The sequence below is a fragment of the Lytechinus variegatus genome, chromosome 18 (genome assembly GCF_018143015.1).
Source record: "Lytechinus variegatus isolate NC3 chromosome 18, Lvar_3.0, whole genome shotgun sequence".
Lineage (NCBI taxonomy): Eukaryota > Metazoa > Echinodermata > Echinoidea > Temnopleuroida > Toxopneustidae > Lytechinus > Lytechinus variegatus.
The window spans coordinates 3,040,570-3,112,658 of record NC_054757.1 but is presented as its reverse complement, the minus strand read 5'-3'; the positions used below and the strand labels follow the sequence as shown (position 1 = coordinate 3,112,658).

The 72,089-nt window shown below is 35.8% G+C and overlaps 1 protein-coding gene across 1 annotated transcript; it reads right to left on the bottom strand.

The window, feature by feature from the left end:
• Positions 1-16,998: 16,998 nt before the first annotated feature.
• LOC121405583 (pituitary homeobox x-like) lies at positions 16,999-70,090 on the bottom strand. Its single transcript, XM_041596510.1, has 3 exons — positions 69,363-70,090; positions 41,935-42,149; positions 16,999-18,163 (listed from the first exon to the last, which is right to left on the bottom strand). Exons 1-3 carry the CDS (start codon positions 69,412-69,414, stop codon positions 17,588-17,590), a joined length of 843 nt encoding a protein of 280 aa, XP_041452444.1. The 5' UTR covers positions 69,415-70,090; the 3' UTR covers positions 16,999-17,587.
• Between the last annotated feature and the right edge of the window lie 1,999 nt (positions 70,091-72,089).

The following is a 72,089-nucleotide window of genomic DNA, read 5'->3' as shown; positions in this document are numbered from 1 at the left end:
AATTTAAATCTATAGAATTTGCAGGATCCCATTTGTCATCAAGACCATTTTCTGGAATAAATTGTAAATTCATAATTATAAAAGCCTATGCATTTATAATAGAAACCTAGTCAGGATGAATATAGTAATAATGTGAAGAGTTTGGTTGCAAAAGGGGTTAGGTCCACTTTGGACCATTCCGAGAAAAATTATATTTTTAGTTCTCACTTATTGCAATGTTCTTATGAAAAAACTAAATTGTCATTCTGTACAACCCTAAAATTGGGTATAAAAGAAATATAGCTGTCTTCATTTTTTTTTCTTTGTATTCTTTATAAAATTATCATTGTGGACCTTTTGCAACCAAACTGACATGGACTTAACCCGTTTTGAAAAAGTGATTTTTCTTTGCCACTTTTATTCACTTTTTAATGGGAAATTCAACTTTTCTTTGGTATCATCTTACAGACAAATCTACATCTACTACAAAAGTCTTGTGACATTGTGACAAAAAAATCAATTTGATAAAAAAAACGAACTAACCCCTTTTGAAACTGAGCTCTTCATATACACGTACAAAAAGTAAAGAATTGCACAATCGTTGAGAAAAGTTAATAAAAAAATGGCAATTTAGACTTGATTTCAAGACATTCATGTTGTTAAAACAGTTTTATGACAGCCCAAGTGGGTTGTTCTGTGTTGTTCAATTATATTCATAACATTTCATATTGAAAACAAACGAAACTTTTACACGATTCCATGTTTTGTTTGAATTACATCGTAACCATTCCAAGCTGAATATACCCAAACCTTTATGTCCATGATGGTAAAGCATTCAGTAAATTCATATGTAACATTGCACTCAGAGATCACCGGACATGACATTTCTAATTTTGCAAGCGAGTGAAGCGACCCAGCTAAACAAATTTGATATACAAAATTATTCGAGCGCAAAAGGCGATCTCATCATTTCAAGCATCGTTTTAAGGTGTCAGTTTTCAAAACTTCGTTTATTACGATATACGTAAATGATATCAAAGGCAGAATGCAAACTGTAGTAAGGCTACGTTTAGGTTAAAACACACATCGTAAATTATAAATACATGTGTATATGATTTAGGCAGCTAAGTCAGCTATGTCCAGATAACACTGTTTTTTCAATACAAAAATCATACATTTTAATAGAAATCTGAAAGGCGTGTATCTTTTTCCTTTATTGTTTTCATTGCTCTCATCAATTTAGTTCAATCAATTTGTATTGTAGTTGCTTTCAGCTCAGAGCCCAGTTCAGATCATTTCGTGCATTCATATTTAATAGTTAATATGTGTTGTACCTTTTTATATAAAAAAGGTATTAATTTCAGTACTTGAAAAGTACTTCAATGAAAGTGCTTGAAATAATGGAGACAGAAACAAGCTTAAAACATTACGAGAGTCAAATTGAATATGTTTGATATCTTAGCAGTACGAACCATGTATTCACCCATTGCTAGGGAAGAGCCAGTGTACAGGTGGAGAAGAGGAAGAAGTGAATGATATTTTAATGTCGTATTATAAACATGTGTCGGAAATTATCAATACGGTGATCAATAAAGTTTAAATGCATTATTTTCATAAAAACGTTCATTTTTAAATTTAATTGTGAATCAATTCGTTCACTGTCTCTCTTGATTCTCCAAAGTCCACTGTAAGCATTAGAGTCGGATCAACTATACCCTTTTCCCCCTCTCCTCTCTTTTGTGGTTTTGGATTGATTCCTAATTATCTTCTCTCATACTCAAATTCCATCTTTTCATAATGTTATTCCTGTCCATCTTTCCTCAAAATAATTGCTTAATTCAATTCACTCATTTCGATTGAAATTGAAAATATGTATGTGTTAAGAAAGGACTATGGTGTCAATTAAACATGTTAAACCTTCGGTTTCGTATTATATGTATCTGTTTGTGCATTCTTGATTATTCCTATTTTAAGATATTATATATTTAGTAAGTTATAATGAGTATGACTTTCTTTTTTAAAATTAATTCACAATTAGTTCCTTATCAAATTTGCATTTCCCCCTAAGCGTTTAGAGGAATGTGACATTTTATTTAGCATAATTTGAGACAACTATATACAATTATGATATGACAGGAAATGATATGAAATTCATATATCAGGTGTGGGTTTTATTCAAAGAGTTATCTTAGAATGAATATATACATATTGTAAGATGCGAATTATGAAAGACCATATATATTTTATTTAAAGATGTTTCATATCACGAAGGCTCCCCTTCAACCCGTTAGATATTTTTTATGAAATAATTCAATCAGTTCAACATGAAAACATTAATGAATTTTAGAGCTCGAAATACTTCTTTTGGAAGAAATTTCGCATGCTTTTAAAGAAGTTATTTGTTTGAAGTATTTTACTTAAATCAATACACTTTTTATTCAAACTGATTTTTGTAAAAGAATTATAATTTATATCGTAAAATTCAAAATTATTAAAATTCACATTAAAAATGATATTAAAATCGTTTTTGAATAATACATAGGTTAGACATGAACATGAACAAGCTGCGGTGAACGAATTATGATACCATTATGAGAAATGATAATCAGAATCGATAAGTTTGATTAAAAAAAGTTTCTTGGAATGAAAATTGTGCCCTTAAACTGGTTACTTTCTTAGAAGGGAGATCAGTGAGAGGATGCGACAAAGCGGAAGCTTGGATTGCTATTGCCGGGCTAGCCTCGGCAGGCGTGTCTGTCAGTCACCCCGTCAGCAGCCACAGTGTCGAGATGTAACAAAGTCACACGAGTTGATGTAGTGGAGGAGGGTTTTGTCGGGAAATAAATATTTATCGTGGTGGAAAAAAGCCCCATTTCCTCTTTGGTGATGATGACAAGGGAATTATTTAGTCTTGGTTCAGAACTGAAGTAAAATAAGGAAAAAATGTAGTATAGATTTTTTTTTTGTAATGCGTTCTCTAGCCAACATCACCCTATCGAGCTACCAACTATCAGCATGATCACGCTCGTAAACCCCGTGGGAACAGGACAAATCTTACGTATTGTTACCCATACGATGCCTACCGAAATTCTTCTCTAGATAAAATTCATTTCCCACAAATTCAATCTTTGCTATTCAACGAGCGTTTCTGCCAAATGAGATAATATTATCATTTTCACGATATGATCATGAATTATAGAAGAGATATTAAATCATATTTTTATACTATTGTTAAAAGTCATTTACATTAACAAATTATATGCTAGGATCCAGCAACTTCAGTAAAAAAATAGTTATAACAGAGAACACAAGGAAGGATGTCAGGTGATTTAATGAAAAGTGATTTTATTTACCAGATTAAGATCATATTTTCATAAACTGGCCATTCTCTCAATATTTTTTTTTATTTTTAAGTCTGACTGCATTTTACAAAGTTTGTAAATTCTTCTTCTTTTTCGAGACACTCCTTGTCGTCGTGTCGGGCTACCAAATGGTTAGAAAAAGTAATTCAACAGAAATGAAATATAATTGTGTGAAAAAAAAGATAGGGATTGGTTATATGAAATCTCAAACCATCGTCGTACAAGCATACACTAACCATGCTGAATAAAATTGCGTGAGATTAACTTTGACTCGGAAATAAGTCTATTTGAGTTACGCTTGTTTGCTGATAAAAACGACCCGGAATAACGCCTAATGTGACAGGTCTGGCAACAAATGACTGATTTTCGGGTCAATTTGACCAGGGATATATATATATTTTTTTTTTTTGGGGGGGGTTGATACAGCTGTGTGTGATTAAATTTTATATTGACAAAACGAGTTATTTAGTTAGTGGAAACGATATTTTTAAACGTTTGGTCAAATGTGTTCTTTAAAGACGAATGTTTGATAAATTCATGTGAGTCAATAATAAAACAGTCAAGATCTGTCAAATGGAAGGTATGAATGAGACAACATAAGTAGTTTTTGGTTTCTGTTTCTATGAATACTTATCGTCGTGTTTTACTTAAACAAATTACTTATCTACGATCAGTGGTACTCTGCTGAGCACTAGAGTCTGCTCTTCAAACATATTTTCTGTATGCATAGGTTCTACTATGTATTATTATCTGCAACATAATCTGACACTATTTTTGTCAATGGGAGTATTTATTTAGCATGGTGAAAAAAAAACAAATAAAATATCATCCAGTACTCCGTCATCAAAATTAACATTAACTTTAATAACCACTGAGTGTCAAGTGTTTCTCCAATTAAGTTGCAACCATTCACTAACAAGCTTATAGGGATCCCCAATCATTTAAGAGATTGAATATAATTTTCTTTTTAAACACACTGACACTATAAATGCATTCGGTGTTGAGAGTATTATTAATACAATCTTATGACTGCACAAAAAGAATGATACATAGTTTTAACGAATTTGAAATTTTGAAGAAATGGTGCTTTTGCGTAACAATTTATGGATTTGTTTTATGCATTTGGTTAAAAAGTGTAAAAAAAACAAACAATGTCACCTTATTCTGAATTTCTAATTATGACACGCAAGGTAAAGGAAATATATATTAGAAAATTAAATGAATATTTAAGTAGTTATAGTTGAAATGTGAAATTCATATTACATTTGTTTAGAACCTCTTGAAAAGCCTTAAGTATATCATTATGACATTTTAAAGATATTTGTTTAAAAGTAGCATTGCATGAACATTGTATTCCCCAACGCGTCATACGAAAGTAAAGGACCCCGTCACATAAAATATTATTATAATACATTGTCAAGTTTCATGGTAACCATGGTAAAAATGATCAATAGCCAATCAAAATCAAGTCAAAGATGCTCGATGTATGTATACGAAATGTGTGTCATTTGGTAAAAGTCACTCAAGTCATACAAGCGAGACTTAGGCCAGGTATAGGTATAGTATGCAGCGCTTAGAAACATTTGTATTAAGCGCTATTTAAGAAATTGCATATTATTATTATTCTTATAGGGGCTGACTTAATATAGATTTTGAACAAAATGCTTAGCCAAAAATGGCTCTTGAATAGATAAAATAGGTAAGTGTCTAACTGAAACAGAATGCTGAGAAAAATCCTGCTTTAAATCCTGACTTCATATTGAATTGAATAAAGAGGCATGGGAACGATTTCTTTTGTGTGGGTGCTGAAGAAAATTTGACAAGCAAAAAAAAAGGAGGGGGATTTCATTCCAAATCTATGGTCGTTTTGGTCAAAAGAAGTTTGACAAGCAAAAAAAAAAGCGGTTCTCACCCAAAATTGAAGGAACCCCGCTTCCTATGGCCATAATTGTTTCTTGCACGACTGTCTGTTTGCAAGAAGTTATTTGATTCTCGACTCAGTGATGCCAATGGGATGATCGCGCCTCTTATCCTGACGTCATGTACGTCCATTTAACACACTGCGATTACGTAATCATACTAATATCATAATACAATCCTGAGCATTTTATTGTGACGTCATATCACCTCTTCTTTCATCTACTATGTTATCAGTAGATGAAAGACATCCCAAACTCAGGTAGGCTGGGCCACCAGTCAGGTGACACCTTCCAAGATCTCCACAGACTTCTTGGCATCCTAACTAACTTTTAAAACCAACATTGCATTTCGTAATCACTTCAAGCTCTTTATGAATGCTGCAAATCTCAAATGAGTTATATCAAGGACATGTTCAATATGAGAAGGAGGGGGAGGGGTGATGTCTTCCTCCGATGAACAAAAGTTTGGCCCTGGTTGAAAGAATTTTGAGACGGGATTTTTATCAAAGGCACATGCATTTGAACATTTAAGATGGAATGCTGTCCTGCGATAAATAAAAAGATATACCTGAGCCAGAGTATATATAAGGTATTACTTTTTATTAGGCCTTGTGGAACTTAGATAAAAGGGCGGGCGACTGGGGTGTGTGCAGCTCCTTGTAACCCCAAACTGTGCTCAGGTCACCACTCCGAGCTTTCCCAGAGCCGTCATCCAGTTCGCCTATCCTCATCATCCCTTTCCATATGAATCGAATTAAAGAAATATTCGCACCCTGCATGGGTCTCTTCCAAAAAGACCTCCCCTTTTTTCCTAAAGTTTTCAAACAAAACGCAAGAGGAGCTCCGGCCCCCATCCACGATGCTAAAAATGTACCTCTTCATACCAATGTACGATCTTAATGCACTCCAAGGAATGATTATGAAAACACATTTGAGAAACTTGCGTGTTACATACTTCACTGATCAAGATAGGAAACGGTTTAGAACGAAATGACGCCATCATGCCCAGTATAACATAGCGTGACTTATGCCCACTTTGTCTTTTAAAGAAGAAATATTGTTATCATCAAACAGAGATGGGGAAGATTGGGTTTCGGAGTTAGGAAATAGTAACTTTGTTTATGTCTGTAAACATATAGGACTGTTCTTGAATTCTTATTTTCTTTCAGAAATTTAAATCGGCGTTGATTTTCGCAGATCCTTCTGATATGACCGAACAGATTAAAAATGAGGTGGAAATTTCTATATAGATTCATCAGTGAAAAAGCATGAATTTTTAATCGATAGTTTTGTAAACTCTTTTGACATTGTTTTATATCCTACATTTATGCAGATTGATATTTTGTATTAACCAGGGCCGGCGATCCTGGGGGCCGGGGGCACAGTGCCCCCCACTTTTTGAAGAACTGAAAATACTGCAAGAAAATTTCCCTTCAGGAACGTGTACTGTGCCCCTTTCATCGGAATAGGACCCGTTTTAGGTGTAACGAAGTGCCCTTTCTCGTATAAGTGCCATTTAAAAAAAATGCCCCTCAAGGACGAGTTCTGAGAAGGACCCATTTTATGTGTTACCAAGTAACATATCTCGTATCAGTGCCAAATATTAACAAACAAAAATCTCACGAACGTGTTCTGTGCCCCTTTCACCTGAGAAGGGCCCGTTTTATGTCTGAGAAAGTGCTCCCTTGCCTTGTTCTAAGTGCCCTATCCTGAATCAGTGCCCCCTTTTTACCCAAGAAGTGTCCCTCACGAACATGTCCTGTTTACCTATCACCTGAGAAGGATCCGTTTTATGCCGTTAGCAAGTGCCTTTTTGCCATCTATTGGGAACCCTTTCTCTTTTCAGTGACCCTTTTTACCTAAGAAAAGTGCCCCCACGAACGTGTTCTGTGCCCCTTTCACTCGAGAAGGGCCTGCTTTATGTGTTAATGAGTGTCCCTTTGCCTTCTCATAGGTGCCTGTTCTTCATATCAGATAAGTTGTCCTGGAAAACCACTCTTTTCGTGCCCGGTTTCTATATTTAGCCCCGTTCTGCTTTCTTCTGCAAGTGTATAATGAATGAAAATACTTGTGAAAATAATCTAATCATACGTGCCTTAAGTCATGTGAGTGGGGTAGATAAGTCATTTTGTCTTTGTTATAAGGTCATGGCCGTAAGCAGTGGGGGAGTGAGGGACAGTTGCCCCCCCCCCCCCATTTTGAAAACTCACCAAAATCCACCTAAAGTCTTCACAAAATCCATTCATTTCACTTAACAAAATGCAAAAGCGCCTCAATGAAAAGCTCTGTCGCTTCGCTCCATCGCTTTCGAGTTTTATTCCAAAAAGTTCACACGTAATGCCCCCCCAGCGAAAAAAATTCTACAAACGGCCATGTTAGTGATAGTTAGATGCCCTTTTCGTAAGAAAAAGTGTCCTTTTCCCCTGTGCCCCCCCCCCCCACTCTCAGCTTTGCTCCGCTGCTCCTGGTATTAACACTTGTGGCATCTACTAGTAAGTCAGCAAAAATATGCAAGAACGAACAGACCGATTGATTGTACATTGTAGTCTATGGAATCAATCGTAGAAAAACATTCTTCGATCATTGCTAAACTTTGTGTTACGGGCCCCAGAACACTTGTCCTGGACATTTGAGAATACCCCTAATCTCAGAGTCAATATGGGAGATCTACATCTAACGTAGATCTGTGTACAATGGTGTAGGAAAATTTGTGTTACAAGCATATCCCTCCAACAAGGGCATTGGCGGCGGAAGCCAAAAAAATTAGGGGGTGTGCACCTGAAATTTTGGGATGGACACAGGTAAAAAATTGGACAAGCGCCCCCAGAAAATTTTAGGGGGGACAACACACGTTTCAGGGGGGTCCACGTGAATTTAGGGGGGGACGCAGGAAAAAAAATTGACAAGCAAAAAAAAAAAAAAAAAAAAAAAAAAAAGGGTATCAAAACTCGACATGACAGCTTTTTACTGGTAAACGCCAAGCTGGCATAACCATTTACATAGGAAATATTTCACGTCTTGTTATAATCAGTCACTAGACTAAAATTGTAGACGACAGATATTGCTCTCGGGCCTTTTTTTATCAAAGTGGAAAGAATGGCAGAGTAGGGATTCGAACTCACAACCTTGCGATTATGAGTCCAATGCTCTAAACACTAGACCACAATTGTTCGTCTACAACCAACTCGTAACATATTGTACATGACTCGTGGTCGGTATGATAACTCGTAACATAGATGGCTCGTGGGCGGTATGATAACTCGTAACATAGATGGCTCGTGGGCGGTATGATAACTCGTAACATAGATGGCTCGTGGGCGGTATGATAACTCGTAACATAGATGGCTCGTGGGCGGTATGATAACTCGTAACATAGATGGCTCGTAGGCGGTATGATAACTCGTGACATAGATGGCTCGTGGGCGGTATGATAACTCGTAACATAGATGGCTCGTAGGCGGTATGATAACTCGTAACATAGATGGCTCGTGGGCGGTATGATAACTCGTGACATAGATGGCTCGTGGGCGGTATGATAACTCGTAACATAGATGGCTCGTAGGCGGTATGATAACTCGTAACATAGATGGCTCGTAGGCGGTATGATAACTCGTGACATAGATGGCTCGTGGGCGGTATGATAACTCGTAACATAGATGGCTCGTGGGCGGTATGATAACTCGTAACATAGATGGCTCGTAGGCGGTATGATAACTCGTAACATAGATGGCTCGTAGGCGGTATGATAACTCGTGACATAGATGGCTCGTGGGCGGTATGATAACTCGTAACATAGATGGCTCGTGGGCGGTATGATAACTCGTGACATAGATGGCTCGTGGGCGGTATGATAACTCGTAAGATAGATGGCTCGTGGGCGGTATGATTACTCGTAAGATAGATGGCTCGTGGGCGGTATGATAACTCATAGCATTCATGGCTCGTAGGCTGTATGATAACTCGTAACAACATGACTCGTGTGTTGTATGATAAATCGTAACAACATGGCTCGTGGGCTGTATGATAACTTGTAACCATATGACTCGTGTGTAGTATGAAAACTCGTAACTCCATGACGTGTGTGTTGTATGGATTACTCCTAATTGTTCAATTTGAGTTGCCACGATGAATGTCCATCGATTTTCATCACTTAATCTTTCCATATTCAAACACAAGGTAAGACAAATTTTCCTATCCTCCGTAATGCCTCACAGTTAATTTACGATTAATTTTTTCATATTATGTATACTTTTGACCCACACCACAACTCAATAAGATTTGTCATTAATTAATTATATTTTGTCATATTATGTTATCTTATGCCTGTTCCATAATTTTGTTCTCAAAAAACGTTTTTAATCTTTTTTAGTTGTTACCTATAAATGTTATCTATGTCCTTTTCTATTGTAATTTAAATTGTGTTTATTTTTCGATTGTTAAACTTATGTTTTTATCTTGATACTATTTATTTGGGGGGATTCAAACTTGTACTGGTTTTTCAACCCTTTTTTGTATCCCTTGACATGTTTTACTTGTCTGAAGGCAAATACAAATACTTAACTTGAAAATACACCCATGTTATATATTTTCATATCTATTTCATTATTTCTCCTCCACTGTCTTTGGCTCACGAGTAAATTAGCAAATCATCGTGATCTGAATATGCATGCTACTATTCACGAACTGCCAGGCTGAAATCAACGTTTCAAAGGTGAGAACAACTTCGTTTCGTTTCCCTCTACCTGTGTCCCAGATTGTTGATGGGAAAAGGTAAAATGCCAAACATGAGAAATTGCACAAAACTGAAGCGTTTCCCCCAAAGCGCCTGGCTCTCTCTCCTCGCCGAGCTTTACCTGGTGTTCCCCACCATCAACCGTCAAAGCGACTCTTTCGATAGACACACGCCCTCACGGGTGACGATTGATGATCAAATGCGAGCCAGGATTCACAAGGTCAAAGGTCATTATTTGCCTTCGATTCTCTCCACAGAATATCGACTGGCCTCTCTCCAAGGCCGTTGGAATCGAAATTGTCTTCTTAATGTTGCACAGATAGGCCGTAGGTAATCATTATATTTATATAGAAATGATCTGATTGTTTTTTTTTTGTTTAAGGAATTTGACGATGTCCGTCGGCGTAACTAAATAAAAACGAAACTTCCCATATAGGACTTCATGATATTACCCCCCCCCCCCCCCCCCTCTCCCCTGTCTCTCTCTTCACCTTTCTCTGCACGTAGATAGACCATCATGACCATAAACATAAAAGAGCTATGTATGTAAGCAGTTCCTAAAGATTTTAAATTGACGAGAGGGGTACAGGTTTATTTTCAATTCACTTAATGCCCATTCGTACAATTACCTATTCTTCTAGTACCAATTTGTCTGCCATCAGTTCGTCCACTATCCACATGGTCTCATTGATATTTCATCTAACAACTAGTTGGTCAAATAGCCATTCAGTCCATATACCATTTGGTCTAATTAGACTCAGTGTTAAATCGGCGAAATTTATGAATTTACGCTACTTTGCGAAAAATGTAGAAATTTGTGAAATGGAAGAAAATAAATGTTCATTTGAATTGAATTGACTTATTAGAATGAAATTCAAATATTGTGACATAATTTAGCTCAATATCCTGAAATCTATTTCATATTTTAACCATTCCCTTTCCCTTTTCCTTTTTTCTCATTGTTTTTAAATGTTTGGTAGGGCAATATACCCACAAAAAGACCGAGAAATTAATAAAGAAGACTGAATGAAAAAGGGGAAGATAAGTACACTCAATCGACCGAAGAAAAGAAGGGAGAGTGATAGGGGTGAAAGAGAGAAATCATACGAACGAAAGAAAAAATATTGGAAAATAGAGAAAATATGAAAGGAAATGAAAAGAGGAACATTATTTTGATATACCTTAACATCCATTTCAACACTCTCACTTCATGTAAATGGGATTTTTTTTATTTCATACACTGAAAAAACTCCGGTGTTGATTTAACGCCAGCCCGGAATCTATATATGTCCACGCCAAAAAAGTGTTAAACAACACCAGTTTAGTTTTGGTCTAACACCAGATATGTGTTTATATACAACACCAATTAGTATTAAAACAGCATCGGGTTGATTCCAAACTGGTGTTATATCAATACTTCTCTGGTGTGGACATATGTAGACCCAGGACTGGTGTTAAATCAACACCGGAGGTTTTTTGCAGTGTATAAATAGTGATCATAGTCTTATTATTGGCATCTGGCAGAGCTAAATTGGTTACAAATAGATTTATTCATTTATTCATTTTCTCCCATTAATGAAATAGAGGTACCAAGTAGTACGTTTAGATCAGTGGCGTTATGAGTTTGTATGGGGCAAACATTTCAAAAAGTGGTTAAAAAAGTGAGCGCGCAAGAAAGATTTGATCTTTCTAATACGAAAAAGTAATTTGTGATAGATTTTGAAAATGTATAATATTTCACATTTTGAGTTTTATTTTCTTTCCTTTTCTTTTTTTTTGCTCTTGGTGATGGGGGCCAAGGAAAAGACCCCCATACGCTATTGTGTTAAATATGAAATATGTAGGGAGGGGGAAGTTTGTAGGCCTATAACAAGCAGGGGTTCAAAGGGGAAAGTAAAACGAGAAAACAAGTTGAAATGAGACTACCCTATCCTGGGGATGTACATCCAATTCGCCCTTGAACTTGCGGCTCGGCCTGAATCTATTATATCTGGTGTTATCCTTTGCACAATGGAATAACAAAGACCTTTTTGCTCAAAATGGATGTATTGTTTTGATAGTGAAGGAGGGAAAGTGCAGTGACGAAATGAACCCGAGATGATATCCGTTTATTAATTCATTCACTAGTGGAGAATCATCAACCTGATTGTCGTCGTCATCATCATGATGGTCATCGTCGTCGTCATCATCATCATCATCGTCGTCATCATTATCGTCATCATCATCATCATCATCGTCGTCAGTGCATCACTATCACCGTCAATTACTCCAGCAACACCGACATCATCAAATCATCATCACCGTTCCAGCATCGTCACTTTTGGAGGTGCCGTGGCTGAGTGGTCTAGACGCCGAACTATCCATGGAAAGTCCGCGTTCGATCCCTGGCCGCGGTACCGTGAGCGAGGCATTTAATTGGCGATGTTCTTTTTTTTATCCTGCATTCAAATAAATGGAAATGCTCTACGCATTCTTGGTAACGCGGTGTGCACTTGTTTGTTTATTTTTTGCTGTTACCACAGCCATCAAAACCATTATCATTAGGCCTGGGCATATCCTCGATGTCAGGATCGGGGGGGGGGGATACCAAACACGTCTGAGACAAGCAAGATACGGAGTTAACATATCGAAATTGGACACTAAAACATGACAAGTATAAAAAGGCATTGAATACCACAGGATACTTTTTTGTGAACAGATTTGAGGAAAGAAAACGAGTCGGTGCCATCAGGATCTGCGCCTCATTATCATCATCGCTATCATCATCATCATCATATCATTATCCATGTCATCATCACCACCATCATCATCATCGTCATCATCATCATCATTATTATCCATGTCATCATCACCACCTCCACCACCACCGCCACCATAATCATAATTATTGTCATCATCATCATCATCACCACCACCACCATCATCATCATCACCACCACCATCATCATCATCAACACGTTCCTATACATGTATTTAATGAACATCATCCTTATCATACCATCACTGGTATACCGTATGTTGGTATATGATATATATATATATATGGTATATGACCCCACCTTTAGTTCATCCCCCATCAAAATACCATGTCGCTGCCCTTGGTCATGACTGTTGGTCAAAAACTATTCTCTATTTAAGTTGTTCAGTCCATTGGAATAATTGTTTGGTTTATATGTATCTTCATCATGAATATAGTATTAGATATTTCGGGTAATGACCTATTTATTTCAGGCTACCTTAATATCTGTAATTCTAAAAATTTGATTTATTTTGTATTTTTATGTTAATTTGTTTGTTTGTTTGTTTATGATCAGTTAAATGTTATATATCGTCGAGGACAAGCTGTTGGTTGTCTCCGGGTATTTGTTTGTCCCTCCACTTTTTAAAATTTTGTTAAGGATGAGTGTTTTGTTTATTCACAGTAGTTATTGCATGCATTTCTATATTGTTTCTTTCATGTTATTTCTCGTCAGAATGAACAAGACAAATAAACCCCATCCGGTCAGAAATCTCCTGAAAAAAAAAACGAGAATACGGAGTTTAAGGGACAAGTCCACCCCAAGAAAAAGATGATTTGAATAAAAAGAGAAAAATCAATATAACACTGAACATTTCATCAAAATCGGATGTGAAATAAGAAAGTTATGATATTTTGAAGTTTCGTTTAAGTTCACAAAACTGTTTTAAGCTCATCCAGGTCGGTATGCAAATAAGGGGACTGATGACATCACACACTGACTATTTAGTTCGTATTTTTTCAAATGAATATGGACAATTCCATTGTCATGATTGTTCTGAGAACAAAGTTTTATTCATCCTGATCAATGTTTTAAGATTTCATAGTCCTTCATCGACTATCTAATTTGAACTCCCGTGAGTTGTTTATTTATTTATCACTGTTTTGGGAAATGTATTAGCAAAAAATTTAAGATGTCATAACCTTCTCATTTCACATTCGATTTTGATGAAATTTTCAGCGTATAACGCTTGTGTGATTTTTTTCTGTAGATTTAAACCAACATTTTTCTTGGATCGACTTGACCGTTAACTTTGACACTCAAGCATGAAGTTTGACCACCGGCCGGTACTCTCTTCTGAAATTCCTATCTTGTCCGAAAATCCTCTATACCAACATGCCGAATTCCCGTAAATCTTTTTAAATTTAAAGTTATTTTCATCTCAGACAGGGAAATTACCCAACTTTGAAATATCAATTTTAAGCCGAAAATACTTAGTTGAATGAGTTTTGGGATCGACAGTAAAGACAATAATTTTTCGTTTGACCAACGGACACTCGACCAAGTTGTAATTCATTTAAATTGGAAATGTTGGGAGGATGGAAGAATGTGTTTCATTTAAACTGATATAGTATCATTTTGATGAAATGAAACACTCTTTCCCTCCATTCAGCTGTAACATTTCTAAAAAAAAATTAACCGACCCCCCCCCCCATCTATTTCTCACGGCACTTTTCACAATTTCACTTTTTAAACGAGAAAACAAAACCCCTTGTATTTTTATGACAATAAGCCGCATCACTCCAATGAATAGAACAAATACAATATTATTATCATATCTTAAAGTCCACCGTTTATTATATAGTAAAAAGGGTCACGAGTTGGTCAATATACGTTTGTAAAAAAAAAGATTGTGAACAGTATACGCTCAGCATATTTTTTTTCTCACAAACTATTTCGTTTCCAAGATTTCACACTCTCATATTCTCCGCTTAATTCATGAATACACCACAATCTTGTTTCCATGGAAACGTATCATCTGATAGTCACATGACTAAACATAATTATTTACATCTCACTTTCTTTGCATAAAGTTACCCTTTTTTAAACAACTTTCTACATTTTCTACATGAAATCTTCAGCGAAGACAAACAAAGGGTGTCGTGTAAGATATTAACAAAAGGGATCAGACGTCTTGTCAGACGTCTTGAAATTAAAAGATACAAATTTTCTGGAGATCAAACATTTTTGGACACAGTCATGTAATAATCACGGAACATTTTGTAAGGAAACAATGAATGTGAAAAATACAAGGAATAAATAAAGTCCACATTTTATGATCAAAGATCAAACATTTTCGGAGTTGGACACAGTCATGTAATAATCACAAAACATTTGTAAGGAAACAATAAATGTGAAAAATACAAGGAATAAATAAATAAAAAACACAAATGCCTCAGATATGAAAATGTTGATGAGTATATACTCAATTGATTTTTGTAATGTAACCTGGATTTGACAAGAAAATTCACCTAAAACATTTCCATGAATTCGTTTAGCAAAAGAACTAATGAACCCCGTCCATAATGAATTGAAATACCGGAATCAAATACGGAATTATGTGGTATTTTAAGACAAAAGGACAATTTTCCAGTTGCCTTTCATGAAATACACGTAGCCGATCTAAATCCCACGTGATATTTCAAACAATAAAAGTTTTGGGAGCACTCTGATCAAAAGTGAAAATTCTGAATGAAATTTAAATATCGAACCTGAAAAGAAGTATTTAAAAAAAAATTACTTGTGGAAACTTTTAACCGAATGACTTGCCTAAATGAGAAAATCGCTACTTCTTCTTAGGATACAACATGATTGGGGGAGACACAAAACAGGAAATTGCAAAATATTTCCCATCAATATAATCTGGTAATTATCTGTTAAATTACCATCGTCCCAACTTAAAGAGAATTAAGTTCATCACGCAATACGTCTTTTGGAGCTAATGTAATTCGTATATTTCATGTTTTTACAATATTAGGCACTCGGATGTATAGTGGAAATTGAGTGTAACGTATACTGACAGTGAAGAAATATCCGTTGAATAATTTCCAGAATTATGAAGCGAGTCAGTGTGTGAGCCTGAAGCTGCTCGGATTGGCCTGCGTTGATCACAACGCTTGAATTCCATTCACTTCCTGACATAATGATAAACACGTAACGGTTGTACTGGTGATTGAAATAAACCAATAAAAAATGAAAGAAAAAAAACAGAAATCTTACAACTTTGAAACGACAGCATATCTAAATTTGATCACAACTTCGTGAAACAGTGGAAGGAAAAAAATGAAACAACATGAATGCGAATCATTCGCAAAACCATCACAAAACAGACATTTAAAACAAATAATCTCTTCATCTATACACCCCGTATAATTCACTGTTTTGAATATTTACATAAATAACGATGACCTCATCGTACTTACAATTATCTCCTGTACTTACTCTTCTTCATTTATACTTTTAGCACCATAATTATTTGGAGTTGCAAAGTCGGAAAATGTATTTCCCAAAACTCTATATAGGCCTCATACATTACAATCTGCATGTCATTGTCAGATATTGTACAGAAAGGATATTAGGCCTAACATACATGAAGATGAAATTATTTTGTTTTTCTTTATAAAATACCTTTATGAAATAAGGCACGTGGAATGATTATCCGTTATGAATTAAAGGTCAAGTCCACCTCAGAAAAATGTTGATTTGAATCAATAGAGAAAAATCAGACAAGCACAATGCTGAAAATTTCATCAAAATCGGATGTAAAATAAGAAAGTTATGACATTTCAAAGTTTCGCTTATTTTTAACAAAATAGTTATATGAACGAGCCAGTTACATCCAAATGAGAGAGTCGATGATGTCACTCACACTTTTTTTTGTTTTTTTATTGTTTGAATTATACAATATTTCAATTTTTACGAATTTGACGATTAGGACCTCCTTGCCTTAAGCACAAAATGTTAAAATAATGGAATTCCATGTGTTCAGTGAGGAATGAAACTTCATTTCACATGACAATGACGAGAAAATAAAAATATTTCATATTTCATGTAATAAATTACAAAAGAAATAGTGAGTGAGTGATGTCATCAGTTCCCATTTGCATACCGACCGAGATGTGCATATAACTGTTTTGTGAAATGAAGCGAAATTTAAAATGCCATAACTTTCTTATTTTAGATCCGATTTTGATGAAATTTTCAGTGTTATGCTTGTTGAATTTTTCTCTTTTTATTCAAATCAAGTTTTTGTTGGGGGGGACTTGTCCTTTAAAGAACTGCTTACTTTTTTAACTTCATGTACTTGATAATCCATGACCTCTGACCTCATGTTATAATGCAATGATTCTTAAAATCCATTGGTTATACAAAATGAAAATTATTATTATTTCTAAGAGCAGGGCCTTATGGGAAAAATTATGCACGCCCATGTAAGTATAGGACACATTATGGTAAATCTGATTTGGGCTTAAATATTCCAAAAGGTAATTAATCGGACAATTAAATAGATGATGAGGAGTCGAGAGGAGTTAAACATGTTGAATGGACACCATCAGTCTGTCATAATCACGCGATCGGTGAATCATTGATATTATTTTCTTCTTTCGTTCCGTATTTAATATCAAATCTTGAGTTGAGTTGACAGGAAAATAGGCATGATTGGTTGCTGTGATAAACCACATCGTTCACATCATAAATATTTGATGAACCAATCGTCTTTCGTCATCTTTTACATGGCAAAACGTAGAGGAATCTGGAATTAGTATACGATGACAAGAACGTCACATCTTCATAAAATCAAGACGGGCCACTGAAACTAGTGTACTGACCAGCGGCGTACTGGCAAGCTGAGAAGGTTGGGCTCTGCCTGACGGGATAGGTCAGACCCGCCATGCTTGTCATACTCTCCGAATGCTGTTTTGCCTTCAGACGTAGCGATGCTATGCTATTCGTACAGGGCTCCCGATAGACGTACGGCGTCCCCGGCGCCGTGGCGTAAGGGCAGCCCGGTGCGGCACCGGCTGCGGCCGCCGCAGCAGCATTGTTCAGAGTGTTCAGTTGAGAGCCGACGCCGTTGACGGGCGCGGCGGGCGAGAACGACGTCGTCATGCTGGACTGGGGATTGAAACACATAGGTTGACTGGTCACTGACAACGGATTCACTGAGTTCAACGGCCACGCAAATCCTTTTGAGCTCATAGGTGCTGTGGGTTTAGTTGACGCCCAGTTACTGTATGAATACCCCGAATACAAGCCATCGTCAAACGGTTGCATTAGTCCATTAAAATGATGTTGTCCTAATCCATTCTTTAGTTCATTTAGTTGATTGCGTTCACGCTTCCTCCATTTAGCACGGCGGTTCTTGAACCAAATCTGCAAAAAGACACAAATGAATAAAAAAAACAATAAGCCATAGATTTATGTATATTTCATTTCATTTTTGTTTATTTCCAACATTTACCATTAGTTTCGTACAGTTTGATATTCGGATATAAGCAAATTTCTATACGTACAAAGATTATAGTCAAGATTGTTATAATTATAAACATGTTTGGGAAGGAGGAGGCTGCTAAAATCGGATATTGTCATATTATTGTGACTAACAAGAGAGAGAAAGAAGGAGAAGGAGAGAGAGAGGAGGGGGGTGGGGGCTTGTGGAGAAGAAGTGAAGGGGGGGGGGGGTAATTCATGAATAAATTTGGATGGCACCGACCAAAACGATTATGTAGTTTGACACACACAGTAACAAAGCTATTTTATTATTTTTTTCATTTTATTAAACACAATAATATGAACCATACAGTAGTTGTTTAAAAGTTTAAACAACCATTTTTATTCATTTAGATTTAAGTTTTAAAAATAGAACTGTGTTATTTAGGATTTTATGCATTTGTTTAAACGGTTTAAATAACTTCTGTAATGTTATATTGCAAACAGCAATGCAAAACATTCTTAACATAGTTTTTTACAGTGCAGGCATAATTTCCGTACAGATATACATTATTACACAGGCATTTTTATTTTCAAACATAGCACCACAATATTTGTCCTAAACTGAGTATAGAAATGGAGAACATAATCATGACAACATTGGATGCCTCGAACATTATCGATGGGAGATGGGATTTAAATGAAATCGGGGCATTCATAAAAACCCGTTTACATACCAAGTACTAAAATTTTATTTTTGAAAATTGAATACAAATATGCACAACAGAGAGCGATGGAAGTAAACGGATAATAAGTAGAGAGAAGAGACAATGATATGAAGAAAAAAATTAAGAAAAATTATCAATAAAGTGAATGAAAAATTAGTAATATTTTTACTTATGAATTTTTAAATTTCTAAAGACCGTTTACATAGCTTTTAACCCTATTACAGTAGACTCAGGGTCAGAGGAGACAAAATTCAAGGGGAGTAAACACAAACAAACATAATTATGTGTAAAATCAGGAAAAGACGAACAAAATAACCCTACTTTATGTATGGAACGCAGATGGTTAAATTTCATATGCATAGCACGTGTATAGGGATATCGAGAAATCCATGTATTTCAGCACGTAACTCTGTTGATCTTTTCAATCTGTGTACACGAAATTTCCAGTGAGCAAATTAGGAAAAGGGTAATTTGTTACAAACTGAAATTGTTTGAGAAAAAAAGGAAGTCATGTGGTCAATGATACCAGATTGATTTGATTCTTTGGTGGTATTCTTGCGGATTGTCAAATTCAGAATGATTCAAATGACAATAAATGAAGACAGACTGTAATGTTTCTACGGTTACTACCTAAATGAATGGACAATTGCGGAAACACCAACCGAATCAGAAATTATTCATGGATAGATTACTTGTATACTAATTATTCTCACTTATCAATTCAATTTGCCATTTCATTATTTCCGCGGATAAAACTCCTGTGCATAATTTGCACCTCAAAGACAGAAATATATTACGGTTTTCAATTTCAGCAATATAGGAAATGCACAAACTGACAAAAGACTTTGTAATTTATGTACGCGAGTAGACTGTGTTCTTATGGTTCTTATACAGAGCAAATACGAATAAGGGATTGGAAAGTCAAACGTGTTATTTAAATACAATAATCACACTTGTCTCCTCAAAAGGAAATCATCACATACATGACATACAAAATGATTTGAAGACATTTGTGTCGTTTTCCCCCGGAATGTTTCAACGCCATGTTATTCTTAGAGTTGTGACGGAAATGGGAGCTTTGAGAGGAAGAAACCGAAGAAAACAAGCTTTGATTTCAACATCATCACTCTCTCATTGGATGCCATACACCTGCCTCAAACCATCAGAATTGATAGGCACCAACTTAAATCGGAAACTCTTTCATTTATAAGCATTTGTTACTCCATCATATTGAGGGTGCCTTTTTTTCTCGAAATGAATTTTTTGCAAATAATTCGAAGATTCGCCTCTACCGTTTCACGGGAAAGTACTAAATCCGAAACCAGAGTAAGGATAAAAAGAGAATATGGATTGTGAAAATTCGAATAAGGGAAAATTCTGCGATGCTTTTTCATTTCAAAAAAATTGCAATAAAGTCTTATTTTCTTCTTGTTTTTTCTGTCAGATTCCTTTTCTTTTACGACTTGAAAACTGTAGGGGGTGATCATCCCTGCACCACAGCGCCTTATAAACATAGTTTATGAGATGAAGAGTTATCGGGTTAATTTAAAATCAAATTTAAGAATATTATACTGCCCATTCAAAAAAAATAATGTAAATGTTATAATTGTAATTGATACATGCATATATTGTGATGGAGCAATCAATTATTACATTCAGTTATTTTTTTGTTCGCATAAGTTAATTACCTAATAATGATGAATAATATTATTGTCAGGTCTGTGAATAGCATCATTGTCAATTGTCTCTCACTCTGAGAGGCTATAATCCCTGTAAAGTCAGTGATGTCTGCACCCAAGGCTTCAGCTAGATCACCAAGTGAAATCATCCATACAATCCTACACCACTCGCCCTCAAGACATTATACAACCAACCATTCCTTGAAAATCATACTCTGGATTAGTCGCGGATTTCACGTCATCTCTCCGCATTTACCCCTTCCAGGTGCGAAGCAGCGACCAGATTCTACCCGCCGACGGGTCCGGCGTTCTCAGCCGACCAAAGCTATAGGTTTTCATCCCCTGATTACTACTTAATGATTGCGATCTTTTAAAAAGCAAACAGATTTATTTGGATTTACACCCGAGGATCCTTCCATCGAGACACGTGACTTATCTATCTTGACGAGAACAGTGTCAGGAAAGACCCCTGCCTTCCCAGAATCCTTCATTGAAAGGTCTTTGTAAAGCGGTGGAAGAATTAACTAAGCGGAAATATTGTAATTAATTTTGGAACTGTATATTTTTTTCATTCTCATTTTCGTATCAGTGTAATGGGGGCATAACATTATAGGATTTTTACAATATTGTATAATTTTAGAACATTGGATAAGCTATTACGAATTATCCATTGTTCACAGAAAAATGCAGTCCAGGATAACAAAATTATTTCAGGTGAATCAACATCGTAAGAATTTTCTCTTTCTGCCAAAACTAACATAAACTGGATAGGCCCAGGCAAACAATTTCCAGATCATGACACTGAAAATAAAGCGTCACAAACTTATAGAAATTGTTAAATTTTTCGAAAAGTAAGCAAAACCACACTGAAAAGTTTGAGTGTGAGCATCTTCTGGAAACCCATGAATTTCTCATTTGCTCGAATAATCTTCTGAACTGATTTATGTCTCCCCTAACGCACGCGTTAAGCCCCGTTCTCGTGGCGGTAATGTATAAGATTGCACGTAATCGTGCCGCTGCAAGATATGTATTCTTTAGGGTCTACTAAGTTTCTTTCCAGTTGCTTGAATCCCCTCTAACATATCTAATCACTTCCGACAAAATAGGCCTTGATGAACTTGGATGCCACACGAAGGAGGGCTCAGATCGGAAGTTTCGAGTCACAGATACTTGTAAGGCGACGTCTTCGGAGTAAATTATTGGTGTCTGCTATCGCACAGCGTCTTGTCCATGATAAGACGTTTGATGGACGCAACTGGGGTAAACACAGGGGTAAAGGAGGGGTAAGGTTAGGACCAGAGAGGTAACAAGAAGGGGGCAATGGGTGGGTGGGTGGGTAAAGGGGTCATGGAGATCTACTCCACTCCCACCCTCCCACTCCCTTGTCAGAAAGAATAAAACAAAAATGGGATGCCAGAAAGGGAAACGAAAAATAAAAACTCGTCTTGGAATCATTTCCACAGGATTATAGCTTTCAAATAACTCGGTAAATCGTCCAAAGAGACCCACATTTGTTTTACAGTTCATAGGAGTTCATCACTAAAAAACACGATTTTCTATACCGAAGGAAAGCAGATAAGTCCGATATTCTGATCCATTTTCTTAAAGTTATGTTTAAGGAGACATCCGTACTTGATAAAGGAATATCTGCATTTCAACTGCGTCTCTGAGATAGGGAAGATCATCAATTAAGAAAGTAGTTGTTGCACCGTTTATAAGGATTATAAAGATCTGCTCACCAATGTCACCAACCCATGAATATGGTATTTTAATGAATATGGTATTTTAAAGACGAACCAAGCATTGTACATGTATAAAGCTATTCTCGCTTCCAACTTTTTTTTTCAAAATTGATAAAATTTGGTTGGGTTGACGATTGATAAGGACTTCTAAATATTCCTGCTAATTAAAGCAAATTGGTAATTTCAGCAGTTCCTTACTAACATCGAAGGAACTGTATACGAGACGTCAATCAGATCATCGGAGCAGGGATGTCACGGAAAACCTCTGGTGTTGGAGCATTATAAACAAACACAGGAACATCTCCAAGCTTCATTTCATGTTGCTTTGATCATGCTGGTCATGTCATAATAATAATACCTACCGCCAACTCGCGGATTGATGGACACGTTTCGATAAGTTTATGACAAACCTTATGGACATGGCATTCATTATCGAATCTGATATGTAGTCGAATCTGTCGTTCGTAAGTTAGTTATACATGATAAATGATCGTACACAGCAAAATATGTGGTGTTAACCGGTGTACATAGAGGACCACACCAATTATTGTACACCGGTGTTAAATTGGTGGTGTTAGTTTTACACCTATAGGTGCTATTACAAAACCTTTTGTTGTTACATTTACACTCTTTGGTGTTATGTTTAATCTCTAGGGTGTAATTTTAACACCTCAGGGTGTGGTCCTATATTAACACCAATTGGTGTCAGTTTTAACACCGCAGTTTTTACAGTGTATATTGTAACGATTGCATGCTTATCATTAAGGGCCTATCACTCTATCGATTCAATTATGTTAATTTACGTTTATTGGTAATCTTTGTATAAGTCTCCCTACTGTATTTATGATAAACCAATCACGGAAATTCATGAATAATTCTTAAATTTCAGGGTAGTTTGAAGAGGCAGGAATCATGGGAATTGGGTAAAGATTTGCGAACTGTTCTCCTACATCCATCTTTCTTTGCATTTTTCTTCTTCTGGGAGTAACAGGATGTTCATCCCATCTTGGTCATTGCGATTCCTATTTTGTTAGTAGGAAAGGGCCAACCAACTGCTGACACATCGCCAAAAGAAGATGACCCGAGAATCGAGAGGAGACATCTTCCGCAACTCCCTCTTAGAACCCGTCAGCTGCAAGTGCAAGGTTTCAGGTACAAGAACGACCCGCCACAGATTCGAGTTTGGAGGGAGGTAAGGAGTAAGCTGACACTGGAACTTCGAATTTGAGAAGGTGTCTTTTACGGAAAAATAGGGGAAATAAGTATTCTGTTAAGATTACACTCGGCTTAACAGAATTGCCCACGCGTTCTCGGATTGTGTTGAAGGAAAACAGTAGCAAAATGGCAGGAATTTATCGGTGAAATATCCACACTTAATTATCTCCCTAGCGACTCGCCTTCGAACATGTTGTGTGTAAATAACTCTGAAGAGGCCTACAAGACTTGAATGACAGTCATGACAGTAGTAACCCATTGTTACGTCAGACACGAAATCATCACAAGCAAAACATTCAAACATTGACAGCTTATTCAGTTTGACTTGGTATTTGTCCAAAGAGTGTCAAATTTAATGACAAAGCGTTACGACACATCGCAAAACAAACTTGTACATGTTTGCCCTCATCAAGTTCATGACAAAAGTTACAATACTGAATATCATGCTAAGCAAGATTTTTTTTTAAATAAAACCAAAATTACAAGAAATCGAACGGCATAATACCAGATAATTGGTAACATTATCAATTCCATGTAAATTCAGTAAATTTTGTCCCTGTATACACTGACTCCCCCTTCATATCCCTAGACATTGAAGAAGTATATTCTAAGCATTCACATTATCACATTTGTCGTCAATTGTTATTTCATTCTTTTACGTCTGAATTATGCAAAATATAGAATTTAGAAAAGGGTGATGTTGATTTTATATGCGCAATATAAATACCCTATAAGGGGTAAACGCTTTCGTTAACTTTGATTAGTGAAAAAACAATTTTGAAGATAGAAAACGTCAAAATAAAATCAATCTTCTTCCTACGTCATCGCGTGGCGTAAGCATAACGAGGGGAAAAAAGGAAAGCTCACTTGTCTTGTTGTCGAAAATCTGGTACAAGGTTATATGGTTATTATCCATTTTGCAGGTGTTACAGCCAGGTGTGAAATACTTTCGAAACTCACAAGAGTCAGTCTCGATTGATATAAAACAAATAATGTCTTCCCATTGCTAGGCATGGACCCGTCAAAGCAAAATCTTTAAAAGTCACACCATCTATCGACACCCTGGTATCAGGATTTGACGTCAGGTGAGTACATTCGATCCGCCAGGAACAAAGTTAAAAAATTATCCCCGATACATCCCCATTTTACATCTCCTTTCGATCCCATATTGCTTTACATGATGTTCAACATTGAAATGGAGAATCGTCGCAGGTGAAAAGATAACAACGGAATAAACATTTTAAATCTTTGGGAGTGAGATGAAATTTTAAAGACACCGTATACGCAGATGTCGAGGTAACTCACTTTTATACAGTTATAGGAAATTTCTTATTTTAGGGTTCCCAGACGAAATTGATCTGTATTTTTCGATAATTCAAACAACGAAATGTATAAGTAGAAATTGGTCTTGTAGGAACTTTCGATCATGTTTTTTTTGTTCAATGGCTATCGACTGCAGCTAGCTCTGTCATCTACTATACAGCCTATTTCCCAATGGGCTTGCATCATGTTGTGTCCATCGTCGACTGTGGGGGCAACGTGGTCTAGTGGTTAAGTGGTTAAGTGGTCTTTCAATCTGAAGGGCGTTGGTTCGATTCCAAGCCTTGCCATGCTTTCCTTCAGCAGGATATTCACCCACATTGTGCTGCACTCAACCCAGGTGAGGTGAATTGGTACCACAAAAAGGTGTGAGCATGGTAATATGGCCGGGGTAATATAGGAGAGCCTTGAGCACCTAGCAAGGTGGATACGTGCGCTAAAAAATCCTAAATTATTTTATTATACCGAGATAATTTTTTTCACGACAACAGAGTCAAATAAGGACTCCAACCAGAGTCGACCCTTCCCGAGGAAAAAAAAAATTGGAAACATTTATTTATCGGCTCGTTTGCCAATAGAATTTCTTTTTTTGGGGGGGGTCTTATTGTCCCAACTAATCGTACTTTTTTGCCCTGTTTTTTAAGGGATTTTATGAGAGCTGTACATATTGTATTTTTATATTTATTTCAAGGTGTGAAAAGCATGTTTTGACTTTTTGTTTGCACCTTGAAGTTCATCAGGTAGGTATGGAAATGTGTGTGTCTATTATGAGTTGGCTGACGATGGCGCGTTTTTCATCACTTCCCAGCATGCAGTTCGGGGCAACATGTTATTTGAAGAAGCCCTTGACACGAAGTCTTGTATGGCGTGCACAAATAATACGCTCCAAATGCGACGACGTCTCGTGTTTCCGCCCCTCGTCGGCCACGCTATATTACCAACTGGTGTTGGTGTAAGCGATGTGCGAACAGGTATGAAATTATGGAATGAATGAGCACCAACCCGCACCGGGTCTGCCTCCTACCACAAATTCACGTTCGTGGTGCAATGGGGGTATCATCTTTAATAACGACCAACACAGGAGGCGGGTTTGAGTTTTACCTTTTCTTAGCAAACATTGTTTTAGTCAGTGAAGTGTACAAATATATGGAAAAGATCAACCACAATATAATTATCAAAATCAAAGTTGGATTCGAAAAGACTAGAATTTATTCTGTTTTTATAGTCAAGCTGCACAATCAGATGTGCTGCTAATTGGCATCGTCTGCAAAGCTGGCTTAACTTGAATAAGTTCAATGTGGTAAAACCTTTCAGATGTATTCTTACGAGATTCGTTCCGAGAAGAGCAACGAAAGGTCGGCGAGCCCTCTTACATATATATACACAAAGAAAAGAAAGATGGAAAAGCAAGCCGTGGAATCGATAGGTGAAATAAACTGACGGGGCCCGGTCGGAGAGCAAAAGGCGAGAAAGATGAGTTTACTTGTATATACCGGACTGAATGACAGGCAAGCCAGATTGGTATCGTTGGCATGTCGAGTTTTACACCTGGTCGGCAAGGAACAAAGAAGTCTCAACGGGGTAAGGTGAGGCGAGGGATGATGGGTTTCGGGGGATGGAGGAATGCCACAACATCGGCGCGATAATGCAGCGTTGACACCCCGACCGCGGATGGTGACGATGGACGAGGGAAGAGAAAGAGAGAGAGAGTATAACTTCAATATCTTATCAACAACACTCGGTTCTTCTTCTTGATCTTGCCTTTCCTCGACGGTTCTTTGGTCATGCACATATCCGAGATGGGTACAGTGCAGTCTTGGAAAATTCTTCACTAAAGAATGAGCATTTTAGAATGCTAATAATTTAATCAAGGACAAGCCATTGATGAATCTGGACGTCCAAAGAACTGAATCCTAGGAAAGCCCCCGGTAGGTTGTACCATTTTCAAGAATTTCCAGTGATACCTACCTACTTTTCAATTCAAATCAGGATCGTTCTTAACGTTTACCAAAGTTATTTCTAAATATTAAACGTCATACTAAATGAATGCCTCTTCCGAAATGATGATATGAATTCCGCAAACATGGCAGCACTGATCATGTTGATAATTATGATCTACTTTATTCTGTACGCCTATTAGGCAAAATTATCTTACAAGACTACTGCAAACAGTAAGAATATTCAAAAGCAGAAATATGCACAAGTCAAGATGTATGAAGACAGTAGAGAAGCTTTCCAACATCAACGACGAATTCAAGATCATGAAAATAAAGTTAATCCCAAGTCTACTCCCAAAGAAACCCTCTTGGTGTAGTTTGGACGAAGCCACGAGGCTTCTATATCCGATTCATCAATGAAATTCAACCGGCCCTTTCATTAATTACCTCAGCCATTGGGGCATAGGGGTGTAAATTGGTAACACCTTTAAGCTGCTACCAAGACAGGTCCATTTCACATAGGATTGAAGGACGAGTGAACCTTTTTGTCGTCAACACAGTCCCAACCCTTTCATCTTATTCCAACCTTTCGAAATGTTAACATGAAAATCTAAAATAGAACCAAAATATCGTATATCAATAAGATGTCACCATGGTTGCTATTGTAAATAATTAATTCACTTGGTAACAGCAGAATCTCAAGTTGCCATTATTATGGCACCAAATTGTCGACAGAGAATCAAAAGCTCTTCAAAGATCGATCATTTCGAGATAAAATGATGTCTGCTTGGATTTTATTTGTATTACTACTATTATTAAATAAGAAGAATATTGGGCTATCAGTTGGTGTTGCTGAATGATAAATAATCGTGATGGAGCAGAAGGCTATGGGAACTCCGTGGTTTTCTTTAAAGTACTTGATCATACTCGATTGCAATTGGGCGCCACGTCGTTTTTTTCTAATATGGAGACGAAAAAAACACGCACAGCAAGACACCATTGTGATAAAGAAAATTACGTATTCTTGAACCATCTACGAATCCTTGTACACACCAACATGACCAATATGAACGTTTGGATGTGAACAGAGAAGACCTTTCTCTGGTCCTACTAATTGTGCTCTAGTGTGAGGGTAAAGCGATATTGGGTTCTGGCAACACGAGCGCTCAGGTGTGGTACAGGACAAATAAACACATCTGAAACACCGCTGTAGTAACTAAACTTACTGAAGACGACACCGACATCGAATATGTGTGTGATGATTACGGTGAGGATAAACCAATGTCAACTCACAGAGACGATGTAATAACAGAGGATAGCTAAGTTAATTAACACATTGTGTTCCCGTTCCAAGCCGGTTGTCCATTGCATGCCATATCACGCCAACCATTTTAGGTCAAGACAAAGGGAACCGCCATTGGGAGAGATCTGGATTGTTCATTTTGAATACTGTAAAATAAAACTTGAGTGTGAGTTTAGATTAAAGAAAATGTTGGAAATTGCAAAACCATTCCTCAATACTTTGCCTAAAACTTTGGAGTAAGCTTTGATTGTCGAAAATGATTTAAACGCACATTTTCCCATGAATCTTCTGAAGATGTAGACATAGACAATTAAGGGATGTGGTACAGGAGGACTCACTTTGCTGCCTCTCTCATGGTCCTCTGGGAAAAACTTTGGTGTTTCATGAATAAATGAATGTATTATCATTATTGTTTTGTTTGGCGTCACCTGTGCCTGGGAGGCGAAAAGCGAACTGAATCACTGTGACCCACAGGTCTCTCCTCCCGATATAAGTGATTGGGGGAGTGCAGGTGGACCACTACACCGGGGTTTCCCTACTCTTATACGAATAGTGCAGTGGGTTCTTAACTTGCAAAGGTGGTGACTATCCTTTACACGGGATTAACGGGAGCTCCAATTAACGTCCTATCCGAGGGACAGAGTGTTTTATGCTGTAACATAGCCTGCATCTGTGGAAGAGGGGAGAGGCGTTTACACACAACGCACAGGCTTCAGTCATCCGCCTGTGCTGGACTCAAACTCACGATCTTTGGCTCGACGGGCAGACGCTTTGCCGACTGAGCCAACTTGGCTCTCTTATATAAACTTTAACTTTCATCGAGATGCTATTTGATGAAATGTTTGTTTGTTGAATGTGATATTCATGTTACTGCTGCCTTACATTTGGTAGAACTATTAATATTTTGACGTCTGAGTTTTGAGGTCTTATTTACCGAAAGTTTTACAATTAAAATGTTGGGCAACATACTGTCCACTGTGTTGGGTAATGTATTATTGGTAGAAAAAATGTAAATATTTTCTGGGCAATTATTATCCAATTGAGAAAATCTAAATTACCAAATTATTAGTTTTTATTACCGAATTTGGGCATATTTTAACCAATAGTTGTGTGGACAATACATGTATATTGCCCAGGGTTAAGAGTGTATGATTTAGATCAATAGGCAAATTTGCTTGAAAACGTAATTTAGGATAACCTTTGCATTCAATTACAGTTGCTTTTAAAGTTGTAAAATATCATAGGTCATTGGCTTTCCTGCTTGGCAGCTGACCCAAGAAACGAAGGCATGGTTGGTATTTTAACCTTTTTTAGACCATATTAAACGCCAAGAAATTAAGTTTTTCCTGCCATGGGAAATATTGAGGAGACACGGGTAGGGACAAAGAGCGAGACAAAGTGAGTGCTAAAAGACTTCATAATCGACAAACTCATCAACGCACCTTATAGCAATAGAAGCATCCGTTAGGGAACATGAGAAACAGCCCCTTGGGACAATCACCAAGAATCGTTATCATTTTAAACATTTGAACTCTTTCCTATCGATGCCTTGCCAAGCTTGGCAGGTCGGGGATTTGAATAAGCGTGACTAGGTTCCGATGCTGATATTTGATATACGCTATGACGACTGTCGCCCCTTCCCCCAATGCAGTAGGGATACTGCATGAAGAGCTAAGTTTTGTCAGAAATTATCGATATTCGGCCCATTGACTCCGAATTCGTGGCTCCCCTTCCGTCGTGTCTGTCCCTCTGAATAGGATGGTTGACGAGTGATAAGGCAGATCGATATGACAACCGTTTTTCTTAGAGATAACAATATGGGAGGATAAGACGAAAACTAGTTTCGGCAAGACCTCGAATGGAGGCAACTCAGACAGGAAGATGGCTTGTAAACTCATGACTTTGCTGATTACCATTCGCATTTATATATGGCTTTAATTGAAGGGGGATGTGAGAGCAGCGAAATGTGATCTCTGGGCGTTTGGCGCAGCATAAATCTACAATTTAGGGGCGCTCTATCTCTCTGAGAAAAAGGTTGGAGACCCGGCGATCAAGGGGGGTTGTACTGGGAATGCCTCGCAGATGAACAGGCGAGCAAGTGCAGACGAAAAGGGCATAACACGTGTTTTTGGACTCGTTGAGTGACTGAGAAGACCGTCCTGCCCTTCTCTCTTCCCATCCTTTCCAAACCTTCTCAAAAAATGGCATCAAGCCTCGGGCTATTTTCCATCTTCCCAATTCCCACATCTCCTGCTGGATAACGGCGGAAAACACGACAACCAAGAAAATAATATCCAAAAAATCATATTTGACAGACAACAGAGTACACGGTGAAGGTCAAACTTGAGCTGTATCTTACCAAGGCGAATCATCTCTGCGACGCTCATCTTTCCCGTTCTGCCTGGGGGCAATTGAAGACGGGGATACACCATTTAAATATCTTTCCGCCATTGTGTGTGGTTTTAATAGCAAGGTTCTTTGCTTTTGAGAAGAAGATCAGGAGGGAGAGATGGAGAGTGGTCAGGGGAGGTTTCCATAATGCACATAGCTGGGATATTTCGGCACTTATTCACGACAAGTAAAACTTTTGTTGTTTGACAGCGAAAGACGGGTTCTTTATCAGTGAACTTTTATGAGTCAGGAGAAGACAATTCAAGACGGTTCAGTTTTAATCATAACCTGTTTTTCGATTGAAAGGATCTCACATGGGGATCATTCTGTATGTAAGAAAAATAAAAGCTTAAAATTTGAGGGGAAAAGGGGAAATTCATTATACCTTAAAAAAGAAAGGAATAAAAGAATAAAGGAACAAATGGGGAAAGAGAAAATGAATAAAATACTAATTGTATGTGCTTCGAATCATTGAGAATGAACGACGATTTCTTTATTTTATATTTTATAAAAGTGCAATGAAACCTCACTGGCAAATATGGGCCTAGATAACATGACTAATTAGGGCATATATATTTTTGTTTAGTTGCGATCAAGTCCTATCGAATAAACAAGAAATCAATGATTATTTTGTATCAAGAAGTTCTTATTTGTCAATAAAATAAGTCTTAAAGAACGGAAGCGTCACCACGATCACAAGAATATTATCAGACCATTGATATTTTGGAAATCAAACCTTATCATGCAAAGCCTATCGTACTAGATAAAGTAATTTGACTCCATATCAAAGTAGTATAGGCATATCAATAAATGATGACGATGATGATATAAGTTTATTTTTTGAATAATTATCACCATCTCTGTTTTAGTTACATTTATTCTGACTTTCATGGCTTTGAAATAATCACAACCTACTGGTAGCGAGTTCTAAATAATATTATTTTATTATAGTGATAGTTTACTATAATCACTTTCGAAGAATAGATACACTGCAAAAACTTCGGTGTTGATTTAACACCAGCCCGGAATCTATCACGATATGTCCACACCAGATAGTTGTTTATACAACACCAATTAGTGTTAAAACAGTATTCCAAACTGGTGTTGTTTCAATACTTCTCTGGTGTGGACATAAATAGATTCCGGGCTGGTGTTAAATCAACACCGGAGTTTTTGCAGTGTAGTTTCCCATAAGGATGACTTGCCCTTGATGCTCCGACTGTATACGATGACATGTGGCGATCTGAGAATGACACACTAGCTGTCTGACTATATGTCTCACTGATAATACCCGCATCATTAATCAACATTACAATCTTTCATCTCAGCTCGCTAATGACATATTGAATTTATAGTCCTGCCATCGCTACCAACTAATTGAAGCAAGTGCGTGGTCCTACGACGAAAAATTTAACCCCGAATCTACAATTACTTCCGTGTCTACCTGCTATGGTAGTGTCAAAGATCAACGGAATAATTTCTGAGAAAAAAGGAGTGGAAAGGGGGGGGGCGGTGGTTGGGAGAGTTGATTTTCGTATTCTTTCTATATCAACATCTTTGAATTAGGCGTTTTTAATGATCTGAGCCGAAATACAAAAATTGATTTCTTAAAAAAAAAAGAAAGACATAACGGGGTTAAGAGTGATAAAGGATATATAACATTTTTTTCCTCGCAGATCTGTTCACTGTCCAATTGCAGTGACCCCACCCCCGGGAGGAACGATGTACCTTCATTTCTATTTTTAAAGGTTTTAGTCCTTCCGGAACATCTCACCTACATAATGCCTTACTTTTTCCTCATCATGTGACATAGATGAATTTTGACACTGGGAAAAAATATATAAATGAGCTTCATTTCTCAATATTTTAATTTGATGAGATTGGATGAGTACAACGTTTATCAGGCCATGAAGACAGCGTTCCTGTTCGGCATACTGACTGGAATTGGAGCAGAAACACAAGGAGATAAATAAAGGAACAGGTCACTTGATCAGTATATGATAAACACAGCTGCATATCAGGTGATCATTATTACTTGGTTGTAAACATCTTCTATGAGTTCTAAAAAAAATGATGACGATTTCAGACAGAAACGGTAACCCATGCAGTGCCCATAGACGTGCAGGAAAAAAAATCACGTCAGGTTATATCGTGCGACTTCTTTATTTCAACGCGTGAACAATTTGTTCAGTGCTTGATAAATGAGAAATAAAATGTGTTAAAAAGTAACCAGGGTTCGAACTTCGTACTTCATACAACAATGATTGAATCATTTCTATCTGACTCCCATCCCCTCTATTTTCTCTCCATCCCTGGAGTCGACTTTTACTCATTTCTCCATCGTTCCTATTTCTCATACACTCTAATATTTCTATTTCTCAGACATTCAAACGTCTGTTTGTACTTCCAAGTTCCACTTGTCACATGTATCTTGATTTGAACATTTTTTGTCGAACTCTTCATTATTGCTACATTAGTTGTTTGTATCTTAACATATTCGCATTGTTGGTACTATAATAAATCTTCATGAATATTTAATTTATTTTACTGATTGTATTTTGTCCTTCAGGACCATGATGTAAAACAGCCATTGTGCTGATACATGTTTTGTTATCCTGAATAAATATTTTGGAATAAATAAAATATGTAAATAAGAGGCTATCTTGTATTTGGGCGCCTTGAACCATTGCTGTAGCTTGTAGGTGCATGGTTGTACTTATCCGCCTAGGCACCAGAAACATGTAAGGTTTATTGTGTGTGTGTGTGTGTCCGGGTGTGCGTGCGTGCGTGAGGTGTGGGTTTGGGCGTGTGTGTGAAAACTTTTGTAATGCTTAATAATATGAGAGTTAATTGGTTTTGTTGCATAATGTAGACAATCAGCCGCTATATGAAATGGATCCCGAATCTTAAAAATGTGGATGTTCCTTTCTTGATAAGAGTCTTAAAATTAGTTAGGATCTATAGGATTTATAACGAGGCCCTATACTTTCAAAACTAAACTTAAATGTAATATAGTTTGACATTTCATGTGATTTCTCATGAATCCAAAGAGTTATGACAGCGATTTACGGTTGTCTAATTGCATGTAATTAAATTATCTGTCTCGATTGAGCCTTTAAGATGCACTTTTCCACGACACTGTAACTCGAGACCGTTTTCTACGATTCATCACTTCATATTTAGGCCGCTCAATGAGACAGCCGTCCAAAAAGCATGAGCTATGCGCGCCAGATTGACAGGCGGCGCGCGTGCGAAAGCTCCGGGAACCTTACGGGGTCGCAGTCCACTGATGTACCGCTTGGTCTCGCGTGGGCAACCATTGAGATCAGTTACACCGTCTCTAGCACGCAAGAAGCTTGACTTGTCCTTTCATTTTCAAACCCTCGCCTGGTCCTTCAGTCATCACGACTCGCCCTTTTTCTACGCCGAAATTCCCAAGAACTCAACGAGATGCAATCCTCTGACAACTTCCAAATCATACTTCTAGCCAGATGCCTAAAAAGTACAAGTGGTACTTTGCAGCGATGTCTGTTGTGGACCGTTTCTCAAACGAGACCTCAATCAATTCATCTACCTATTTACATCTAGTCCCAGATCACAAAGTTGAACTTGAATCCTCAAGAGACCAAACAGCACTATTGCTTTCAAGAATGTCTACATACAACCTTTTCTGATCCCCAAAGCTTTTCCTTCATTAGTGGCGGGCCATATGATTCTGCATTGTCTTACGCTGATGCCGGAAGAGTAGTAGGGAGGGGGGGGGGTACCCATGGCAAAGAATGTTCAGAACTATTGTTGCTGGAAAAAAAGAACAGCGCACCGCATGTCAGAAAATAGGAGGGTAGCAAATGAGAAGAGTGATCAAAGTTGACATGTGCAAAAAAGCACTCTGTTACTCCCATAAAACAAACGCACTGCATGGCAAGAAGAGGGTGATGAAACTGAATTGTCTTCGAGTATGACTTCGGCACAGAAATAGAAGTCGAAATCAAGAGTTCTCTTGATCCGTATACCTTGTCGCCATGTTTGTTCAGACAAGATACCTGTGCTTAACCAACAAGAAAAGGCCTCTGTCTATGTACGTAATCATAAACTCTATGGAGCAATGTATACGTGTGGCTAAACATTGAAATATTATCAAAATGTATCTTTCAAGTTACCTCTATCCAGACACGTCATTATTAATTACTCCTATATACATGATTAAGTCATGCAAAACATCTATGACAATTGCCATAAATTATGTAGGCCTATAAGAACAAACGCCAGAAAAATTGCATTGACTTAATCATTATTCAAAGGGGACATATCCTCTCATTAGCTATCACGTTCAAGACAGAAGGCCCAATTCATATAGACGTAAACATTCATATTTCCTACACACACAACAATTTTGATCATATTCCGGATAATTAAGGTTGGCCTACCATGAATAGACTTTTCTGAAACCAATTTTGATCTTGCTAGGGAAAGCTGTTCGTTTACAATATTATCTTCATCGATGAAAACTGTTTCCTAGTCTCTTTTACAAATGTTTAGTGTACTTTCTAAAGACAATGTGTACCAAAATAAATCTAATTCCAGTAATACATCATCCGACAAACATAGTTCTGGCGACCTTTACTAACCCCTTTTCTGGTATCAGTCCGCATGTGTGTCTCTCTATTTCATATCAGATTGCCTTGACAGTTACAGGTCCCGGCGTGAAGCAGATCGCAAGGAATTAAATGACCCTTATTCCCAAGCTCAAAGGCACTACACAGCCGTCTCCTTATAAACCACTTACCCATGCATTGGCCTACTGATATGGTCTTTTCATGTGTCACAGGTAATAGTACTTATTATTAACCGCCGTGATATAGCCTACATTTTGGGGTTCTGCGCAGTACACCGTTTTGCAAAACCAACGCCCAAAGCTACGCGCGGGGCTGCACTGTTCAATTTTCGGTCAACAAACATAACAGAGCGAGCGCGTATCGCCGGACACGCTCACTTCACTCACTCGTCTCAGCACACAACGCACACATCTTACCCCGTGGAATAACAGCCTCGAGATAATTGATAAAACTGAAAAAGCAAGATGGGTTGACATAATGCTTGTTCCCTTAAAGAGTGCAAATAAACTCGTCATGACATATTTCTACACACCATACAATTGCTCCCATCCCAACCGCCCAGACAAGACAGAGATAAAAACAAGGTAAGAAGAGACTTTAATTTGACGAAACATTGATGGTCAACATAAGACTTCTGAAATCATTCAAATCGAAGTAGTTGGTCACGCACTTGTAATAAAACGTTTCAACGGTTTTCCCCTTAAATTCAAATGTATGTAAAATAATTACATATTGCAAAGAATGGTACAAGACCATGTCCAATGGGGGGGGGGGGGCTAATTAAAACTCACACACCACAACAACAAAAAAGGGAGAAAAGGAAAATGAAAATAAAACGAGAAAATGGGTGAAATACAATATCAATTTACCTTTGAATATCAATAATGACGAAAACTATCAAACAAATATATTCTTTTAATAATTCAAGCTTAATTTAAGAGGGCCTAAATATTCGCTTGATTGCGAACATTCAACAAGTTTGTCAAAGTTATATACACCATGTTGTGTCCCTTCTTTTTCCCCCATTATTGCAGGTTTTAGTCATTTTAATACGTTATTCGTGGTATAAAATAACTCCAAGCATGAAAAACATTTTCTACCATATTACAAATCTTCCCATTTTCAAATGCTAATATTTCACAATTTGTCAATTCAAGTCATGTACAATGCGTATTTCACAAATCCTGTATCGCACCGGCGTACCCAAAATTCTAACCCCCAAATAAGAATTTTGTATTAATCAAGTCAACATTTTTGTTCGCTCGCTTCGCCAACTCGCTTTCTCAAAAATAAATTTTGCTCCATTCGCCATAATATGACCCCTCAAATTTGTTGGCTTACTACGCCCTATTGTCCCTTTCCCACTGTTTAATATTGTTCAGTTAATCAATATATTTTTTGTCTTTTTCTGAACAAGATATTCCTTTTATTCCTGGTGTATAAGCGCGTGCTCGGACGAGGGTAATATCGGAAACAGTCAATTTATTCGCCTTTCTAACGTAAAGCCATACCAATTGTCCAATTACGGTCTCCACCCAGAGTTCCTCGTCTATTTCGCCATACATTACCTTTGGGCGAGTCCCTTTGGTTGTCAAATAGTGAGAATAGGTAGAACAAAAATATGTCATGTGCTTATGCGTGTCTATCGGATCATTAAAAAAGAGGGTAGGCTGTTTTAGGGGTTAAAAATTAAAATACTTGTCCGTGGTTTGGATGATATCTGCTGGTCAAGAGCAAACGGACGATGAAAAAAAACTTGCTATCAAATAAAGAGTGAACACTAGTGACAAAAAATACAAGGAATTTTTATATCTTTTCCACTCACTTATAGGTTTTGAGTATATTCGGTGAGTGATCATTAAATAAAAAAAGATTTTCACTCCTGGTCAGCATATTTTCATTCGGCAAAGAATGACCCCCTACCTTATTTGCAGGTGTACCAGGGATATAAAGCCATTAAAAAGACTGTATGCTCTTATATTTCTATCTTTTGGAAATGCCTCCTGTATTGATATTGTATTCAACTTTCGATGTAGGCTCCCCAAATATATCCTCAATCCACTCCATATCAATCACTGGAAGAAGTGTACACCCATTGATGTACATGCGCGGAACATGAACATTAATCCGAAGGAGTTCTGGCAGATGAAAAAAAAAGAAAACCTACACTGTAAAAAATATTGGGTAAAATTTTAACCAGCACGAGGGTAATTACTGTGTGCAACCAATTTGAGTCAGTATTTTATCCAATGCGGGAAGCATATTGTCCAGTAAGGTTAAAAAATAAGCAGAAATTACTTTAGAACTGGCAAAATTTTCATCACACTGGATAATAAAAAATGCCCAATGTTGGTTCGACAAATGATTACCCTCGAGCAATTTTACCCAATATATTTTTAGAGTGCATGACTTCCAAATCTTATTTTATATGTATAATAATTTGGATAGGACTTCATTTCGCACTGCTTCATTGTATTTGATCATTCAAAACCAATGTATTCAATGTTCACCTAAAATAAACCCTACTTGATAACAAACGCGATTGGATATATTTTACGCAAGTACACATCGTTAATTGTAGTTGAGAAAATCATGGTGTTAATCAAAACGGATTATACATTCTTGAGTTTGAATATCCCCAATCTGACTTAATGTAAAAACGTCTTCAAATTACATCACATTTTCTTTAAAAATGCAAAGGTAATGCTTTTTTTCGCATTCATTATTATCTGAGCTGGCATCGGGATCTTGGCGGGAAAGTAATGAATGAAATATAACATTAGCCTTTAAAATCGCTTAAGTTTTAAACGTAGACCTATGTTGCTTAAAGTTTGAACAAAACTTGTGTGTTGAATCATAAAAGTAATTGCTTTCTTAAACCAGTTTTTAAAAGAAACTTGGACATCTGAGGCGAACCAAATCTCCAGAAGATAAGAATGTTATTGATTAATAAGTAGAATAATAAAAGTAATTTCTTTACAAATTTCTAAAATAAACTTGGACATCTGAGGGGGACCAAATCTTCAGAAGATGGGAAAATTATTAATTCATGAATCACCCTCTAATATAGACGCATCGAGAAATTCAACACAGATGGGTGAGTCAATACGGTGTATCGTACACATTTGAATTTGATTTGTATTTCAGGGAATCGAAACTACATTTTCGTGTCATTTAATTGTCCGTCAGTTAGCCAGGGACCGAGTGAGTAATAAACCAATATATTGGCTGGAATGGCTGGATGATGATAAATTATGAAGGAAATGTTTGAATTTCTTTTTGTTTGAATTGTTAATCCTTGTTTGGTTGCGATACGTGAAGTCACCTCCATGTGGTTACAACGGGAGAAATTCGATATTCACGCGTCGTGTGGTAAAAGTGCAAACTATAGTTGTGGGTGGTTAGAAAGTTGTATTATATTCGTTTGGATAGAGTTCGAGCGTTTTTTGGACGGTAATAGAGAAATTGACGGAGTAATATGGGGTTTGTGTTTTGAGATGAGGAAAATGGAGAAGTAACAATTAGTGAGGAGATGATTTAGCTCATATGTGAATGAGAACGCAAGCTTTAGCGACACGGCAAAATACGCATCTTCCGAAGTGGATTTCCGCGGGATTTGAAAAACGAGTTCGCGAGAAAAGATGAAATTGGAAGATACAGTTTAGAGGAGCATTTATCACCGTACCAATTTGTAGTCGTAATGATCAGTGATTTGGGGGGTAATTATGCGGTTGCCGAATAGGTTAGGTCAACTCGGGTGACTGCCCACTTAACCAGTTTCTATCAAAATTCCGTCAGATTTTGTAACTCAATGAGTCATTAGGGGCTATTGCCGCAATAAACGATGACCCATTTGGTCTAATCTTGAGTTTTGCAAATCAATAATTTATTCCCCTCCCCGCCCCGAAATAAGATCGACTCCTAAACTCCATTTCATGCATCACAAATTGTTTTGTTTTTAATAACAATAATAATAACAATTTATTTTGCCAAAAAGTCATTATTTTCTGTGATTTTTTCGATGTATTTTTTTTTAGATTTGAAAGAAATACACATGAATTGAAGAATGCATTGACAAATTAATGGCAAGCTCGAGCCAGAGCTTGTCAATAAGGGTGAAAGGTTTTAATATGACGTGGTTCTTGATGGTCACCATTATCTCTCGTCGAAATTTTTAGGAAAAAAAGATACTGGAAAAAATATCCTTCACAAATTGTAAAATAGACATTTTGAGTACGACCCTGACCCATCTTCTAACAGCAGTTTTAAACATTAAAAAAATACGTGCTCTGGTATGTAAACAACATTACGTCTATTTCAAAACGAATATCAAATGTGCATGTATTTCCTTTTATCATAATGATGTCAGCGGATCAAAGTTCGATTTTAGATTTCTTTTGCAGAAAAAAAAAATCCTTAAAATTTGTTGAATGACTATCCTTGAAAATAATCTTTCTTTGCTGCGTTTTAACCACACTCACTCACCCCGTTGCTAAAACAATGATCAGAGTATCACAACAATTTACACATTTACTCCCCCGCAAGATTAATATCGTGACGTCATAACTATTAAGCTTCTTCTTAGTTCGACAAAATGTAATTGATAGGTTGTCAATATTCTTGCTAACGGCTAACACGTGACCTAAAAGAACTCTGAGGAAATAGCATTACCATCATTAATCTCAGATATCGGCAGATGAGTCTACCAATGATTAGAAAATAATTTCACACTGCTTTAATATAATCAGCCGTCATCGTCGAAAGATTCAGGTTTCTCATTTACCACAGAAATCTACAGTTTATGACATCATTTTTAAAGACATATCATACTAATAAAACTTAGTTCCTCATTATGGTTTACCTGGGAGGAGTAAGGGGGGGGGGGTCTTTCTATCCATACAAAATTTTACCCTATTTCAAAGTAAAGGGGCAACGTGTATCTTTCAGGCAAAATATTGTCAAATGCTGTGTAAATATGTATAATACGTAATTTTTTGCCAACATTATCATGATTATCACTAGAATTCAATTTTATCTACAAAAGGTATCTCAATAAGGTAGTCAAATCTGAATATGTATACCTCAAAAGGGAGCTTCATACAATTTCTATTTGAAAAAAAATATATTAAAGTCAATGTATTACGAAATTAATTTCATTTTAAAAATTAGAAATGAAATCATATTTCGTGTTACCCTAATCATGCTAGTAAGGTATCTATTCACATTTTGAGAAATTGTTTTTTAATTAAGTGTATTATTAGCCAACAAACGTACATTATTCACATGTACTTAGTATGAATAGCCTCTCATTATCATGATAATGTTAACAAAACTGGTATCATTTAGTATTAATAATGTTTTTTTATAATTTGGAAATTCTATATCAAAATTCAAATACAATTAATTACCATTGGTCATGTTGGTAGAATTATACAATTTTAGAAGAGGTAATTAAATAAACCTTTCTCTTATTAAATCTAAGAAGTTAGAATTGTGTGTATATTTATAGATACTTTTGTTCGTGTATTCGGTCGACGTACGGCATAGTCAAATATCGTGTAAAATCTTAGGCATTAACTACCGGGCTGCCACTCCAACAACTTTTATCTGATTTTTTTCTTTAAACAAGTCGTTTAAACTTTAAACGAGGTGTTTAAAAAGTTAATAAATTATTTATTAGAGTGACAAACTTAAACAACGTGCTTAAAACTTTAAACTTTTTTCCGATTTCACATGACTTACACAATCATATACATTTCGCCGTTTAAATTAATTCTTCCTTTTTTCTTCTAAAAAATGATAAAGTCATCTTTCTACGAATAGAATCATCTGCTAGAAAGGAAATGAGGCAAAGCGATTTAATCCTAGCAACGCTTGAAATTTTTTTATTTCTTCTTTTTCCCAAGCTACAAAAGGAACAAAGTATTGTCGAAAAACGAGAAAAGGGATGAGTAGTTATGACTTCTGTCTAGTGACTTGTAAACATAAGCATCCGGTGATGGATTGATATTAAATTGGGTGTTACAATTCTTGATTTGTTTGGAACTATAACTAGTGGAAGCTAGGAGTAACCTCCGAAGCATGCTAAATGACAAAAATATCAACCATGTTGAACTCTGATCTTCTGAGTTGTAAAATCAATTTATCTGAAATTATGATTACTGAAATAATGATTACGATTCTTCTGAAGAAGAGAATTATTGAAAGAGAATTAAAGTGCTTTTGCTTTTCTTTTAACGAAGCCTATAAATCCATGACCCCAAAACCGATGAATTTTTACTACCCAACTTCATGGAGTGTAAAGAAGGCGAAGAAACTTTAACTTGTTTCGAAGAAAATATTTATCTAAAATCTATTTTATTGATTTAATTCATCCCTGGGAGAGACACGTCCAAAACTCATTTTTCTTCAGAATGCTGATCCTAATTCATCATGGATCGTTGTGGCCCAGTGGATTAGTCTTCGGACTTTGAAACAGAGGGTCGTGGGTTCGAATCCCAGCCATGGCGTAATTTCCTTCGACAAATTTATCCACATTGTGCTGCACTCGACCCAGGTGAGGTGAATGGGTACCCGGTTGGATTTATCCCTTGAATGCTTTAGCGCCTATATGGCCGCTCAGCTACAACCGGGGTAATGATAATACACCAAGTATATTTCAGCGCCTTGAGCACATAATCAATGTGGATTTGGCGCTTTAGAAATACTCTATATTATTATTATTATCATTAGATTGTACATCATATTCTAAAAATAAGTTTTGAAAGATTCATGTATACTTACTCTAACTCTAGGTTCTGTTAAACTGGTCCAGGCAGCGATCTCTTCTCTCGTTGACATGTCAGGATATCGATTTCGAGCAAAATTTGCTTCTAGTTCTTGAAGTTGTTGACTTGTAAAATGTGTTCTTTGTCTTCGTTGGCGGCGCTTCTTACCGTTGTCCTGATCGCCACCGTCATCGACATCGGGATCGTTGCACGACTTTTCACAGCTACCATCTGAAAAAAACGAAGGAAATACATTTCATTACTGCATTTTTTTTCCTTCAAAACTTGGTCCAAGCGAAAATGAAACAGACAAACCAGACTCGAATAATTCTATCGTGAAAAAACAGGATTTTCTTCTACTAATCAATTTCTCCATTCTTATCATTTGACATTAACTAAATGCTCTAACATTAATGGATAGACTACCGGATAGTCTTTTGTTATTTTACATTGATTTGAAATATTATGTGTAGTTTGCCTTTGGTCTATGTATGGATGTTATCATGGTTGATCTCTGACGTCACAGAATATTTAGTATTGAATGAAAACAAAACAAATCAGATGCTCCTTCATACCTTTCATGTCTCATGATATGATAATGAAATTTGAATCAAAATCGTGCTTGTGAATATTCATGTATTTTGTGTCCTTTAGTTTTACATCCAGACATTGCTTGTTTGTGTGTATGGTTTTTTTTTAACAGAAGCTCTATATTAGAAGTTTATACACAAAAGTGTTGTTGGATAGCATGATGTATATATCCATTACACGCTGCTCATATAGGCGGGTACACCAGACGAATATCAATTTCAGCCAACTTCTCGTGTATCAGCCCAACCAAAATGACAAAGCAATTCATTAATTAAAACAGATCGCAGAAGGTCAACAGTCAATGTTCCGATTCGGCACCACATTTAGGGAGGGAAGGGTGTCCCCTTCAAAATTTGGTCAAGTACACACACACCCACATCCTCACCCACACACACACCCACACCCTTACACATGCTATTGTAATGTAACGCATAGTATACTCTCACGAACCTATTAAGACTGGTATCAATTGAGCTTTATTTTTAAGCCTACGATCTTGTTCGAATTAAAAAAATTCTCAACGAAAATGCATCTCTCTCAATAATTTAATCTTGACTGCGCCCCTATGGGGTCTTCCCATGAGGCCGAGGGTCCATTGGGCCGATTTTTCTTACAGGTACACTGTAAAAACTGCGGTGTTAAAACTGACACCAATTGGTGTTAATAGAGGACCACACCCTGAGGTGTTAAAATAACACCCTAGAGATTGAACAGAACACCAAAGAGTGTAAATGTAACAACCATAGGTGTTGCAATAAAACCTATAGGTGTAAAACTAACACCACCAATCTAACACCGGTGTAAAATAACTGAAGTGGTCTCTATGTACACCGGCTAACACCACAGTTTTTGCTGTGTAGAACCGCAACGTATAGTCAAATGGTCAAGGGTATATTTAGTATACACTAAAGTATATAGGCTAAGCCGAAAGATTTCAACTGACGTGGCAAACATCTGGGGGAAATACAAATATGAGAAATTCGGCCACGTGGACCCTTCCCGTCCATACTTCATTGGACAATTATCATATTATTCATGACCTTCTTAAAGCAAAGAAAATGCACTTTCCGAAGGTAAACCATTCAGATAATTTCCGCGGTATCATGTATTCTTATATCCTTATATTAATTAAAACCCGTCTCTTGTTTCAAAAATATGACAATAGGGATTAGGGCATACCTATGGTTTCAATTGTTTTCGTGTGTCATTTTACTGTTCGAAGCCTATTGTTACTAATCCATACTTTTTCTTTGTAAATTAAATTAAATAAATTTTTAATTATAGTTTCCTGTTTTTTAATTTGATGAATAAGAAAAGGCCTTATATTTCTTTCTCTTTTTTAAAATACATCGGTACACTGTTAAAAAAACCCTGATTTTACAGAAAAATAAAAGAAGATTTTGCAGAAAGCAATACCAGAATGATTCTTTAAATTCATGAAACAGGAATTTTTCTGCAATTTAACAGAACAGGTCTGTTAGAAAAAGGGGAAAAGAGTGTTTTATTTAAGGAAATTTGTAAGATTACACACATCAAATACCAATTTCCTGTAAGATTACGCAATCTGGTAAGATTACAGGTGTTCTCGAGACTCTGCTGCAGGAACTTCTTTTAGTTTAAGGATAAATTTTCTAACAGTGTAGCACGGTTCGATTTATCATGAGGACAGAAATGCCGCAGTGTTGACGAGTAGGCTGCATCGAAAGTTTACATACAAAAATTAAAGTGTCCTTAAATTGAAATTGGTAAGAATACAACATATGAAAAAGTTTTATCATTATTTAAACCAGAAAATGTGTGTGCCTGGAAATAAAAACCATGTGTCCTATTAACTGCTCTCTTTTATTTAAAAAATAATAACTGAGTATATCCCACTATCTGAATGTCACAAGTAAAGCGAGTACCAACCTAAGTAAGTCACACGTAAGCATACTTGTAGGAATGTCATTGTCAAGGTTCCGATTAGAATGAGCTAATATTAGACTAGATCCGTGTTAGTTTACTGGATAACTGATTGCATAGGATTGGAAAAGGTGCGAAATAAGTCCGGAAAATAAGTAGGAGTAAAAAAAAAGGAACAATGAATTCTTATGTTTCGAACACAAAGGAAATATTCCATGAGCTCATCAAAGTCACCGAATCTGTTGCTTTAGGTAATACCTGTAACACTCAACAAAAATTCTTGTGGAAGTCATTAAGCAGGTCGACCCCATTGCTACCCGGCTTAGGGCCGGTGCAGGGTGGCCGGCTGTCTTTCCTACCAGCTTCTTGGAGAGACTGCATTGGAATAGCAGTCACTCAATGATCTTAGGAGGATAGTTTGGCAATGTGAACAGCGTTCAGTCAAGGGCGTCAAGGTCAGGAATTTCCTTCAATGGTTGATAGAAGAAAAGCGGGAAGAGAGCAGGAAAATTAGCAGGCAATGTCAACAAATTTAACCAGGCCTGTGGCACGATATGTTTGTAGGGATCGGGGAAGGAAAATAGATTTGCAAAGGCTATGAAAACTAGCTTCGACATGGTTTTTATTGACAATTATAGGTCACTAGAGTAAAGATGATTCGCGAGACTTCACGACATTGAACGCAAAAGATGTCAAAGGAGAAGGTAGAGCGCCCTCTTAAAGATCTAACAGTCCTGAGCCTGACAGACGATGATGCTTAGCGACCTGTAAATTAAACCTAACTCAGATCAACATGTACCCATGTATTAAAATAAAATGTTTTTCCTCATTTGTACTTGTCACACTTTAGTGTTATATTTATTTTTACATCCTGCATCCTCTGAAATAAAATCCATGAAATTAATTCCTTTTCCATCACAGCTTGTATTTAGCCAGCATTTCAATGTGTTAAATTCTCTTGTAAAACCATTGTCTTAGGTTTGGCAAATAACACGAAATTTGTTGGTCATATTTTCAGTTTGTTACATTTGACGAATGAGTGTGTCCCAAACCCGTTATGGTGTTGACAATATGAAATAAAAAAAAAATCTTGTTCTCGGGGATGGATTTTTGCAACTGCATATGAAATCATATGACGTGATCTCGGCTAAAATAAAATGTTTTATTGCTTTTCTTTCTTGATATAAAATCATTTATGAAGCTTTAAAATGCTTCAATAATACAATTAATGCAATTTCTTTATATCCCCTTTTAGAAAAGAATAAAAATATTAAGATATACATAAAAGAAATGTTAATAATCACTTCATCTATTATAATAAAAGGTTAAAATTGGGAATCTTGTCACGTTAGAAAAAAGAAGAACGGAGCATATTGACAATTGCAGCTGCTTTCGATAAAATGTTGCGACTTCCGTTGGGTGGTTATTTTAGTTGCAACGAACTCGTTAGTTTCTTGTCCTATATTCAGGCTAGGAAATAAGAGATAGAGACGCAAGATCATTTTACAGAAATCAGTAGAACAAAATATCAGACGATCTTGGAGTGGTTTGTTTCCATTTTAGGCAATTTTATCATTAAACAAAAGTGCTTGTTTATAAAGCGCCTATAGCACTAAGTAAAACTTAAATGATCGTCTTTACAATCGCTCTACAATAATGAAAGATGAATGCAATGTATACAATTTAATTACAATGTTAATAAAACGTTCTTATGTCTTTTTAATGCTAATAAACAATAATTCTTCATCATATTTCTACAAACATTTTAGGTAGACGTGCAATAAGATTTGTGGTTTTTTTTTAGAAAGTTGTCGAATTTTGTACGTAATGTTTCTCATTATCATAAAAATACCAAATTATTGGGCTAGTCATCACGCTCATAGACATCTAAGACGTTTTCAAGAAACAATTATATTAATCAAATAATCATATTTTTGTTTATACTTCAAGTCAAGATATATCATTAGCATGGTGAGTAAGAATAATAAGTTATTAATATTTATATCATGTATATGAAGAGATAGGAAATGACCTTCAAAAACCAAATTAACACACAAACATTTTAACAAATGAAAGCTGGAAAGCCCTGCTGCACGAACCCAATGCAATTCACCATGATCATGTATTTTCAAACTTTCAAATGATAATTGAAAGTATGGGTCTAGTCTAGATCCTGTAGATAACCTTTGTTCGGACAAAATCATACATGTTATAATATTAATTACTGCCCAGCCTCTTAAGATTCTCGATAGTTCATAACCGGGTCAAGTACACGATGCTTGATTTAACAATCAACAAGAGGGGAAAAAATGAATTGACACGAATCGGGCAAAGAAATAGGCCAATATGATCAACATCCGTTTGAGACACACATAATATCGATTGAATATCAGTTCGAGCTTCCTTACTATACCCCGGAGCTATTATGATGAGAAAAGATAGTCAGATATATTAGGGGGGTGGGAAGTAGATTATGCAGGCATAACATCTTAATGCGTATTTGAAAATTGATTTCTATGAAATTACGTCATCTACAATACGGACTTTATCTCTAAAAATGCCGACGATAACGATGACGACGACGATTATGATGAGGTTGACACATAATGTTCTTTTGAGACATGAATATGAATTCCACTTAACACAAGGAACACATTAAAACAAAACGAAGGTTATTTATTCCTTCATTATATTAACTGTTTGTGTATATAAACATATATAAAAATCATATATATAAGCCTAAAATAAAGATTGAAACAAAATCACAATAAATAATGAATGTAGTATTTGGATAGTTGTGTTGAGTACATTTTTGTGTGCGCGCGTGGATGTGTGTGTCTGGGAGGAGGGGAGTGGTACGCATTTTTTTTTTACCCCTGCCACTCCGCCCTCAAGATATAGTTGTTTCGTATCATTATTCTCAGGAAATGGCTTCGATGCTATATAAGAAAGGGTATATATCTAGGTGAGTAATGGGTGGTCAGGAAACCAATTTGGTATTTTATCTGTCTCCCAGCGTCACGGGAAAGTACTCTTGACCATCTTCTAATTGTGTCCCGGACCAAACACTGACCCACTGACCCCGTTAATTGTCTGGAAACAGGCTATTTCACTTTTAAGAACATTACAATGATAGAGGAAAACGTTTGAAGAAGTTCATATTTCAAAGCGGATACATCGTCTGTGAAAATATGGAATTGATACTTCGAAGTGTCTGCACCCTCTAGAAAATACATATCTGGGCTAATTGTATGTTTTGTGCTTTAGACAGTGCAGTCTTTTTATAGGTTTACATTTAGTATATTATATACACCATGATGCTTTTCTAAAAGAATAGCCTTACATAGCCATTAATGGTCATAACCCGTTTTTAACAACTATTATTTTTCACTTAAAATCAATTTCAATTTAGCATTCCTACACGTGAGAGGTACTGGAAGAGAAACATGTTTTATGACTTTGGTATCATTTTTACCTTCCATGAAATAACGAATTTTCTATATATTTATTCTTCACATTAATGACACAAGTTTACAACGTTGAAATGCTGGATAGGCGTGTTCAAGAAAAGTATGTTAACGTAATTATGTAATAATAATAAATTCCAGAACAAGCTGAAAAGAAGAATGGATAACCCTTTCTCTTTTTTTCTTATGGTCGTTTACCCTTCTTTAAGATCCTGTAACTTATTTTACAGTTACTTTTATAGCTTCTTAGGTCACCTGGGAAACATAATAAGACCACATCTGTCATTTTTATGACACAATGTTTAGATTTAAGTAAAAGACCATTTAAGGAAATTATTAACCTGTTTCAAGAATTTGCATTGGTGAAAACTAAAAACGACCACCAACATGACAAATGGAGTATCAATGTTATTACAAGCAGCATATAAAATGCTGCATATACTGTAGAGCGCCTAGAGACTTCTGACAAAGTAAGTATTAAGCGCTATATAAGCAAGTATAATTATTAGAAAAGCTCAGTGTATATGAGTTGCTATGGGCGTGTTTTCAAGCCATTGTAATCATGGTAATAGATATCTGTTTCCAAACGTATAAGCTTATTGTTAATTCCCTGTCTCTACAATTGCTCCTTTTTATAAGTTTTTGTGACTCAACCAGAGTAGCGTCAGTCACTAATAGATATAATGTACGCTTAGTAGTTATACATCAATTCCATCTCCAATCACATGGAAATGTTTTAGAGAAGGCCTGACTGCTAAGAAAGCACGAGCAAGCAACCAGGGAACTTGGTAATGAGGATAAATGCCTTCCCAAAGGGCACTAGCGTACCACATGGGAATCGAACCCGGGTCACCGGAATCCGAAAACCCTGGTCTACCGACTGAGCTATCGCGCCTCCATATTTAATAATCTTAAAATCATTAGGCATATATGACTTTAAGAAATGGCATCACACGATATAAAAAAAAAATAAAATCATATAGACGTGGTATACAGTCCTGCTTTCCAAGATTCGTATAACTATGGCCTTTATTTTTGTTATGGGGAGCCTTTCCACATACTGCACAAAGACTTACATGTGTCCAGTTCAAATATACATATAATAATGATAAATTTAAAAATCTGATGATTATCCGATAGAGAATAATTCATTTCTACGTTATACAAAACAGTTATGTTATGGGGCTAAGGGAGTAGACATGAGGTCACGATTGACCATGGTGACAGTAATGACACAAAATCAAAGGGGAAGCGCGGGAAAAAATATTAGGACAGTAGGAGGAAGACTCGTTCCTTTGAATTATGGGAAGGGGCTATCAAAACCCTTCCCCAAGATCCCATCCTAATTAAGACATGGATTAACCCGTGCCTAGTCTAATTATTGTGATTCTAAAACTAATTGATTGTGTGTTTCTCATATTCACTGGATGAAAGTAAAGGGAGGCATGCATCATTATCTGCAATCTATGGCCGACGTAATAAATGAATATATAAAAGTGATACTTTCATACAACGAGAAATAAAGCAATCGCTAACACGATTTGTTTAGCAACAGTAATCTTAAATAATTTCTTACTTCTTAGAGTAGAATTCAAATTTTATAAACTAACCGTAATAAGGCCTAGTAAGATACTGACTCTCAATCAACAACTAGCATATACAAGTCATGTTTGTCACTTTTATTTGATAGTTGATTTGATTATTTCAAACATGCTTTTCAGATCTGTCCAATTTCTTTTTTGTTTGGAGGGGGGGGTGGTTGTAGAATTTCAACTTTAATGATAACGATAATGTTCTTGTCATGCAAATATACTGTCCATGGATTTTTTTAATGACCCATTGAGCTAACAATGAATCTTTGTGTTACTAAGCTGATATGTTGAAGGAGATGGTCAAATTACCCTTCTAACCCAAAGTGCAATAATAATTATCGTAATTTCGGGGATGACTCTGCGATTCTGTTGCTGGAATTACTAATTTGCCCACGCGCCGTCTTTCAGCCACCACAGTTGTCATGGTTTGTAATGAATACCAGACCTAGCTCTCTGATCTAATCTGCTTAGAAAACAGTTTTCTGAGATATATCTCGTTTTTAAGTGACATCTACGAATCAGCCAACCGACCAGTGTGGTCAAACTTGGAGATAAAGATGAAAAGGGAAAAATGGGGGGGGGGGTGGAACAAAAAAGAGACATTGGATAGCATAATACAAGAGGGAATGTGTTCCGTGAAAGGAATACAGTGGCCTATAAGAAGGGTCTTGTTTAAAAAAAAGAACAATGAAAGTTACACAACACTTATATTTATATCATAATAGTAAAAAAAAAAAAAAGTATAAACAAATAAGTAAATGTAGCATGAGAGAGAGTGGATTGGTTTCTAGTTCATTACATCAACACTATATAAATTTTAGACATTCACATCACATCCTGTACAAGCACATCATAATTATAGGCTAATGGAACCATTGATTAAAATGTGTGTTTGCGTGTGTGCGTGCATGTTTGTGCGTTTGAGCATAAAATGTGTGAGTGTGCGAACGTGGGTGAGAGGGGGAGGGTATGGACAGAAAAAGAAGTGGGAATGTGTTTGTGAGTGATGAGTGAGTGCGTTTGTTGTGATACAGAGTGCGCGTGAGGGTGTGTATACGATGTGAAATAAGACGTCAATCAATAACCGCTCATACTCATCTGCTTTATTCACCGGGCGCCGTTTCAGATGGGCTGAATTATTTCATTTCTCCTATTTCTGTAATTGAATTTGCCACTACATCGCTCTGCAATTTTCGTTTCTATCTCAAAACGAATTAGAAACTTATGGGTAGTCTTGAAAATCTTGATTCCTTTTCTCATTCTATTTAATCTTTCTCTCCATTCAATTCTCTTAAACGAATTTTCTCATTAACTGAAGCATCATACAAAATTAACGATGCATGTCGTACTGTTATGTTACATGTGATAACTATATAGGCCTATCTTTTAAACTTTAAAACCTTACCGTTTAACTATTAAATAATTTATAGATTGATCAAATTAATAAATATGTAATATTGTGATGCGATTATGCTGCCTTACTATATAACGCTTATAGACTTTTGATAAAGTAAGTGCTAATCGCTGTATATAGCAATAATCATTAATTACATTTATTAATTGATAATCAGAATACTCATTAGCATTCGCATTTATCATAATGACAATGAATCATCCTCCTCCTCATCATCAGCATTACTATACAAGATGGTGATGATTATTGTTACTGTATTGCTTTTACTATTTATATTACTATTATGACCATTATCATTAACATCTTATTCATCTCCATTTACCTTATTACCATCACTAACTGACTAATCAGAAGAAAGTCGAGATTTGACGGTGGGCAGACAGACCCAAGACATTCAGATGTCATGGTGGGTTTGATTTTAGATTAGTTAACGGCGAGTCATTCTGGATATGAAATATGGCAATAACCATTTTCCTTTCTTTTCTTTCTCCTGAGTGAGGGGGTAAATTGCAAGGCAGCTATCATGTTTCCTCTCGCCTCCGGCCGCAGAGCAAGCCGGGGTGTTTAGTCACCCCCTGGTTGCCGGAAGGTGAAGGCGGGCGCCCGACACTCCCCTTTCGATGTACCGCCTTCCTCTGGCGCCGAGGGGTGGGGTGGGAGACTGACAAGACAGGTAGGATGGTAAATACCTTCGACATAGAGCTTAGAATTGAAATGGGTGAATGGTTATGATAGGAGCAAACAGCCTCTCGCTCGAATACCACTCGTCTCAGTGAATTATTCATTATATTCTGTCCTTAGGTGAGGTGTTTATGTACACTTGCCACTCTCCACCCAGGTGTAGTAGATGGGTACCCGGTAGGAAGGCATTCCCTCAACGCTCGAGCGCCCGATAAGAGTAGCCGTGCTTAAGCCGGGGTAATAGTAGTACGCAGCGCTTAGAAACATTGAATTAAGCGCTATAATAAATGTTGCATATTATTACTATCATTATCATCATCATCATTGCTATTTATTATTATTATTATCATAATCATTATTATTACTATCATTTTATTTACCCATTTTTGGCCAGGGAAGACTTTTCTGTAAATTTAAATTTATTTACAACTATATATGTACAACTTACAAGAGAGAATGTTTGATCGCGTCCCACTTAGAAGTACTTAAATATGTAACTTCTAAATCTTTTCTGTTTAATGTCAGAGTTCTAGGGTAAACGAGGTAAAAAAAAGAGAAGAAAGAGAGAGTGAAAAGGAGATGGGAAAGAGGGAGAGAGAGAGAGAGAGAAAGGAAGAACTATACCATTGTATGGTAAGATCATTAAAAGGAACCATTACAAAGGAGTAAATTATGTGAATTAGCTCCGTTCTTGTACCGCACATGTTAAAATCATTTTTTGACATTGTCAAGACATTTCTCCTTTACCATAATCTATGGCCTGCGGGGAGATTAAGAAAAATACAAAATATGGGTGGTATGGGGAATTTTTGAGGGCAAAACGGGTGGGTTCGGGGAGGCTAGGTATCGCTTAATTTTTTTTTCCATCATCAACACTGACATGACTGAAACGCATTTTTAATCTATATTAAAGGAAAATGTTTGATGGCGCAAAATAACAAAACTGTAGCAAGATCAAACCTACATAGTTTTAACAAATTAGTTTGGTATAATGGTATAAAATAGTATGCAACCAGTTCTACTTTATTCTGCCCCCCCCCCCCCGGAAGTATACACGCAATGTCGACAGAGATCACATCCGCAAATATTTGTACTCACAAAACACTTGATAATGTCTGCTTTTCTTCACGGAGAACAAATTGTCACAGAATTCAAGTATTATGGGTCATAAACGATGTAACTTGAAGAAAATATGTCCACTTTCAATTTTAAAAGTCTGGAGAGTATGATTGTCAACATCATAAAAAAATTTGACCAGAGGGAAGAAACTACTTGAAAAATTAATGGCGATGATAAACAACAACATGCACAAATATTGTTTTCTCCTTTAACATGTTTACGTGAAATATGAATTGGAATAAGGTAGAATCATTTCGGTAGAGTCGCATGGTAATATTCGTTCTCACATTAAGAAGGAACTTTTGCCCAAAACTGTTTTTTGTCAACAGTTAGATATTAAAAGGAATGCATAGAACCTACAAAAAAAGAATCAACACAACGAATACTGCAAAACTGTAAATACCAATCTTGTAAATTTAATTGGCTGCCAGAGTAATAGTTTCTCATAGAACTAGAGTGTATAGAACCATAGTAATAATAACCAAAATAAAATATCATACACATTGACAGAGCATATTTCATATAACAAACACCCCTTCATGGATTATGATTTGGGACGTTAATATTATGTTGGTACATTACCATCACAACAAAACGCCAACTGCAATTAAGAACACCAAGCATGTTTCAAGGCAAGAAGGGGGTGTTTTTTAACTCTTTTAAATACAATATCACCTCTGTAAATAGGTACACATGCCTGCATAATTAAAAGATGGAAACAACTCAAGTACGAACAATATAGGGAGAGAGAAAAAAATATTCATAGCAACCACTCCCCCCCCGCCGCCCACAAAAAAAATGAGGCGGAAGAAGTTAGTATTAATAAATCAAATTCATATGAAAATATTAATGATATGAGAATATACACTGTCAATGAGTGTGGGAGATAAGGGGAGAGAAAGAGAACGATTAAGAATGAAGAGAGTCAGAAAAAAAGAGAAGGAGAGGGAGAGAGAGAGAACTAATCATCACGATATGACGGCCAACCACTAATTAACAATTTCCGTGATTCGGAGATTGGGCGTTTATGCTCCGATATTAGTTCAACATTGGCACACGAATATAAGATGAGCGGCTACGCGCTTTAATTGGGTAGTAACTCCATTTCTCAAAATGGAGGACATATATTAGCGTATCACCAGTTCCTATAAGCTCGCAGATTATGACTTGTTACCATTATCATATTTATACGACACTCTCATAATATACCCAGCCGCGGATCCGGGATTTTTCCAAAGGGAAAGCATTTTGTTCCAAAAGTTTAATGAAAAACGGGGGGCAATCATTCATAAAGGAATTGCGTTTGGTCTGTAGAAAAAAATTAAAAGGGCATTAATCGTAAATGAAGGGCGTTTGTTCTTAAGAAAAAAATATGACAAGCAAAAACAAAACACAAAAAGGAGAGGGTCGGGTCATCACTCCTTGTGAAGGTATTTTGATATCTTCTTTTTTAAGGGCTTTGCAGGCACCCCCCCCCCTCTTCTTGGATCCGCGCTTGGTTTTAACAACACAGGCCTGTATTATGTAAGGCATGATTGGTGAATCAAATCTGAATTTTAATTCAGTACATTCAAGATATAGAACATAATCATAATAACACATCAGTAGTATTACCTTTTTAGAAATCATTTATCAAAGAAAACTTAATCCAATTTATACTTCATACATTCGGGAAAAAAAAAACAGTGCCCCCTTAATTTGGTAACTTTATATGATCTCATATTTTCAAGAACACTTTCTCCATGCCATTTTCCTACTTTTTAAATATTAAATTGGTTTGTATGGATGGTGATATTTATCAAATTTCTAGTATTAATACTTCGAAACTTATTAAATGTAAAATCGAGTACAGTTATTTAATATAGTATTGGAAATACTTTTTTGTGATTTTCGAGGAAGACTTTTTATAAGACAATCATCTTAGATGGGAAAAAGAAGATTTTGAAAGGAAATGATTGGAATTGATAACATTTCCTCTCATTCTCTTCGTGGATATGACACAGTCTAAAACCGACATTGACCTTTTCACCCGTATTTCAAATTGCCCAGCCTAACAAAATTTAGTTTTGCGTTAATTCCGAAATACAAAATAGCGAGGAATAAAGAAAAAACAAATACATGAGCAAATACCTATAGGCTAATACATACACGATAGCTCATTTAATTTGAAATCTATAATGTGACAATCACTATTCTTGACTCATCAATTTATTTTCAAAATATAATGATTACGTATAAACTTATCAGGTCTCAAAAACTAAATAAATTACATTAAATTATAATATCTACATTGTTATTTGATATCTATTTTACCGGATATGCATGTAATTACTGAAAGTCATAAAAAACGAGGAGCTGCTATTTTGCTTTATTTTCAATATTGTGATATAATGATCATCAAGATGTCTCGTGTTTTTTTTATTATCGTAATGGAAGGTCAAATGCCATTCATGGAAATGTTCAAGATGAATAGGTCATATGGGATAATGACATATGGTAGGCATATATCATTCATATAAATGATTATCGTGTATTGATTTGTTACTTGTACTGTTTTAACAGTCACTTACATGTTATGATAGTGCATGTCAAAACAGGTTAAAATAGTTTTATAATGATTTCATTAAAGTGTTAGGCTAAATGTTTCGGTCAGATTTTATGTTCTCATCAAAGCCCCAATATCGCTCTTAAATTTTCGGAGGAGGATTTTCCCCTGTCTCGTCCAAAATTGCTCCAAAATGATATTAAAAAAATGGAATCTGTCAGTAGCCCACGAGGTTCGAAACATCAAAAAGCTGATCAAATCTGTCCCCTACCTTTCATTAAAAATGACAAAACAACACAGAAAAGTGATTCCTAACCTTCACAAGTCAAACGTCAACGGCAAAAACACACTAAACGCAACTTGAAACTGGCTCAAATTAACATATAATACTCCTCAAATTATACACATATATTTCTTTTCCAAGTTCATATATTGATATGGGACGGCGCAGAGCATTCTTTGCCAAGCCTGTGAAACAAAAACTGCATGGAAAAAAAGAACGACCGTGACCTGTAAAAGTGCATGAATTGAGCAAAAAAGACAAATTAAGGAATGATGTTGGTTGTTTTGCGTGCCTTGGTCACTGATTTTTATTCAAAATGATTGCCAAATTAAGAAGAATGTTTGAAACCTTATACTTGTATTGTTCTCACTTAGATGTGTGAGGCGATGATTGAAATTCATGTGCGATTGTACTGGTACAGAGCTAGCCTGTTAAGCCATTCCCTGCTTCGAACAAGATTTTCAAAATATATTATACAAAAACAGACACACACACATCAAACATAATAAAATAAGTTAATTTCTTTTAAAGTAACTGTGCTAAATATCATTAATATCAATTTTACTAAAAAGAAACATTCATTTAAAATATATATGAATTCATTCCACCTAAATTAAATACAAAACGAGAAAAGCCAATGAAAAACATATATATCTAACGTCTATATACACTCTTTACAATATACAATATTGGTTAAAAAGGGAACATACATGTTTACAAGCGTTTACTGGGTACCCCATATTGGGCTGAATGCATGTTTTAGGGGTGAATTTCAACTCAACATTGCGAAAAATTCACTAAAAATATTTGGTAACTTTTTACCCAACCAACATGCTCCCATTTTGCTCAATATTGCGTAAACTTCTTTTTTCAGAGTGTATACAGAGCTATGAACACACCCTTTCATCTTTTTGGCATACATGGCATTAAGAGAAGAAAAGATCAAAGGACAGAGCAAATAATAAATTATTTACCGAAAAGAGGTGAGCTGTGAAAAAGTTACCCTGGGTCAACCAATGAAAGGTGCCAAAACCACATAATAGATTTGTGATAATAAAAATTTAACAAACATTAAAAAAGGGTCATTTAAACTGACAGCTAACCATAACATATTGCTCTCATCTCGAAACCGCTACTATCTTGCATGGAAACAGTTCGAATCCCAAACCTTCCTCTATTGGCGGAAGGATTAAAACCACTTGGTTTTTAAAGGTAGTAGACTGAGAATTGAGTCAGCTCCAAAGATTTGAAATTGGATACGCCAGGCACATCCCCTTACCCGGTCTGTCGGCTGTACAGTGCTTTCAGTCGGCGGGGGTACTATATAGGCTACCTGGGAGCTGACTAGGCCGTCAGTTGCGGGGGCAGAGAGGTTGGAAAGTCGTGCACGTCCCATGATACTCAATTTCTCGCCCTTTCAGTTCGTCTATCATTAACAAATCTTTTTCAAACGTGAATGATTTCCAGTTCAAATAATGATTTTATGCATTGAAAATAACAATCCCTTGATTATTATGGCTCGTGCATATTGGAAGATCTATTCAAAGTCTACACGAGGTTATATTATAAAACAACGTAAAATGTTTTCAAATGAACATTCACATGTTGGTACAACTAAAATGAACAGATGTATAGTATATGCACCTATGTTTTTATTAAAATGTATCCTATATAGGCATTTATGAAGGAAACAAAACTACAACTATCTAAAATATTGTGTTATTACTGTTGTTGCTCTTCTTCTTCGTCTTATTTGCTGTTCATAAGCACATAATTTTAAACATGACGATGAAACATTTTAACATTTCATCTGGAATAAAAGATATCATCATCATGTTATTGTTGCTATCATTATTATCATAATAATAATATTAATATTATTATCATAATTATCTTCAATACCAAATCATCGTCATCGCTTTTAATTAGGTAATATTATAAGGTTCCATTATCAAACTATGAAACATTACCAATGCAATTCAACAATAAACAAATTTTACAGGACATCCCCTCCCTTTATTGATAGTTCAAATTATTATTGCGAATGCCTCGTCATAATGTGTCACTGAAAATAGGGACAGAAAAGACGGTTGAGTTTTTGGTACTTTTACCCACAAACGAGTGAGATCAAACAATTAGAGTTCTTTGACGGAAAGTTCAAGGAAGATTTCCGACCCTAACTAGTGAAGAGTTTATCCACCATCTCCGGTGGTTTAGTGCAGAAGCTAGCTAGCTGGACTTGTATCACCGTGATCATAGTATGGCACCCTCATTATACATGTTATATACGTTGATTCAGATGAAGTTTTAGAGTTCGAGTTACATTCAGATTCAATTTTAGATTTAGACTTAGACTTAGATTTAGTTTTAGATTTGGATTTAAATTTAGATTTATATATTTAGATTTAATATAGATTTAGATTTATAGATATAGTTAGATTCAGATTTTAGATTTAGATTCAGATTTTAGATTTTAGATTTAGATTTAGATTCAGATTTTTGATTTGGTTTTAGATTTTAGATTTTGGACTGAGATTTAGATTAAGATTTAGATCTTAGATTGATATTTAAATTTAGATTTAGGTTTAGATTTAGATTTTAGATATTAGATTTAGATTTAGATTTTATATATAGATTAAGATTTACTTTTAGCTTTCGATTTTAGATTTAGATTTAGATTTTAGATTTGGGCCTACATTTGAATCTAGATTTAGATTAAGGTATACATGTATTTAGATGTTGAAAAGTTGAAAAGCACGAAATAAAGAATGTGCAAATTACGTCGAAAATTCTCAAACCATTTTGCTTGTCATCTTAAAAATATAATGAATGTGATTGTAAAATTTAGAGTGAGAAATATTGATTTTATGTGAAAGTACATCCAACCTCACAGCTTCCTTTAAAGGCTTTACAATATTCGTCATCGATTTGACAGTAGACATTCAGTAATGATTTGCACATATCATTCCAAAAACAAAAGGTACATAAATATCAAATTTCCACTCCTTAATTGAAAGCAAATGAGCGCTGTGCGCAATGAGAGTGAACATTACAAGAAAGATTTAGAAAAAAATAAATAAAAGGAGGACTGGAGGGTTTGGACGAGGAGTACGAATCAGCAAATAGGGCATCCTCTTGAGGGGCATTCAGTGATGAGAAACATCGAAAGTAATCAGATAAGGTGTCAAACACTAAATCATGACAATTTAAAGAGGAACAATAGTTTATCGAATACATATAAGACAAGTTCTAGTCAAGATCATGAAAGTTGCGGTTTGCATTGAAAAAAAACGTTTGGCGATGTAGCCTATTGCGGTAGGCGTTTCGCTTATAGAATATTATGCCCGAAAGAAGCCGAGGCCGAATTTGCCATAAATACAGGCTCCGAATACAAATATGCCTTCCGATATCTTTAACAAATAACGAATAACATTACTTGAGGAAATCACGTCTAAAACCTATTTGATTGATCAGTAAAGAAATGATTATGCTTATGGAAAAACAAAATCTTTTCGCCATGTACACCATCGCTCAGAGCACAGCAAAATGTGCTTAAAAAATGCATTATATATAAGAATTTCACGTGGTTTGAAACCGAAAGCAAGATATTTATTATTTATAGTCCTACTGACTCCCTGAAAATAAATTTAAAAAAAAATACCAAGTGAATGTCCAAGAAGCATTAAGGGAAACGGAGAAAATAAAAAAAGTGGTGCTATTTGAATTTCGAAACCCTAAAAACTCTTTGTGGATCTGATTAGACATTGGTGTTTTTCTGAAATGAAATTCCACGGGGTAAGCGTGTATAATCCCAAGTTTTCTTTTGGTTTTTGGGGGGTATGGGAATTATCTCTTTCACTTCCCTTGGTAGGTCTAGGCCTAACCTAATTCATAAAAACAATTTCTACACTCTAAAAACGCCGATTAAAATTTTACTCAAATTGGGTAGAAAGGGAACATGCATGTTTGCTGGGTATTTTTTTATAACCCGAAATTGGGCTATTTCAACGCAACATTGTGTAACATTTACAACATATTGGGTATCTTTCTACCCAACCAACATGCATGTTCCCATTTTACCCAATATTGGGTAAACCTTGTTTTAGAGTGTATCATTACGTCAATTAGCCTAGGCTTCATTGAAGATATCACTCAATGATTATTAAGATTAATGTTATACAGAAACCTTGTGATTGAATGGCGACAGAGATCGTGGAGGGCTCGTGACACAAAGATTAGCGATCAATCGCTAAATGAACTGACCAATCAAGATCAATTTTACTCGCGCATTTGGCTCAAAATTCTGACCCGGAACCAATCAGAAGTGTTCTTTCATAATTGCTACTCATCGTTAAGCCATGTAAGCTTTGTGTTATACATGCATAGCCCAGGGCCCAGTGATATTAATATTTGCGAACATAGATTGTCGGTGAGGCAAATATGCATGTCATAATAATGGTCAAGTTTCAAAATTGATAATCACTTATCATCCTTAAAGGTCAAGTCCACCTCAGAAAAATGTTGACTGAATAAATAGAGAAAAATCTAACTCGCATAACTCCGAAAATTTCATCAAAATCGGATGTAAAATAAGAAATTTATGAAATTTTACTGAGTTTCGCTTATTTTTCACAAAAGAGTTATATGCACAACTAAGTAATGGAAGTGGCATGCAAATGAGACAGTCGATGATGTCCCTCAATCATTTCTTTTGTGTTTTTTTTATTGTTTGAATTAAACTATATTCAATTTTTTACAGATTTATAAGGATCAACCTGACTGAACCATATAGTATTAAACAATGCTCATTCCACATGTTCAGGGGGGAATTAGCCTTTTTTACTTGACAATGAGGAGAAAATTAGAATATGTCATATTTCATACAATGAAATACGAAAGAAATAGTGGGTGGATGACGTCATCAGTCTCCTCATTTGCATACCAACCAGGATGTGCATTTACTTTTTTGTGATATTAAGCAAAGCTTTAAAATGTCATAACTTTCCTATTTTACATCTGATTTCGACGAAACTTTCAGTGTTATGCTTGTTGCATTGTTCTTTTTTTTCATTCAAATCAACATTTTGTTGGGATGGACTTGTCATTTCAGATGCCAAGTAAAGTGTAACTAGGAATAAAGATGTGTGTTGTAAACCATATACATGTATATTGTAAGCAGAGCATTACAAATTAAACAACGTGTATAAATATCATACAGCATGACTTACGGTTGTTCTTTAAGAGCTTTAAAGATAGTTTAACTTTAAAAATATATGCTAATAAAATTTCAAACTATAACGTCCAACTTTTAAGCAACATAATATATAAGATTGAGCATTTCATGTTTAAAGTATATACACTTTTTGTTTATAAACAAAATGTTTAAATCTCACAACAGCTGATCAGTTCATCCATGTTGTATAAATATGATAATTTTATTACACTGTTTATATATCTGAACATGACAGTGGTCATTTTTACAGTTTAAACAAGTGCTAAAATCTTTTTTTACATTTAATTTCAATAAAAAAAGGCATGTATGCATGCATGGTTCTTTTAACTGTTAAGCAACTACTGTAAGGTTCATTAATATTAGCGTTGTATAAATTTTAAAAGCGTTTTTACTGCGTGTGCTTTCTTTTTTCATTTATCGACAAGAAACCCACGGTGAACATGGAATACAAGGACCAATGGCGCAAGAGATAGCAGACTGGGAGATAGAGAGAGGGGGGGTTGAGAAATTTGACACATGGTGATGTCCAAGACCTTTGAGAATAGTGGATTGAATATTAAGCAAAGAAGCACTCATCATTCCAATATTAAGTTTCAATGTAAATATGCGCCACAAAATACGTCCCACAATGCCAACTATTCAGGCCGGTTTCAACCCTGCGTGCACACCTATAGCCAGCCTGGCCTGCCTAGGCAATATAGGCCTCCCTTTTGTTTTAACATTCTGAAGAATAATAATTATGACTGTCATTTCTAAGAATTAAAAAGGAGGGTTTGTAATTTTTGTTATCATCATGTTCCAAACTCTTAGAATCACATTATCAACATGAACAATAGAAGTTTACTATAGCGCAAACTTGGCAAATGAATGTCGGCATCTCTATATACATGATGTACCTCTCTTTATTTTACCACATTAATTTCCCGTCATTCTCAATTAAAAGAAGAGGGAATGTGCATTGAAGAAACAGAATCAAATTTTTGAAAATGACCTTGATCATGAAACTAATTCTCTTTCTTTCTTTTTTATTTCAAGAGTTGTCTCAAAATGTGCATTGTCTTGATGATGTAGTTATAGTGCATAGTATTATTCAGTCGGTATACTCGGTAGTTTTCTTGAAATGAGAGCTTAGCCACATGGGAGGAATACTTTAAATTAAATGATATCGGACTGGATATCACAACTTCCTGAATATCAGATTAAATCGCAGGACACTTTATGAAAGCGATCAGTTCTTGCCAGAAATGGGTATAACTTCCGGTTCAAGCTCTACATCAAGAATTTCCTTAATATGTTATCTGCGCATGTCTCTCAAGACATTGGGCTGTGTCGGAGGAAAATTCAATTAATCGAGCGAAAATATTTAGCTAATTGTGTTTGCAGAGAGGGAAAAGATTCAAGAGGGAGAATGTAAGTTCAAGTTCGAAGTACTTCTGGGACGAGCTGGAATGACATCGCGCAGACAACAGGCATTTGTCATCAGGCGCGAATGACGAGCGGCTATCAACTGGAATCCATCGGGGAGACTCAGGCGGGGAGGAATCTCTAATTGCCGCTACATCTTTCGATGAGACACTGGTTGGTTAAGTTGATGAGTCGGACGAAAGACTGCTTTGGCGGGATGAAAACATCATGAAAGAGAATATTGGATGGGCGGGGTGGGCGATTGGGGGTGAATTCTTAAATTTCAAATAAGAAGAAGGGTTTATTAAGCTGAAGATGTTGCAGAAACTTCCTTTTTAGAAAAATATATGACATTTTACAATATCTTTTAATGATTATCCACTAATGATGTTAATATTACCAGTTCATCCATTCATATATCGACACAAATTGGCCTATATTGGATAATACGTGTACACAATTAAATTTCCTTTAATCTTTCAGTCAATGTAGAATACAAAAAAAAGGATTCAACTAAACACAAAACGTTTCCGAAATGTAAAGTATGCCCACATAATGTTCTGTCTATCAATCAATAAGTTCTCTTAATTTCTCAGCATTATTTGCTTTTGACCTATTCAACTTTTCAAAAAAAAGGTTTAATTAGTTTCTACATTTCAAACAACATATGTGAAATAAATACAAAATGCAAAAAAAAATCCTGTGTCTAAGAGATACTTGTAAGTTACAATATAACACTAATATACTTCATTTTGTAAAAAAAAAATGTTTTTGTTTTGTTGTTATTTTCTTTTATCCTCTCTTTGCAATAAGAACGTTTGGAAACTGTGACCTGTACATTGTGGCATTGTTTATTTAGTTCCAAATTTATTTGTTTACGAATCATTCCTTGTTTACTGAGTATTAATATAGAATCGATGATAAAACAAATGCGAATTGAATTGAATATGACAATTTGCTCTATAGAAAATATTCAATCGATCAACTGTTCACTCCGATACACTAATTATCTTTCTATAAATTAAATTGTAATATTTGAAAATCATTGAAAAATGGTATACCATTTTTCAATGATAGATACTTATTTTATTTTGAAAACATTATAATTATTCTTCTTTTTCACCCATCTTACTCACACACTGCAAATGATAACAAACCACAGTATAAACATTGGAGACAGATAATTTGTTTTTGCAAGCATAAGACTCTGGAATAAAGTTCACATAAACCATAAACATCGGAAAATATTCAACATTTAGAAAACTTTAAGCAATATTAAAAAGCATTAATTGTTATGTGGTATATAGCAATATGCCTGTCTAATGCCAATCTATTGGGGTTTTATTTTACTGGGATCCTACAGTAATTAAATATTCCTTCAACCCGTTACTCATAAAAACTACGATACGTGAAATCCAGTTTCCTTCATTCTTGTTGCTATATCTGGCCAGCTTTATAGTTGCCAATAACAATCTTGTTTAAAAAGTAGGCATCAAATTAAAAAAAATAATAATTATGTAAGTAAGCACGTCTTCAAGTTAATGCAGCGGACTATCATCAATTTTAATTACTGTGCTCTACAAAATTTTTTAATCATTATATTATTTCCTTTAAAAAATGAAAGTTCGTTCTTTGATTCTATGATCATCTTGATAAAATTTTATGTAAATGTAGGGTGAGAATTGTAGGGCCTACATGTACGACTTATTTTATATCCGTTTCCTGACGTCACGGTTGGGGAGAAATCAAAATACACTTGTGTATCTTCGCTTTCACACATTTTCTTTCATTATTATCAGATAGAGAAGAGAGAGAGAGACTTACACAGTCATGTAGACAAGAGGAGGATCTATTTTGTTTCAGAAAATTGATATCAAAACCCGTCAGTTGTCGGCCATTTCCTGGTAACCAAGTTATTGTTACACACGCTGTTTTCCGTTATATATTCCTGCCTAAGCGAGGAGGCGAAGATTGATGGATCATTTTCATTTCATGACTTTAAAATTGATTCAGAATAGAAAATACTCCACAAATCAATATCTAGAGGACGAAATAGTTCATTTCATGGAAAATACCACAGGTACAAAAGATGGGGAAACTAAATCTTAAGTATGAGAGCCTGTCTAGAGCTTCGGTATAACATGGTCAGTTTGTATAAAGGATCAGTAATGTGAATTATACATGAGTATCATCAAACATTACTTTTTTTCAATATATAGCACTTCTCATTGAATGAATTTTTTTTTACCTATAAGAGTTTAGATATGCCACTTTTTCGGCAGTTAGGATTCGAATTTAAATCAAGTGCCCTCTCTTGGTAATGTTTTTAATTCTATCTGAAATAGCCGTTTGAGCAATCACTCCGGTGTTAAATTAATAGTGTCGGTTTAACACACATGGGTGTTATTACAACACTTTTGATCGTTATACATTTACACTCTTTGGTGTAATGTTCAATCTCTAGGGTGTAATTTTAACACCTCAGGGTGTGGTCCTCTATAGAGACCAACTGGTGTCAGTTTTTACAGTGCAGCAATTGGATATTAGAAAGCTACTGACAATTCAGATTAATTATGAAATCATCTGCCCATTCAAGGCCTGAAAAGGTGTTTTTGGAAAAACAAGAGAAAATACAGAGTAGTTTCATTTTGGTCACTGTTGGTTGGGCATCGAATCGATTTATATGTTTGTGAATTCATACAATAAAACACATCTTTTTAAATACTTCACAACACAACCGTTTTAGGGCGCATGCATTAATATAATCTATATAGTGAAATGAAATAGTGTTATGTGCTTTTGAGAGAATTTATCAAAACTAAAGATAGACTTTGAATAGGCATATAAAATCCGGAAGGGCGATATCATGCAATATTTATTTATTTATTTATTTATTTATTTTGTTTTATTTATTTTATACTGCAGGGTAGGCCTGTTCAGTTCTTAAAACTGCTTTACAAAGGCGCCCTGCAGTTTAAAATACATGTCAAGATAAATATAAAATATATCATCAAAAAAAAAAACATTCAACGTCAAAAATACAAAATACAAACTATTTAACATCAGAAACAATTAACATCAAAAAAATTTAGAGTGGGAAGTGACAAATTAAACATACAAGTACAAGAACAAGAAGAAAAGTTGTCACGGTTTTGTATAATTTACATGCTTCCATTAATATTTTTTATGACTTTAACAAAATAATTAATCATTTCTAAACAACCCAGTTTCCCCCCCCAGTGGGACCTAATCCGTACATACAACCTACCCGATCCATATCAAATAGTAGAATACTAAGACAAAGAGAACATAGTGATAATAATCATTAAATTAATTAAAAGAAAGAAAAATCACGACAGGATATTTCAGGAATAGAATTCAATCAATCCCGATGACTCTTATAGACTGCACATGGAAGTGAGGACAAATTCGAATCGATATGTTTAGTAGTTTATGAACCAAACTGTCGGAGAAAATAAATATCATAAACGAATATTTGATGTTTCATCATCGGCATGTTCATGGTAATGATTTCAATCATAATATGTAGGAGATATTATTTTGTTGAAGATGGGCAAAGGAAAATTTTCAGTTTAAGTAAAGGCATACCGAATTGTTTCAGAATGATGAATAAAGGTTATCATGGTTATAGTGTTGCTAACATACAGTGAAACAATAATAAACGGTTTTAATACTAGGTGACATAATGAATAACGATTATGACTCCTTAAACAAAAAAAATATATAGTGCAATAGAAAACGAAAGTTAATCAAAATCAAAACTTTATGGAAAATAATGGATGAAAATCTGGATGAAAGTTCATCTTGAAGGGATAGTTATATCGTGCACATACAATTAGAGGGAATACTTCATTAAAACAAATCACATTTGTTTTTAATATAATAGTAGATTATAATGTGCTTAATATCGAAATAGGTTGATATTTACTGCGTGTACCTCCTTCAACAAGTCATGATTATTTTCTTCAGTTGCCAACAAATATGATCTGCCCAATGACGAGTTTTGAAAGTGATGTGAACGTAAGAATTGAAAAATAAGACAGAATTGAAAAATAAAATAGAATTGAATCTGTAGTTTACAGATAGGAACTGAGGGTGAATTTGGTAACACCGAAGTTGCTAAAAATGGTAAAATAAATATATATGATTAAAAATTACGAAAATTAAGCTAAAAATTAAGATAATCCATAAAATATATATGAAAGAAATATGTCGAATAAACTTTGACAAATAAGATAATTGTAAAATGCCGAAAAATATATGAAGAGAAAATACTATGATAATATATGATCAAAGGACAACATTTTCAAGAAAATCTTAACACTCTATAAAAAATAATCCAATGTTCTTTAAAAAAATGATAATATTAAAGATAATGCATGCGTTGAGTTTTCCCATAACATGTATTTAATAAAATGTAAAACGAACAGGGCAGTTGTGGAAAGTAGTTATGTAACTGGTATTGCTACCCAGGGTAAACATGGTAAATATGATCATTGTGGTAGAAAGAAATGATATGATTAAAAATAAATTAGATTAATCATTACGTTATGGGACGTTACGTTTGTACCCTAAAACGTGCATGTGCGTTTTACTCAATTTCGTAAAACTGTATTCAACCATCATTAGGCACTGTTACAATGTATAATATTAATGAATCAAAATGTAATTGGAATTCAAGATCTTCAAAATAGAAATTGGATCTTCCAAAAAATGCTGCATTATTATATACTCTAAGTAAGGTGTAACATTCTAATTGATATATAATCAAAATAGTTGCAAATCATTCAGAGTGGCAGCAACAGGTAATACATTCACAAAGGAAATATCGGATAGCTACTTCTAATTTGGGTTCATAATCCCATGCAGGCAACGAAAGGATATAAAAAGAAATGATTTATGTCAAACAATTATCACACGCTTCAACCGAAAGGTCGAGACTCTCTCTCATCAATTACGAAATGGTTTAAACTATCGGTTAATAAAAATGAGAAAACAATTATAGGTTTCTCGAAAGACTGGTTGAGTCTCCAGAGGAGTCCTCGGAAAAGGGGGCTTAAAAGCAAAGACGCATTGATCTAAATGTAAATAACAGGTGCCAAAGAATTGAGTTAAAAGTATCCTCGTTCCCGAAAGAGCTCATATACAACAAAATGAGAGAAATTCTTACTATATCAAGACAAAAAACAGGCGAATAAGTAATCTTTTTTGTCTGAATGAGTAAGAATTACTCTCCATGGTTCATAAAAAAAATGTTGGATATTTCTCCCGAGTGTGGGGATATACTCGGCAGAAAGCAGACGATCACGCGACTATTTGGAACAAAATTGTCATGTTTTCCCCCTACACGACGAGTTCTCGTAATAAATGACTAATGATCACGTGATGTATACTGTTGTCTGCTAGTTCTTTAATTAGACTCATTTTCGGCGCCATTTGAAGAACAGTTCATGGGTCATGCGTGATAAATTCAACTAGAAACAAACTCCTCTTTCCGTTTCCTTTCATCAATATTTTCGAATAATTCAATGGATTTATTGTTTTGTCTATTTTTTGTTGTACTTAAACATGAATTATATCTTACTGTGGTGACTATAATGAGAAAATCAATCACATCCTTTTAGACATATTCTTGCATTCATGTATAGAAAAGTTTTTCGCCTGAATTTGTTGAATTTAATTCGAGAGTTGCTTCTTATCATAATGATATTGCGGTACTTTCAGCTTTTCTCTGTAAATTGGGACTTCTGCCAGGCTTGTAATGTTGATTATGTTGTCGTTAATTGCCTACAACAAATACTGATATCACAAAAACTCCTCATCAATTTCATCATTAATTTTGAAAAACCAAACAAATATTGATAGACATCTTAGTCTTAGAAACAGTAATAAAGCATTTTAATTTGGAACATCCAATGACAAATTGTTTTACATTATCATGATCAATAAGTAAATGAAGCTCTATCAATTTTTGTTTGAAGATAATCATTTCAGAAAAAAATATTTTGTTATGTATTTAATGAAATACTAGCCTACACCCTTCGTCAACCCCATACAGTAAACGTATGGGTGCAAAGCCTATGGATGTAATAATGGAAGTATAGTATTCAAATAATTATTACGAACCACCGCCAACTTTTTCTTGATTTCGATGTTTGAAAAAAATCATTCATGACTATCATATTTTAGGGGATAATACAAAGATTGTCCCATTCACAGTTCATTCATTTACTTTAGCCAACCAAAATAATGGCATGTCCTTTACAGTTGCAAATTTGATTTTCTTTAAGAGATAAGGAAATAATGGGGAATATAATACCATCACAAATTAAAAAATATAATAAAGATGAAAAATGAAATATTTTTAACAGTTGCCACACTCGATTTAATTTTTCACTCAAAGTTGTTTATGGATTTAAAATAAATCCAGATTGAATGTAAAGAGTGACCAACAGAACATCAGATTTTTATATGAATATAATTTATAGCTAACAGATTTGGATTCCATTATTTTGAGTTTGAAAGTTAATCCCGTTGATAAAAAGTTAATCCAATGTTCGGCTGGTCTCTATTCAGAGCCGATCTGGATTTATATTTTCAATCCATGAAATTTAGAGTGTATGATATGCAGATGATATTTTCTCATTGTTATGATAATAATTATGGATTAAGAATGATGCACTTGAGCACAATTTCTGGCTCATCCTGTTAATATCAAGTAAGCCCCTTATAAATCATTACAAAACACAAACTACTATATTCAGGAAGACAGTTTCGAAAGGTATAATGCCTTCACATATTCAATTCAATTTCAATTTATTTCATTTAAAATTTAAAACAATTACAAGGTAAAAATGCATATACAATAAAATAGAATGTGGAGACATCTAGTGAATTATGAATAATTTCTAGGAAGGGCAGAGGCTGGTACAGCAAATACAATTAATCTGATGTGAAATCAATTGAATATTTACAATTCTCTATGGTTGAAGGCTCTAATATTTGGAAACAAAAAGTGGTGACGAGATTTTTTTTTTCGAAAGCCTGCGACTCATGACAAAAAGCTCAAACATTTAAAGAAGATGTAGATATGAAAGAAAAGTTTAAGTTATAGGAGGAAAACGAAGCATCCAAGTTTTAAATAAATTATAGCCATGAAGATGAAAATGCAATATAAAAAAATATCACCTACCCATTCCGTTGTTATTGCTCGCCGCTAATATGCTATTGACCGTCGTGCCCATGCCGAAATTCCCCCGGGGCAGTGTCGGCGGAGTGACATCCAAACCGAGCGCTCATGCCAACTAAAGTGGTGCTACTCTCACCAGGTAGGCCATGAGCTCCTACTAAATCCTCTAGTGTCGATAACGGGCCAGGTACAGCATCCATGTCCGTTACCCTGACGTGCCGGTGGAAAGGGGAAAAAATATCGACCCCCTCTTCTTCCTTTATTTTTTCCTCTTTTAGTTATCTGGAAATCCGGGCTGGATTAAGCCGGGGTTAGAAAGAGGGGGCCCAAAGCACACACCCGCGCAGCAAGAATCCTCCGATTTGAATCCTGGTGGATTTAGGACGAAATCCAGCAACCGTAAGCTTAGGCTAAGACCCCGGTCGCAACTCGGTCTTGGCTTCCTACGCTCACTGACACAACAGCAGTGCAGCGGGGGGAAAGAAAAAATAAACCATCCAAAGCAAAAGGGCTTTATGTAGCTCGGGCAACCAGACTATTGTGATTCACTTGCACAATTTGTAACTATAACGGATAATGAAGCCTGAGTTAACTAAAAAATCGTTGACTAATTCTGGGGTTGGTGAGAAGGATTAGAAGAAGAAGTCGGCTCTCGATTCGAGAACAAGTCGTAAATTTTATGAATAGTTATGAATCTACAGGGGTGACAATTTATTGCCACCGAGCTTAGTATAATCAACCCTGGACAATATTATTTGAGAATAAGTAATACACAGACGGTTTGTGTGTGATTACATAGGGGTATGAAGAAGAGAGAGAGAGGAAGAGAAAGAGAGAGAGACTGATGTCATCAAGTTCACTGCGCATGCGTAGATTCGATCTGAGAGTCTCGACACCCCGCGACCAATCATCAATCGACCTATACTCATTTCATCGCGGTTTCTTTGACGGTCCGTCACTTGCCCCCTTAAATTTGGACCGGACCCCCTCCTTGGGTTAAATACAATTCAGACCCCTCCTCCTTATAACCATTCACTTTCGTTTTATTCCTTTAGTCGTCCAATCAACTTTCCAACAACAAAAAAGGGAGAAAACTGAGGGGCATATTGTGCCTGATTCCGTGCGGCACTAAAACTTCATCAATCAGCACATCGATACACCTTAGACCGAGCACTGCGGCGGGAGAAAAGTACAGAGTACCCAAGGAATATCACTGGGACCAGTTTACATTCGAAAATACCTACTGAAAAATATGCAACAAATGGAATACAGTAAAGGATTAATTGCATTAAATAATATTTTTTACAAGTTTTTGTTGAGCAACATATAGACTGGAATTCTTGAAAATTGTAGGCCTATACCATAACCTCACATCACCGTTGTAAAACCTGAGGTTTTGGATGAATTCTAGACTTAGGCCTATACTTGTGATAACATGACAAATAATTTATCTCAAAATATCTTCAGAAGATAATTATTCAAGGAAAGGTTTAAAGCACAGTATAGAAATGTAGAAATTACCACCATGAGCTACAGTGCTCCTGAAAGCACATGCACCCCTCCCCCCGCACACACACACCTCTGACAACCATGAGCTACAGTGCTCCTGGAAGCACCCCCACACACACACACATCTATGACAGCCGTGAGCTACAGTGCTCCTGGAAGCACCCCCCCCCCACACACACAGCAACACACATGACCACCATGAGCTCCAGTGCTCCTGGAAGCACCCCACACAAACACACACACATGCACACCCTTAAGACCACCATGAGCTACAGTGCTCCTGGAAGCACCCCCCCACACACACACACACACACACCTATGCCATGACCACCATATCAAAGCTACAGTGCTCCTCGAAGCACCCCTCCCACACACACACACCTACTATGACCACCATATCAAAGCTACAGTGCTCCTGGAAGCACCCCCACCCCCACACACATACACCTATGACCACCATGAGCTACAGTGCACCTGGAAACACCCCCCCCACACACACACACCTATCACCACCATAAACTACAGTGCTCCTGGAAGCACTCCCCCACCCACACAACACCTATCACCACCATGATCGAGCTACAGTGCTCTTGGAAGCACCCCCCCCCCTACACACACACACACACACACACACACACACCTATGCCATGACCACCATATCAAAGCTACAGTGCACCCCTCCCTCACACCATGACCACCATAAGCTATACAGTGTGTTGCTTCGAAGTTGAATTTATCTGAGCCTACGTGTAGGCCTACAATGTTGGTTGCATGTCCACCGCAAATATCAATACCGATACAAATATACATTATGTCACACACCGTGAAAAATAAAGTAATATGTAGGAACTTGCTCTAATTTACTGATGAATGTAAACCAGGATGTCAGGGAGAACTACACAGTAATGTTTTTTAAAGCATTTTATATAACGTAAAATGTATTCACTGTAAAAATATATCAGTGCAGATTGCCCGAAATTTACAGAAGATCACTTGTTGCTGGAGTTAGGAATTCACCATTGACAATGCAAGAATAATGTTAAAGTTGAACGGAGAATAATCGTTTAACTGCTAAAATGTAGTAACTGTGTAACCTAACTATTTTGACTGTAGAATTATTGTAGAACATCGCGTTGAAACACTACAAACATATAACATAGGTCCATGCTATAAAGTAGTTACATGATCAGCATGTACCTTTCGTCAATACAGAAATTATTT

Excerpts from the sequence above, each read along its gene's own strand:
- LOC121405583 (XM_041596510.1), bottom strand. The coding sequence starts at position 69,414 with ATGGGCACGACGGTCAATAGCATATTAGCGGCGAGCAATAACAACGGA. Across the intron at positions 42,150-69,362 it reads GAGCAATAACAACGGAATGG|ATGGTAGCTGTGAAAAGTCG; the intron begins GTAGGTGATATT and ends CGTTTTTTTCAG. Across the intron at positions 18,164-41,934 it reads TAACAGAACCTAGAGTTAGA|ATTTGGTTCAAGAACCGCCG; the intron begins GTAAGTATACAT and ends GTCTTTTTGCAG.